Below are 67,216 nucleotides of genomic sequence, written 5' to 3'. Positions count from 1 at the left end.
GCCTGCTTCATTGTGGGTCAGGTGAAGTCTTCTGAAGGGAAGACTGGACCTTACCTGATAGCAGATAAACAGGACAGGAAGATGAGAGGTAACTTCCAGAGTGAAGGGAGAACAGAGGTGCAAGAAAGAGTTCTGAACATAGGGGCATGCAGCTGATTGCTCAGAATAGCAAGGAGCAGGCACAGAGGTCTCAAAAATATCAGCTAGAAGGATGTACACAGCTTGCTGAGCCCAGACAGCTGAAAATTCCATAGCTGAAACCAGTACTGGAGAAAAGCACCTGCTCCAGAAAGACATGAAAAGCAGGGACAATTTCTTATTATATGCTTTCTTTCTCTGTCTTTTTTTTTTTTTTTTTTTTTTTAATTAAAGACCTAGGCTTCTCATCAGTTACTGTTGGCCTAATTAGATTCTTCTTCCAAATCATCAGGTTCTTTCTCCTCTGAGGCTAGCAGACGTTCTGTCAGAGGTACTCTGACACCTCAGAAAAATCTAAGAGTTATTATTTGATTATACTGTTTTAGTATGGGACAAGATGCAAAATCAGTGGCACAAATTTATGCTGCTGTGTCTAGGGAAGAACTGCAGTTAGCTTGTGAAAAGAAACAACATCCTAACATGAAAGGCATCAGTAAAGATCAGCTGTTACAATATTTAGTGATAAACCTTCCAGTGTTGTTTTCCATAAGCATATATTAGAACAGTAATATATTTTGAGCACTCTTGGCAAAGTTTAATTTAATTTAATGTAATGAATTTAACAGTATTAGACACAGACCTTATACTTACTGTTTATTTCTGCTATGGAAACCTAGTTGTTTCCTGCAATAGGCACATCTGAATAGTATGAGCATGAGATACTGGTATCCAGTGACACCACAGGCAGTTCAGACACAACTCCTGCTCTAACATGGCTCTCCAGAGAAGTGGGGAGGGAATGAATTGTGAGCTGACAATTGATGGTGCCCCATGCTGTTTGGAGTCAGATCTGTTCTGGCATTGCTCCCCTCAGATTTGCCATTAAAGTCCACTGTGAGAAGATGAAGGGATGCAGGATGTCTGTCGTGTGTCAGCAGGAACCAGGTCTAAATCAAGCTGTTTGGAGTGGGAGGAGAGGTGGTTGAGAGCAAAGAGCTAGGCAGGCAAACTGCCTTTTTTCCTTCATCATGCTCTAGCTCAGCTTTACCATTCCTTCCTCTTGCTAGATATGATGCTTTCTTAACCACTCAGACAGGTCTGTTGTCCCTGGGGACAGTTGTCACCTGCCATGAACATCTTCAGGGAAGGTCTTCTCTGATATAGATGTCCCAACATCACACTTGAAGCCAGCTTGGAGCCCTAGAGATATGCCTCAGTAGCCCAGTGCAGAAAGCAGTCACTTGCACCTTCAGTAGGATTTTCTGGAAGTCATGTTATTCTGATAGTGGTATGATTTGGCATCAAATTGTGTGAAGAGATGTTTCATCCAACCATGCCAAGTGGACAACAACCTTCCACATACACAGTCTGAATATGATTCTGTTTGTATACCTGTATGACTAATGAATGTAGTTAGGTCCCGGTAGGAAAGCACTGTTGGCTGCATTTGCTCTGCAGAAAGCTCTTGGGGCCCAGCCTCTCAATGAGGGAGTCACAAAGAAACATTGAAACAAGAAAATGTTATGCAGAAAGCCAGCGGAAAAATTACATTTCACAGCAAAACAAACGAGTTTCAGCAAGGATTTCTCATTTCCCTGAACTGCTTTTTGACCTCGCTGAAATGAAGTTAGGTGCAAGGACACATTCTCACTAGGTGGGCCTGCACAGACTGCGCTGCACTCCCACATGTCAATACAGTACACACTGTACTCCAAAGTATTGTGTAAGAAGTGTGGGACTGCAGCAGTCTTGCAAATCCACATGAAAGGGGACAGGATTTAATCACAATTCTTACCTTTCATCTCCAAAAGACACAGCTCCTCTTGTGGATTTTGCTCTTTGAGATTGAAAAAGAAATGTTAAAGATTGTTAACTGGCAATTAAAGAACTTTCCACTTCATTCTGAAATGAATGCATGCTGTAATGAGTTTGCATCTTGGATTTCTATAGGTGTGACAGCTGAGATTAGCTCAAGCCCCTTCCATTCCAGCAAAATTTTTGCTCCATCACCTTCTCATATATAGCACACCACATTGCTGCATCTTCTCCACCAGCTGTCTCTCCCTAGAGGTGCCTCACTTGTTTCTTCTCTGTCTCGTTACATCCCCTATCCTGCATTTCAATTTTCCCACTGATCAGTGTCTCTCATTCTTTTTTCCCTCACTCACCTGACCATGACCTGTCCTTGGGGGGATGGCCCTTGCACTGCACACCAGTCCTTTCCCTCCTCGTGCACAGGGTGGGACAGGCACACATGAACTGCACCTCTGCTCCTTCAGCTGCACCCTGGCTTAATTCATGCAGACCCATGGTCTGTCAGAGAGCAGCATGCCCATGCAGACATTCCTGGTCCCTCCTGTGGCCCTGAGCACCTCCCAGTTCCTGGTCAGGACAACAGGGACCCTGATCACCTGAGGAGGAGCAGCTCAACTGACGCGTCCCCAGGCACAGGAGACACTGCTATCTGAGTAGGAAGGTGAGCCTGCGCACCAGGCCATCAACCCACAGGAGGAAGTTTCCTACTAGAGCAGAAGCTGAGCAGCTCTGATCTCTCTCCAGTCTCCCACGGCTCACTAGCAGGGGTTGTTTGCTTTATCCTGTGAGCTTCACGCTGAGAGGGAGATAAGTAGGTCACTTGGAGTCATGCTTTTAATTTTCATCTAGTGGTAGAAGTAATGTACTTATCTCTACGTGATTTCTGCAATGCACCTTGTTATCCCCATAAGTCTCTTTTAACCTGCATCTTTCCCATGCTATGCCACTGTGCAAGCAGTGGACAGTGTGCAGATCAGAGGACATGTTCATCATATAAGTACAATCAGTGTTATGTTGGAATCTACTAATGCTTATTGACTTGTATTAATTCACTCCAAAGATACACTCAGTAAGAAATAAATGCCATAGCAGCCAATCTTCAAGAAAAGTTGCATGATGGAACTCAGGAGTCACAATGTTTCAGTACAAGGAACAATGCTACCTAACTTTTGGAGGTTCCTTTATGACTGGAATGAATCTATAATCTAGGACTTCCTAATCTACTGTCCACTAAGTGAATGCTCTTGTGGGTAAACAAGATCTCCCCAAAATATGTCTGAAATTGTTAGGACTGTACTGAGAAACCTAGTGAAAAAGTGGAAGATAGAGGCTGCCAAAGATATTTGATGAGCATATAGAAATTATAAATTGCTCAGAATTTCATTGCTGTACCACAGTGGAAGGAGAGTGGGACCTCATTCATTTATTCTCTACTGCACTGGAATTTGCCAGCTGCCACAGGGCAACTTCTTTATGGCAAGATTTAACATAGAGAAGATGTAAAGACCTTCTTAGCCTAATGAAGCAATCAGCAGTGCTGCTCTTCAATCACTTCTTTCAAGTTGTAAACCAGAATGGATCAGTACTATATAAAGATCTGGGGCCTGTGATCACTCTTTTCCTAGGTTTATTTCTGTCAGGAGGTTCTGACACCTGAACAAGGGCCATGAGGTTTCTTCCACTAATGATCACTTTGAAACTCATGGATAAAAATAATGAAGAAGGTATCACACTTCCAGACTGTGAAATTTCCTTCCACACTGGAATATTATAAACTCAAGTCTCCAGTTGACAATGCAAATCTAAAATTAAAACTCATTGTGAGATTCTGCCTGGCTGTAGGCTGGAAATCTGTACCTATTTACATATTTTCAGTTTGACTGTGATGTATTGCTAAGTATTCTCTTAAGACTAACACAGACTGTGACTGAGGAGAAGTCATACCTTAAGGGCTGCCAGAGAATGAGGCAGCTGCCTGATCTTTCTTTCTCAAGACGGATCTATTTTCAGCATGCCTGAGTCTCTTCTCCATGAGAAATGTCAGCACCGCAGCACCTTGCCCACACCACATTGCTGAGCAGGACATTCTGTATCCAGGGCCTGCTCTCACTCTGCCTCTTTTCTTTTTGATCATACTGTGCTTTGCTTTCAGCTGCAGTGGAGTCCAGCCCTGCAGACACAGTAACAAGACTAGGAGAAAGTTAGTGGTGGGCAGGAACTAGTTAATTTTTCTTTATACGTTAAGACACCGTCGCTTCTTTCAGCAACAAAGCTCTTTAACGAGAACTAGCATGCAGATAGCTCCCTTCATGATATAGCGTAAGTATTTCAGAAAGACAGCAAAGCAAATGCTGTGTAGTCCAGGAGCTTTTCACAAACACTCATATGAGTGGCTAGATGATTAAACACTAAGTTTTTCTTTGCAGGAGTTTCCTGTCCTATGCAACATGGGCTTTCAAGGATAGGCTGCCTGCAAGCTTTCATTAATATCATTATTAGTCTCTAGAAAACTGTTAGAGAATATGGTTACAAAGGATAATTATGCACGGACATTGTCACTGGAAAAGAAGCAGTGGACTTTTTTCCTCTTAGTCTCTTTTGTATGTATTGTCTATCAATCTCTTTTCCTTTTGCAACACCTTCAAATCAAATCCAAGTGGCAAAGGTCTTTCCTATTTAAACCTATACTGGGAATTCATGACTATCTTGTGATTGACATCACATGCTCTGTCACAGCTGCCATTGCTATCAATCATTTTTTCTTGCTTAAAATATATGCATTTTAATAGCATCAGTGAAAAGCAGGTAATTTTTGGTTGATGAGAATTGGAAAAAAAAATTGTATGATATTGCAGTTTTCAAATGAAATGCTAAATGTGAAATATGTCCTCTTTCTCTTCACACTTAGCAAAAGATTTTAATTACTGTTCAGTGCAGCAAGACTTACTGAATTTACAGTGTCATTCATTTTATTGGCACTGAATTGTTTAATTCCAAGCACTGAGCAGTTTACTGTTTAATCCCGTTGAACACCCGCATCCTTGATGAGCCTGATAAATGAGCAATCACTTCAATTGTATAACCCAACTAATAGAAAATCAGACAAGTGTACTAAGTGTAGTGTGTACTACATGGGTATACTTTTGAAGAACATCTGTAATTAGAATGTTTAGTAAAAAGACAAACTCCTAAATCTGCAACCATATGATGAATTTTTCAAACTTTTATGGATCTTCCTAAATGTGATTTAATACAAACTTCTTGCCATGATATTTTAAACTCTCAGTTATAAAGCAAAGCTTGAGAGAACAAACAGTAACAAGAGCTCAGTTGAAAGCTGAGCTCCCATTTAGCAACACCTTATTCTTTTTTGAGAGGTAATCTGCACATGTATGCACACTGCATGCTACTAGCAATTGTTCTAGAGGCTTCTGCCTATGTAGGACCTATGAAGGGTCTTAAACTCTTAATTTTAGCAGCTTTCTAGATCTGCTGGTGGGGGTAATCTATTTACTGGATGGAGATGTCTAAGTCCAGTTCTTGGGGAAATCTTGCAGTGATCCCATGTAAGCAATGTTCCTTTGTCTCTTAATCAGATTATAATAGGCTTGTTTGCCTGTAAGGAGTTCACAACCTGTTAATCCCAGAGCAAGGAGAAGAGATAGGGAATATCCACTTTCTGGGATGTCAGGAACACAATATCTCAGTAAATTCCTGAGTATTTCTGTCAAGACACAGTTGAAAGGGCTGAAGAATTTGCTGATATGTGTTCATAACAAATAATTCAAGAAGATATCAGATGCCCTTATACCACTTCATGTCTGGTTAGTTCCTTAGTCTTACACTGAAGTCATCTCACTCATTGCATGTTCAATTTCTAGTGTTCATCATAAATTGAAACCACAGATCAAATGGATTTATCTTTTTACAGTCCGTAGTTGCCAGACAATTTAGATGCACACAGTGCAAGTTCCTACATGATGCAAAATAGCAACTGTGATCCATGAGTCTTCTGCTCACACCCAATTTACATGGATTGCTCTTATGCTCTGGTGATTGTTCCAACAGTGCTCAGGTCCTTCCTGCAGGAGATAAGAGGCACTTTCCTTGCTTGTAGAGGGACTGAGAAGGATCTTTCTGTATGCCTCCTTTCTTCCCTAGTAATACTTAGATAATTTAGAGCAAGAACTCAAAACACAAATTTGTTTCATCTGAGTTTTCTTCTTCTGGCATGCATGTATCCATTTTCATTTATACTTATTTTGATGATTATCTCATATCTAGGCAAAATATATGAATTTATTTAAGTAAAAAAGAGCCATACTTTATAGAGAACAAGATTAAGCTCACTCATGAAGAAGAAACACTATTTCTTTTCAGGAAACTTAGGAACCAAAATGATTGTCTGTTTGGTAACTCTGATATATTACCTTATTTTAAGGCTAGCCTTCTGAAGATATTCTGCAAGCTAAGGCAGGATGTGAAAGTAACATTAATTGATTCAAGTATTCTCAGTAACAGAGTTGATGTCTCCAAGAGGCTACTGAAGGTTTTGTATCTTCTTATGCACAGCTCCAGGAGAGTCAACCATGCAGTCTCAGCACTCCCCGTCTGACAGCCTGATTTTTAAAACATATCTAGTCATTCTCTGTGAGCTACTGTGCTTAACTAAGTGGACCATGTTACTTGTGTGGTCCTTCCTTTTAGTCCTGGAGACATCTTAGTGTTAAGCTATTTTATACTTTCTTTGGTACTTCATAGCCCTATTGACTGACCTAAAAATTCTGTTTGCTGACCTACTGTGTTGTTCAGGCAGTGGGGGAGGAGTTATGAGGAACAATGAGTGAAGAACAATTATTCTTCTTCTATTTCATGGGCTATCTCACATAGAAAATATTACCATTGTCTGAATCTCAGACCACCTTCAAAAACCGTTCTATTTTCTAACACTGGCTTGTGTGGGCAGAGCAGATGTGGGCCGCACTCCTGCCTGTTACACAGCTGGGTCCACATCCTGTGCGACCAACAGCAAAACCCCAGAAGAGCTCTACTGATGAGACTGATTTTGTCATTGGACACTGGGAAGTCAAAGATTTTAATTTCCCAACCTGAGGGGAGAACTCAGAACTCACACCCTGAGAGAGGCCTCAGCCATCCCTTGATCTTCTTGCATGGTCTTCTAAACCCTGACCTCTGAGCTGCCAAGACCTCTCTGTGCCCTCCTCGGCCAGGCCTGATAGCCACTGGGCTGCTGGACACCCAGCGGCAGCCCACCACCCGGGGACTCAGCTGCAGGAGCCCCTCAGAGCAAAGCCTGCTGCCTCCACGCTGGAGCATTTGTGCTCTGGGTCCCGCTGGAGGGAGGTGCCCTGCCAGCACCCCTTGGTGCCTGCTCCCCAGAGAGGCAGGACTTCAGATGCACCCCTGCGCTCGCCATTTCCCACCGCCTGGCTCTGGGCCCCACCTGGGCAGGGTGTTTCCATCAGCCTCCCCATGTCCTGCACATGGAGCCCACTGACAAGCTCTGTGTTTGGTTTCCAAAAAAGTGCAGTGCTGCAGCCCTCCTTGGAATGGGCTTTGTGAGCACAGGACATTGCCTGATGCTGGACATAACATCAGATCCATGCACCATTTTTCTAACTTTACTCACGTGTTATCCACTGAGCTCTTTTAATAACCAAAATGCCAACGACCAGGGGAAGAGAATGTTTACATCAGACACAATTGAAAGCAGCTCAAGTAAGAGTTGTTACATATTTTCTCTGGTTGAACTCTGTAAATTGGTAATTTCATCTTTTTGCTCAGCTGAAAGCACTTTTTCATAGACATGAGGATGCTGTGATTTTTAGCTGTTAAAATCAGAAGACACCTTTTAACCTTATATGTTATATAGTACACGCCACAACAATTTGCAACTCTTTGTTCATTGTTAGGGACATGCAGAATGTCTTTAGATACCTCACATTTCTGGGAAAGTTAATATTAAAATGTAACATGCTATTATATCCATCAGGATCTGTATTTATCTCAAGACTCTGGAAATCACATGAAGCAGTCTACACATGATACACATGAACTACATTTCAAGAGTTGATATATTGTCCCTGCAGGAATTTGAGCTACAAGAGGTTTCTGGTTTTCTGTTTTCAAGAAAAACACTTTGGTTTTAGTCACATAGTCACAATGATTTATAGGTTTTGGTGTGCTGTTTTGTTGGGTTTTTTTTTGGTTTTTTTGTTTTTTTTTTTTTCCCAAGGGTTTATTTATAAACACAGCATTGTGTGAAGAAGATAGATGCTACTACCTGCATTGTATCGTTTGAATTGTTGCAGCACTGCATACTAAACAAGCTATCTTTAATGGATCAGAAACTCATCCAGAAATATGTCAGCATAATCCATAAGTCCTTCATCCAAGTTCTCTAAGTGCCTTAACTGATCGAGATTCCTTCCTTAATTGTCTTGTCAAATTATTTATAGTAGATATAGCCACATAGTTGGTAAGATATAAAAAATTTCTAATTATATCCAGTCAAATCAAATGACAATTATGTCTTTAGGTAAGTCTGCCAAACAATGCTTTGCCAAAGAAGGTTGGCCAAAAATGCTTTGACCGAAGAAAGAGGAAGAATCCAGAGCATCTGCATACTAGAGTCTATAAAGTCTCCTTGGGACTATTTTGCCCTGCTCTCACTGAAAGTTTCAAGGTAAGTGTATGAGTTCTGTAGGATTACAGAGACTGAGTATTTGCTCTTTATCTTGCATGTCTGATTACTTCTGAAGGGAGGGCTTGGTTATGATAGCTGGAATTTTCAATCTGTTTTCCGTGCCATCTTTTTATTTCCAAGTTAAAATCTATCTCTGGAATACTATAGAACATAAGAAGAAAGTTACCATCTTGTTAATATACTAGCTACTGACTTAGAACATCTGATATAATGACACGTTAACCCTAAGTTATTAACTGTTAGTCCAGTTACCTTGAGATAATTTTACTATATTCATTCCTTTTTTCATAGTCATACCCATTGCAGAAAGAATTGGACTGAGCCTGATAAGGCGTATACAGTGTGAAAGTAAGTAAATTCACTTTCCACAGATCATGGTCAATTAAAGAATTTCTTGCAGACTCAGCACTAATAATTAAAGGCAACAGAAGCAAGAGATTTGTTTTGTGTTTAGTTCTTCAGTATACCAATAGTAAAATGGCAAAATGATAATCATTAATAAAAATTCTGTTCATAGAAGACTGAAATATAAAATGTGTCTCATTCTCAAGTGGAATGTAAGTACTTATGTGTTCAAATCAAAACTAGGTTTCAAAAAGTGTTATCAAAAATGACATACTAGTTTAAATACTGGAAAGATAGAAACTGTAAGAGATTGCATCACTGGCATGGAAAACTATTGTCTAACTGATGGAAAGTGTCTTTCTTCCACCTCAGAGTCTTCTGCTGACGTGTCTTCAATTAAGTGCAGACATGACTTCTCCAGATGCTGAGTTGGCCGCCTTTGGGGAGGCGGCTCCTTACCTCCGAAAGTCAGAAAAGGAGAGAATCGAAGCCCAGAACAAGCCTTTTGATGCCAAGTCATCGGTCTTTGTGGTGCATCCTAAGGAATCCTTTGTGAAAGGGACAATCCAGAGCAGGGAGTCAGGGAAGGTGACTGTCAAGACTGAAGGTGGAGAGGTGAGTAAGAAACAAAGCTGAAGGACACTATCTGAATCCCACCCTCAGCTCTTAGCTGACATATGGTCTTCCTCTGACAGACCCTGACCGTGAAGGATGATCAGATCTTCTCCATGAACCCTCCCAAGTACGATAAAATCGAGGACATGGCCATGATGACCCACCTCCACGAACCCGCTGTGCTGTACAACCTCAAAGAGCGTTACGCAGCCTGGATGATCTACGTAAGTACCAGCAGCAGTCTTCCTCTGGGCAGCGAGGAGGAACTGCTCTGCCAGGGTAGGTGGAAGCCAACGTGCTGTCTCCCTTCCTCACAGACCTACTCGGGTCTCTTCTGCGTCACTGTCAACCCCTACAAGTGGCTGCCGGTGTACAACCCGGAGGTGGTGTTGGCCTACCGAGGCAAGAAGCGCCAGGAGGCCCCTCCACACATCTTCTCCATCTCTGACAACGCCTACCAGTTCATGTTAAATGGTGAGTTGCTTGATAGCTGTTCAAATGATATCATAGTGTGCACTTGAGGAAAAATCTTCCTTTTCTCTGCAGATACTCTTTGAACATATGGAGATATGTTTACATGTTATGTGTCAGCTGAGTAAGCCAGAATGCCTATCTTTAAATAAATATCACAGAAAGCATATTGGTAACATTGTAGAGGCAAGTCTAGAATTTAAGTTCTGTAATTGTGCAGTAAAGTTTGATGGAAAGAAGAATTAGCAATGCTACAGAAGTGTTGGTGCTCTATATTAACAAAAAGCATGGAATCAAACATTACTAACTTAATATCCATGTCAGAAAGTAAGAAAGAATCTCTAGAAATTGACGTTCTGAATAAATTGAATCTGAATAAATGCACTATCAGACATTTTACTCTTAGAACCCCAAGTGATAAGGAATTGTCAGATGAAGAAGAGGAAGCCTAAAAGTATACGATGGAAAATAAAAGATTGGCTGAATGGTTAGCTAAGAAATGCCTATTACTTATGAAGAAGTATAATTCAGACTTACAGTGAATAATACTACAGAAATTTTGGCTCAGTGCTCATTAGGGCAGGAAACAAAATGAACTTTAGTAATTACTTGGGGGGGAAAAAAAAAGAGAACATTAAAAAGTCGAACACTGATGTCTTGAGTCATGCAGTCAGTTCTAGTTTTCTCACATTAAAAAAGGAGATAGTGGACCTGGAAAAGTTGACCAATGGATAAAATTATATTCATAGGCATGAAATCAATTCTGTATTAACATCAATTAAGTAGGTAAGACCTTGATGACAGTGGAGAGAAAACTGAGGGGATATATAAAAGAAATCTATAAGTTCAAGTGTTGTATAAAAATCGAAGGTTGTATAGAAAGCAAGACTAGAATTCTTTCTTTCCTTCTGTCTAACATTTGAACATCTAGGAAGCCTCAAAACAACTATCAGTTGAAACATTTTTTAAAAAGCAAAGGTAAACACAAATTCCATACAACATACTTAAGTCCTGGATATTCTTTATTAAAAAAAAATATATGTCTTAAAGGTCTAATTCAATTACTAAAATAAGGTGATTAATTAATGCAAATTCTATGCAAACTATTACATACAATTATATTATGCCTGGCTCAAAAAAATCCTTGAATTCAAGAGGGCTTATGGTTTGATCTTGCAAGACTCTTGAGTCCCCAGAAAGTGTCAATTATTTTATGTTGCATGTTTAGTAACTTTACTCATATTGACATTACAAAATAACATCTGGTTTTGGTTCTTTCTTATATACAGAAATATCAATCTTGATTCAAAGAAGCTAGTATATTTTATATTACAACCGCATCCAAATAGGACTTTATTTTTTTTTACTGGGGGAGCACCAAACAATGCTGAAAGGGATCAAACGCTACATTTCCAGGGCATTTTAACTGGGAATTAGCTACATATTGTTCCTACAATCTTAATGAAGCTTCAGTTCACAGTTACTTTCTCTCATAGATTTTGATTTCTTTACAACTGAGCAGCACTCAGAAAAATCTCTGTCTTTCCACAGATCGTGAGAACCAGTCGATCCTGATCACGTATGTAGGTCCCTTCTCGGGTCCCTGTGGGGCTGCCCGGTGCTGGGGGACCTCCCGCCTGACCACACGCTCTCTGCTTCTCTCTTTGGTTTCACAGCGGAGAATCCGGTGCCGGGAAGACTGTGAACACAAAGCGTGTCATCCAGTACTTTGCAACAATTGCAGCGAGTGGGGAGAAGAAGAAGGAGGAGCAGTCAGGCAAAATGCAGGTGAGTCAGGAGGAACAGATGGAACACTTGCCATGTCAGATAAACACTGTCATTGAATAATTATCAGGCTGTAGAGCAAGTTTGAGGCTCAAATCATTAATTATTAGATACTGGCTTGAATCAAAGCTTTCCTCTGTTCCTGAGATGATTTTTGGAGAGGATAACCAGCAATAATGATCATTCTGCAGGGAACGCTTGAGGATCAAATCATCAGCGCTAACCCACTGCTGGAGGCCTTTGGAAATGCCAAGACCGTGAGGAACGACAACTCCTCCCGCTTTGTAAGTTGTTGCTTTGGACCAAAATGCCCCCTCCTTATAACAGCAGTGATGATGGGCTAGTGGTGTTCTGACATAAGGAGATGGCAATGAAATGTACCGAGGCTGAAATGCTTCTTTTTCCCCTTAACAGGGCAAATTCATCAGAATCCACTTTGGGGCCACAGGCAAACTGGCTTCTGCCGACATTGAAACCTGTAAGACGCTCTCCTGGCCTGATCCCATTCTTTCCTAAATTCCCAGCTCCACGTGCGTTCCCGTGCCTAACTCTTTCCACCCTCCTTGCCAGATCTGCTGGAGAAGTCCAGAGTCACTTTCCAGCTCAAGGCAGAAAGAAGTTACCACATATTTTATCAGATCACCTCCAACAAGAAGCCAGAGCTAATTGGTAGGAAGGATCATGATGTCTTTTTGAGGATGATTGCTGAGCAACAGTTCCCTCTGTTACCTGGTTGGCAAAACTAAGCCTATGCCTTGCCTCTTCCTGCTTTCAGACATGCTCCTTATTAGCACCAACCCTTTTGATTTCCACTATGTGAGTCAAGGTGAGGTCACTGTTCCCAGCATTGATGACCAGGAGGAGCTCATGGCTACAGATGTAAGTGACACAGCAAAAAGGTACCTAGTGTACAAGTCTCAAAGGTGACCTAGGTGACCTACTAGGACCCGGATTTTAATTCTTTGTTTTTTCTGCAGAGTGCCATCGACATCCTGGGCTTCACTGCTGATGAAAAGACCGCCATCTACAAGCTGACGGGGGCTGTCATGCACTACGGGAACCTGAAATTCAAGCAGAAACAACGAGAAGAGCAGGCAGAGCCCGATGGCACAGAAGGTCCTTAGCAAATGACCTTTTAACAAAGAAATCAGTTTTGGGAAATAATTTTTTTAGACAGGGCAAAAGCAGTAGCTTCATCAAGTGAAAACTATAATGTTTCATTTAGTGTCCATTAAGCTGCTAACCTGATTCTCTGGCTCCTGGCCTGTCTTACTGAATTCCTTCAGTCAGCTTTTTTTGGGCTATTTTCATACATTTTTCCATTTAGCATGCAGAAGGTCTTTACAAGCCTTTTTGAAGAGGAAGCTTCCCTAATTTCATACATAGGCTCTGGCATGTACGTATTTGTCCTATTGGCAGTGCAGACTGTGGCCTATTTAAATATTAGAGGTTTCTTACATCTTGACCTAGATGCCATGTTGTAATCTTCACGTGTTTTTAAAGGAGAGGTTATTAAAAGCATTGTTTCAGTTTATAAATTTAGTTAAAAATAACAAGGAAAGTTTTCCAACTGGTAACAACTTTGAAAAAAACCCCACCAATATTGTATTTCAAAGGTTTCCTGTATTCAGTATTCTTGATGTGATACTAGATTAAATGATTTTCAGTCAAGAATTTTGAACATTGGTGTAATTTCTGAGACACACACCCATTGATCAAATTCCAGTCCTTTTCCAATGATAATTATTTTCTTTGTTTCTCTTGACTCTCAGTTGCTGACAAGGCTGCCTACCTGATGGGTCTGAACTCAGCTGATCTGCTCAAAGCCCTGTGTTATCCTCGAGTCAAAGTTGGGAATGAATTTGTGACCAAAGGTCAAACTGTGGAGCAGGTAAAATAACTGGTTACTCGAAATACATGGCTATGAATCAGAATTTCTTTTAAGACAGTTAAAATTCCTTAATATTTATCTGTACAGTAACCTTTGTGCATCTCCCCTTGGTTTTAGGTGAACAATTCAGTGGGTGCTCTGGCAAAGGCTGTCTATGAGAAGATGTTCCTGTGGATGGTGGTCCGCATCAACCAGCAGCTGGATACCAAACAACCCAGACAGTACTTCATTGGTGTCCTGGACATTGCTGGCTTTGAGATCTTTGATGTAAGGAACAGGGATTTCACAACAGCTTCATGGAAGGAACAATGGATATTAAGAAAATTCTAAGACTTCTTTCATGAAGAATCAGATTTTTTATAAAAAATACAATTGTCAAGAGATCTCAGAATTAAAGAAACCGACCTTTTCCATAGTTAGATCTTAACAAGAAAGAGACTAATACCACAGTGTGCAAAAATATTAAGCTTACTTAAAATAAAAGGAAAAAGGAATAAATCTGTGACAAAGCATCTGGGCCAAAGGTGTAGAAAATATGCAAAGATATTAGAAATACTCATGCTCTTGGTGGGAATTATTGACAGATATTAGAAAATGTTCATACTGTTGGTGAAAGAACCCCAAAAGCTTCCATACCAGTGCATAGAAATATCTAGAGCCACTCTCTTAAGAACAGAAAAATATTTGAGTAGCAAATCGTGGCAATTTTCATGATCGGGGTGTTGGGAGAGACAGAGTCTAGTGTGCTGTAGTTATTTACTAAATTTGCTTTAGAATTCAGAGATTCCAAAGCACCCGTATTATATGGAATGATAGCAAGGAAACAAAAAAATCTCTGTATTACAATGAATTAGAGGTCTTTTCTCTCTTCAGAATGTAAGTACAGTCCCACTGAAGGATTTCTGGGACAACAGGTAAGGAAGGGGCCTGATACATAAAAGGTCAGAATAAGACAGGGAAAAGCGTGGTAATGAAGACTGAATCTTGAAAACATTGAATCTTTTTTTACATTTGGTAGTTCAACAGCTTTGAGCAGCTGTGCATCAACTTCACCAATGAGAAACTGCAACAGTTCTTCAACCACCACATGTTCGTGCTGGAGCAGGAGGAGTACAAGAAGGAGGGAATTGAATGGACATTCATTGACTTTGGCATGGACCTGGCTGCCTGCATTGAGCTCATTGAGAAGGTATCCTTCCTGTTGAGATGCATGATGTTGGAATTCTCTAGTTATTGAGGGACACATAAAGAATTTTTTTTTGTCTGGATGAATATGATAAATATCACATACTAAAGTGCTCTGCACTTCTGTAATTCCTAAGCATTAGTTAAAGTAGTTCCATAAGTAAAGGTGAAACACCAAGGATGAAAAATTATGAACCTCAGTTAATTTTCTGTGGCATATTCTCCAGAAAAGAACACAGTTAACCTTATCCTCTGATTTGTTTCACAGCATTTTGTCCTAACATTAGCTTCTTTCCAACCAAAAATCTGTTTCTTCTTCTTGTCTGTTGTAATGTCTTCCAGCCCATGGGCATCTTCTCCATCCTGGAAGAGGAGTGCATGTTCCCCAAGGCAACTGACACCTCTTTCAAGAACAAGCTCTATGACCAGCATCTGGGCAAGTCCAGCAACTTCCAGAAGCCCAAGCCTGCCAAAGGCAAGGCTGAGGCCCACTTCTCCCTGGTGCACTATGCTGGCACAGTGGATTACAACATCACTGGCTGGCTTGAGAAGAACAAGGATCCCCTGAATGAAACTGTCATTGGGTTGTACCAGAAATCATCGGTGAAGACATTGGCATTACTCTTTGCCAACTATGGTGGAGCAGATGCAGGTCAGCTCCGTGGAAACTGTGTTTTTAATGTGGGACAATGTTGACAGGATATCAAACAGGAAACCCTTAATATCAAAAAATTGTTCAGTGTTCAACATCAGTATTTTAATATTATTTTCCCCTTCTTCCCTTTGCAGAGGGTGGTGGTGGCAAAAAGGGTGGCAAGAAGAAGGGTTCTTCTTTCCAGACTGTCTCAGCTCTTTTCCGGGTATGTACCTGTTTGCTCACTTTGTGGCCTTTTACTTGAAGGAAAAGAGTTTAAAATTTGAAAAGTGATGTTCTAACTAATGAAGTCCTGTAGCAAGAGGATGAAGAACATTATTTACTATAGGCAAATTTTCTTTCCTAAATGATGTACTAGTTTCTTCTCTGTTCCACATGGAATGACATTGTCTCATTTATATATCAAAATGAAAACTATTTCAAATGTTTGAGGATATTGTCATTCAGAACTTTTTTTCATACACCTCTCTTTTTTAAGCTAAATATGACATTGGAATTGGTAAATTTCTTTCAGCTGTGGCACAGAGTTCAGAATATTTTACCAAAGGGAGGTTTTGGACTTGTGAATAATTTTGATATTGCTACTATGCAAAATTCAGAAGTAATAAAACAGTTCTGAAAAACAGAGAGACTGCCTTTAAGATTATCACATATAAAAGCCCAATCACTGTATTGATTCAGGAGGGCAAGCACAGGGAATTATTCATAACTATCAAAGCAATGAATCTCATATCAAATGAGTTATATTCCATTTTGATTACACAGTAACCAAAATATATTTCCTTTTAATAGGTTTAACAGTGAAAGATGAAGGCATAAACATTTGTACATTTATATGGGAATTTCGCAATCTAGTTAAAACCTGACAAATACTTACTTTTTTTCCCGTGGCTGAAATACATGTATCTTCAGGGATGTAGGTCTTTATTTGTTGAGCTAAACTTTGACTTGTCATCTCGCAGGAGAATTTAAACAAGCTGATGACCAATCTACGCAGCACTCACCCCCATTTTGTACGATGCATCATCCCAAATGAAACAAAAACACCTGGTAAGGGGAGCCAATAGGATAAAAACTCAAGCTAAGAAGCTCTTCTCCCGGGTGTCAAACAACGGGGTAGTCCCTAACGATGGTGTTTGTTAGGTGCCGTGGAGCATGAGCTGGTGCTGCATCAGCTGCGGTGCAATGGTGTGCTGGAAGGGATCAGAATTTGCAGGAAAGGATTCCCCAGCAGAGTCCTGTATGCTGACTTCAAACAGAGGTAAGAGTGCTCCACCTTTGTGCCCATTCTTTTCCTGTTCCACACCTTCTATATCCTAAATTACTTAAGTATCATATTTGTTATACTACAGTGTTCAGTGTATACACCCTGTAATCTAATCACATTACCATAGACTACTTCGGAAAAAAATGAGGTAACATAAAAGTTTCTTTCACACATCCATTTTACATTTGAACAACAACACATATTTACACTCAGTGTCCTAAAAATGTCTGTGTGCTGCCTTCAGGGAGGTCTGTACCTATCAGCGATGTAGTCAGCTGTTGCTGAAAATGACCCACTGAGAGATCTTGCTGAGAAGTAACTGAGTATACTAACGCAAATATTTTAACAAGGAACTGAACAGTAATCTAAAAATAGTTCACTGCCAGTTCATGATGATATGACATGGCTGATGATCAGGATTCCCTTGGACTCTGAGTTAACAGTATGATATCTTCAGTTATACTGTCTTGAAAGAATAGACTGTCTCTACTACATGACATTACTTGGTCAGACAACCAGAGGTTGCTGAGAAGGCTGTGGGGTTTGGTCGCAGTGGTGGTGTTGTCAGTGTAGATACCTTCATGTTCTGCACTCTCCTACAGATACAGGGTGCTAAATGCAAGTGCAATTCCAGAAGGACAGTTCATGGATAGCAAGAAGGCTTCAGAGAAGCTTCTTGGGTCCATTGATGTGGATCACACCCAGTACAGATTTGGACACACCAAGGTAGAAATGAGTCCTGCATTCAAACACTGTGTGACTCTCAGGTAGCTATGCACCAGCTGAGAATGATGTGCTCTAATGTTCCCTTTCTAAAGGTGTTCTTCAAGGCTGGGCTGATAGGCCTGCTGGAGGAGATGAGAGATGAGAAACTAACAGAGATTATGACCATGACACAAGCCAGGTGCAGAGGATTCCTGATGAGAGTGGAGTATCGGAGAATGGTGGAGAGGAGGTAGACGTTTCTCACCCTCATATCACATTCTCACGGGTCCCAGCAAATTGAGTCTAAATCCATCCAACCCAATGTATGCAATAACCATGTGGATTTCATTTCAGGGACTCAATCTTTTGTATCCAGTACAATGTCCGAGCATTCATGAACGTGAAGCACTGGCCCTGGATGAAGCTGTTCTTCAAGATCAAGCCCTTGCTGAAGAGTGCAGAATCTGAGAAGGAGATGGCCAACATGAAACAGGAGTTTGAGAAAACCAAGGAAGAGCTTGCAAAGTCTGAGGCAAAGAGGAAGGAGCTGGAGGAGAAAATGGTGGCCCTGCTGCAGGAGAAGAATGACCTGCAGCTCCAAGTGCAGGCTGTGAGTAATCACCGTTCATTTGTCCCTGGGAGAAGAACAATATGCAGCCAGAATGCTTCTTACCCTAAGCAGAGACTTGCAGGAAGCTGACTAATGTTCATCAGAAAAAAATCTAAATCACACACCCTGAGACACACTAGCTTTGAGGAAACAGGTACAGGCAGGGGCATGATGTGTCTCGTGGCAGCCCCACGTGACACCTGGCATTCCTGCTGTCTGGGGAAAGAGCCATGTAGCACTCGCCAACGTGTAACCCACAGCAGAGCTCTGAACTGGAAGGGAAGTATCTCCAGCTACTCAACTTTCAAAGCAGAGTATCTGTCTATCAGAGTAAAGGCAAACCTGAGAAGGACCCACTTGGCCTACTTAGAGCTACACTTGAAGGCACTGATTACTTTCCAAAACATGGATACTTCCCATTCAAGCTCAATTAGGAGAAGGCAGTTTCTTCACACCAAACAAAACACCGCTTTCGCCAGTAAATTATTTTCACAAAGCCTTTACTCTGCAAATATTCTAACGTTTGTGACGAGTCAATTAAAAAGAAAAAGATATTGAATACTATTTCTGTCAATTACCCTCCCTACGAGGCATTTTGAAGAGACAAAATGAATTTAGAGTCAATGCTGATTCCAGGGGACAGGGTTTCCCGGTAGCCACTGGGCAAGACCTTCCTGTTGCTGGAGTGGAGGGCCTGTTTCTGCCTCCATTTTAACACGTGACTACTCTGTGATACAGAAGACAGAGCAGAGAAACTTCAAAACCTTGCAACCCATAAAAATCTGTGTCTCCCCACCAGGAAGCAGACAGCTTGGCTGATGCTGAGGAAAGATGTGACCAGCTCATCAAAACCAAAATCCAGCTGGAAGCCAAAATAAAGGAGGTGACTGAAAGGGCTGAGGATGAGGAGGAAATTAATGCTGAGCTGACAGCCAAGAAGAGGAAACTGGAGGATGAATGCTCAGAGCTGAAGAAAGATATTGATGATCTTGAGTTAACGTTGGCCAAAGTGGAAAAGGAAAAGCATGCCACTGAAAACAAGGTACACGCACAGACAGTCACAATAAGGGGGAAGGGAGAGATGCCTCTCACATCAGCCTGGTATCCTCAGAACAAAGCTAGGTTTGGAACATGCCAGGAGCATCACTGCAGGGCAGCTAGGCATGCAAGATAAAAACCAAGCTCCTGGCTAAACACTGCAAAGTGAAAAGGTCACTGCACTAACAGTCAAGTCTTCTACACAGTCTTTTGGCACTTGCTTGCAATTACCAGGTGAAAAACCTGACAGAGGAGATGGCAGCCCTGGATGAGACCATTGCCAAGCTGACAAAAGAGAAGAAAGCCCTCCAAGAGGCCCATCAGCAGACACTGGATGACCTGCAGGTAGAAGAGGACAAAGTCAATACGCTGACCAAAGCTAAGACCAAGCTGGAGCAGCAAGTGGATGACGTAAGCACAGAGGTGTACAGCAAAACCAGGACAGGTAATAGAGTTAAACCTGACTGATGGAGCAATGATGGTCCTGTTTGTTTTAGCTGGAAGGGTCCTTGGAGCAAGAGAAGAAACTGCGCATGGACCTTGAGAGAGCCAAGAGGAAACTCGAAGGAGACCTGAAGCTGGCCCATGACAGCATAATGGACTTGGAAAATGATAAGCAGCAGCTGGATGAGAAACTGAAGAAGTAAGTGTGGCTGTGGGGCACCTGAGTGCTGGGCTGGTGCACTTGTCTTTCCTCTTTGAGCTCTGACACGGTTTGCTTTGCCCACAGGAAAGACTTTGAAATCAGCCAGATCCAGAGCAAAATCGAGGATGAGCAAGCCCTGGGCATGCAGTTACAGAAGAAGATCAAGGAGCTGCAGGCAAGCCTCTGTCTCTGGCCCCCTCTCACCAGTCTGAGGTCAGGAAGGAGGAGGGCATGGGTGTGAAGGGTCCCTAATGTTCCCCAGGCTCGTATCGAGGAACTGGAGGAGGAAATTGAGGCAGAGCGAACCTCTCGGGCAAAAGCAGAGAAGCATCGGGCTGACCTCTCGAGGGAGCTAGAGGAGATCAGCGAGCGCCTGGAAGAAGCAGGAGGGGCTACAGCAGCTCAGGTCGAGATGAACAAGAAGCGTGAGGCAGAATTTCAGAAGATGCGCCGTGACCTCGAAGAGGCCACGCTGCAGCACGAAGCCACGGCTGCCGCCCTGCGGAAGAAGCACGCGGACAGCACAGCTGAGCTTGGGGAGCAGATTGACAACCTGCAACGCGTGAAGCAGAAGCTGGAGAAGGAGAAGAGTGAGCTGAAGATGGAGATTGACGACTTGGCCAGTAACATGGAGTCTGTCTCCAAAGCCAAGGTACGGGATTGCAGTGGAGCATGCCCACAGGGACAAACTATGGCACACAGGCTACATCTGCCAGCCACGTTTTCATAACAAAGTCCGTGCTGTGAGGATAAGGCAGAGTCCAGGTGTTCATTTCCTCTCCTCCTTGTTCTGGCTCGGTAGGCAAATCTGGAGAAGATGTGCCGCACTCTGGAAGACCAGCTGAGTGAGATTAAAACTAAGGAGGAGCAGAATCAGCGCATGATCAATGACCTCAATACTCAAAGAGCTCGTCTGCAGACGGAATCAGGTGACATTTCCTCATTCCTGAGGAAGACCTGCATGCCATGAGGATAACACAGTGTGCAAAGTTATGGCTGATATGACCTCTACGGGCTACTCATGACTGCATGTGTTTACAGGCAAAAATTGTTACATTATTCATAACCAGGTGACTTTTCCCCCTTTGCTCTTCCCAGGTGAATATTCACGCCAGGTGGAGGAAAAAGATGCCCTGATTTCTCAGCTGTCTAGGGGCAAGCAAGGATTTACCCAGCAAATTGAAGAACTCAAGAGACATTTAGAGGAAGAAATAAAGGTCTGGAATGACTCTACTGCAACATTCCTTCCCCAAACACATGTAGAGCTGGAGGGAACACCAGTAATGCACATGCCCCCTGCTCATTAGCCAGAGAGGAAAGGAAGTGTAATGATTTTGATGCTGGAGGAAGCCATCCACAAGGCTTGCAGAGATTCTACCATACTCTCTAAGACAGGAGTCAGACACATATTACAGAGACAGCAGGTTACTTTCCCCAGAGCACCTGTCACTAACACGTCCTGATCAAGCTGATGTTCATTATCTCCCAGCTTTGCATTTGCCTAATTAGTGTTTCATTCTAATTTCACTGTCAGCTTCACTGTCAAGAGACATCTCAAGTCAAGTATTCAGGTTACCAATCCCAATGTCCCCACAGGCCAAGAACGCCCTGGCCCACGCCTTGCAGTCAGCTCGCCACGACTGTGACTTGCTGCGGGAACAATACGAGGAGGAGCAGGAAGCCAAGGGGGAGCTGCAGCGCGCCCTGTCCAAGGCCAACAGCGAGGTGGCCCAGTGGAGAACCAAATACGAGACGGATGCTATCCAGCGCACGGAGGAGCTGGAGGAGGCCAAGTACGTGGGACACGGGATGCGGAATGCCTGGAGAAGGCTGAGCCTGTCAGGGAAATTGGAGCGTCTTCGAGTGCATTAGGACAGGGGTGGGATGAAGGCAGCGATATAGTGTCATTGTGGTAGAGGGAGGAGAGGGAGAGAAAGGAAGAGTTTGGTGTGGAAAAAGTGTGGATTAGAAGGACAAATGGAGCCTTTATGGCTAGAAATGCTGAGACATGACAAATAATCAGTAAGTGCTAGGAAAAAGTCTTGGTAGATGCTTTAGGCTTCTTGTAATCTTGGAACACTGTGAAAAGCACTAGTCTCGAAGCCCCCAAGGTGGCCAACTGCCCTCTTGTGAAAATTGTCTCTGCTCTACGTTCTAACCCGGAGCTCTGCTTATCTCCTGCCAGGAAGAAGCTGGCACAGCGCCTGCAGGATGCAGAGGAACATGTTGAGGCTGTGAATGCCAAATGTGCCTCCCTGGAAAAGACAAAGCAGAGGCTTCAGAATGAAGTGGAGGACCTGATGATTGACGTGGAGCGATCTAATGCTGCCTGCGCGGCTCTGGATAAGAAGCAGAAGAACTTTGACAAGGTCTTTGGGCTCCAGCCCCGGGGCTCCTGGGCAGAGCATGTCCTCCCGACTGCCACCTGCATACTGACGCCCCGTTTCTCTTCAGATCCTGGCAGAATGGAAGCAGAAGTATGAGGAAACGCAGGCTGAGCTGGAAGCCTCCCAGAAGGAGTCTCGCTCTCTCAGCACGGAGCTCTTTAAGATGAAGAATGCCTATGAGGAGTCCTTGGACCACCTGGAAACGCTGAAGCGGGAGAACAAGAACTTGCAGCGTAAGTGCCTGGCCCTCTGCTCCTGGCAGGGCTTTCTCCCTGCCCACCACTACCGCCTGCAGGTCTGCAAAGATACTTGTCACCTTGGTGTGGCTGGGCCCTTCCCCTTCAGCTCTGAGCCTGACCGTGCCACTTCTCACCCTTCCTTGCAGAGGAGATTTCCGACCTCACGGAGCAGATTGCAGAGGGAGGAAAGGCGATTCATGAGCTGGAGAAAATCAAGAAGCAGATTGAGCAGGAGAAATCTGAACTGCAAGCCTCCCTGGAGGAAGCTGAGGTAGGTGCTAAGAAATGGTGTCCAGACTGAAAGTATGGGAGTAGTTATTTGCAGACATGGCAGGAAAGCAAGCCCAGATTTCACGAGGTACTGCATAAGAGACTACTTAGAAAGGAAGCAGTAGTTTGAGCCACTGTTCCTGCTGACTTGTCCAGGCCTCCCTGGAACATGAAGAGGGGAAGATCCTGCGCCTCCAGCTTGAGCTCAACCAGGTGAAATCTGAGATTGACAGGAAGATCGCAGAGAAAGATGAGGAGATTGACCAGATGAAGAGAAACCACCTCAGAATCGTGGAGTCCATGCAGAGCACCCTGGACGCCGAGATCAGGAGCAGGAACGAAGCCCTGCGGCTGAAGAAGAAGATGGAGGGAGACCTGAACGAAATGGAGATCCAGCTGAGCCATGCCAACCGCGTGGCTGCAGAGGCACAAAAGAACCTGAGAAACACGCAGGCAGTGCTCAAGGTCTGTTCCGCAAAGATGCATATAGAAGAATGTCTACCTTACATTTTTAAGACCCAGGAGTGTTGTGCCACCTTATAATGTCTCTTTCCTCTCTTTTACAGGATACCCAGATCCACTTGGACGATGCTCTCAGGACACAGGAGGACCTGAAGGAGCAGGTGGCCATGGTGGAGCGCAGAGCAAACCTGCTGCAGGCTGAAGTTGAGGAGCTACGGGCAGCCCTGGAGCAGACGGAGCGGTCGCGGAAAGTGGCTGAGCAGGAGCTCCTGGATGCCACTGAACGTGTGCAGCTCCTCCATACCCAGGTCAGGCACTCTGCATGAAATGAGTCCCATTAGCCAGGGATATCACAGAATCCAACTGCTATGCCTCTTGGAAGTGACTACCATATACAGTCCTGAAAAGCCATGCCGTAACTATGGCCGGTCCAGCCAGCCACCCCTCTCTGGTTTGCTGCTGTGGCACTAAAGAAGACTCCTGCATTAACGTCTTTCATAAACAATACTCACACTTTCAGCTCCTGAAGTGGAGGCATTAGTTCTAACTGTAAAAAACATGTCTTTGCCTTTGCACAGAACACCAGCTTGATCAACACCAAGAAGAAGCTGGAAACAGACATTGTGCAAATTCAGGGTGAAATGGAGGATACGATCCAGGAAGCCCGCAATGCTGAAGAGAAGGCCAAGAAGGCCATCACAGATGTGAGCTGGGGGCTCCTTTCACTGCTAATGGTGGATGTGTTCTCCCCCAAATGTCTCCAACCCCAAAATGGCTTTCACCCTTTGCTCCCTTCAGGCAGCCATGATGGCCGAAGAGCTGAAGAAGGAGCAGGACACCAGTGCCCACCTGGAGAGGATGAAGAAGAACCTGGACCAGACGGTGAAGGACCTGCAGCACCGTCTGGATGAGGCCGAGCAGTTGGCACTGAAGGGAGGCAAGAAGCAAATCCAGAAGCTGGAGGCCAGAGTGCGTAGGGCTTTGAGTTGTGCGTGAGAGAACGTGTCATGTAAGTAAGCAGCACGGAAGCTCCAAAGCCGGGCTTCTCATTGCAGGTGAGGGAGCTGGAAGCGGAGGTTGACGCTGAGCAGAAGCACAGTGCTGAAGCCGTGAAGGGCGTGCGCAAGTACGAGAGGAGGGTGAAGGAGCTGACCTACCAGGTAAGGCAGGACGCCTCCTTGGGCTGACAGAGCTTTCTCACAAGTAGCCGAATTTTGCACACACCATCCCCAAGGGGAACTGTTAACCACACACGACGCAGAACCAATAATTCATTCTGTTTGCTGCTTACAAACCACTCTAGTCTGAGGAAGACCGGAAGAATATTCTCAGGCTTCAGGACCTGGTGGACAAGCTGCAAATGAAGGTGAAATCCTACAAGAGGCAAGCTGAGGAGGCTGTAAGTATTGCTTGAAGACTGGGCAAGAGTCACCTTCCAGCGGGGCAGCATGCTCGTTGAGATGAGTACAAATCCCAGGAAAGGGGCATGAGAGGAACTGCCAAGTCTTGGCCACGCCACGAGGCCTTGCAGAGTTCTGGGCACCCTGTGCTCAGGGATGAACTGAGGGAAGTTCTGCGGCCTGTTTGATACAGAAAGTCAGACTAAACAAACCCAGGGCTCTCACCTACTGACTGAGAAGTTCCTGAGTCTCTGCTACAGACCAAAAGCAGAGGGTTTCAGGGTCTTTCTCCACCTGCTAAGCCACACTGATAGTTGGGCATCAATAATGGGGGAATAAGTCCAGAAATGACAAATCCAAGTGACAGAATTGCTCCTCAGGAGGGACACAGTGCCGCTGAGGCTTGTCACAGTGGGGCCCTGAATAAGGGAGGATGAGGAGGTCTGTGTGAGGCTTCCGTGTAGGCGGTGGTGGGTGGGGGGTGGAGGTTTTGCCTTCCCCCAGGGAAGAGCCGCAGCCCCGCAAGGACGAGGCGCAGGAGGAGTGAAACCCCTGCCCTGGGCTCCTCACCACCGACTCCCTCTCCCCGCACAGGAGGAACTGTCCAATGTCAACCTCTCCAAATTCCGCAAGATCCAGCACGAGCTGGAGGAAGCTGAGGAGCGGGCTGACATTGCAGAGTCCCAGGTCAACAAGCTCCGTGTGAAAAGCCGGGAGTTTCATAGCAAGAAGATAGAAGAGGAGGAGTGAGGATGTCATGAGGCAGCAAAGTGACCTGAGGGATGCACAAAATGTGAACCTCTGTCGCTTTCGCCTGCAATGAATGTTTGTAACCATGTCAATGTCTAGAGAATAAAGATTGTAGATTCCTCTGCATACAGATCATGAGTGGCTTCTCAGTTCCCCATGTTTTGGTGGTTTTGTGTGCCTAGCTAGCCATGGGATCCCATTAAACTTTGGCTATTGCTGAATGTTTAGCTTGTGTCCATTATCTGGCTGATGTGTAGCACATGTTTTTATTTCATCATCAGTTAAAAGTATAGGTAATTATGTAGTTTTCCTTGGTAGAGGAAGGGACATAGAAGATGACCAATTTGCAACAGACACAGCACCGTTTAGGTGTTTCACTGATACCCCACAATTATACAATTTTTCTTTCTACTATCTGTTTCCTATTACCTTCACCTACACCTCTTGGCTGCAGAATTCCATAGAGCTGCTGGGCACCTCACAGGGCCACATCATGACAGTATTTTTGGGGGGGTGAGAGGGAAAGGAATGGAGAGTATTGGCAAATACATTTTCCTTCATTCAAACCCTGATCTGAAGAGCAGAGGCACAGTGGGCATGTACAGCCATGAATTCTCACGTGCTCTCTCGCCCTCTCAGCTGCATTAGTCCTATGCGTTATGTGTTGCCTTTCAAGAGAAAGACACACAGGCAGTGTCATGGTTTGTTAAAAGACAAACATATGCAGAGATGCCTGCCGAAGCTGCTATTTTCATAGCACCAACAGCTCTGTGCTTCGAGGTAACTTCTCTCCCTTATTTTCAGAAGGACCAGACAACCTTGGAGGTTTTTTCTTAGAAACCAAAAAGACTGAAGGAGCTCTGGGTGAGAGATGAATGCTAACTGAACCACAGAATCACAGAATCATCTAGGTTGGAATGGACCTTGAAGATCGTCTAGCCCAACCTCTAACCTAGCACTGACAGTTCCCAACTACAGTATATCATTCACCGCTAAGTCGATCCAACTCTTAAACCCCTCCAGGGATGGGGAATCCACCACCTCCCTGGGCAGTACTGACAGGTACAAGTATGGAGAAGAGCTGCCCCACAAAGCCTGCTAGGGAACACTGAGCTTCAGTGACTGGGGGTAAGGCAGGAAACACAAGGACATCAGGTCTTCTGCTGTTGAGCTGCCTTGTCAATCACTGCCTGCTTGCACAGCTGATGATTACGGTTACACCATACTACGACTACACCCGCTGAAAAGGAGGACACCATCAGGATGAAAAATAAAATGGAAGAAAATGAAATTGATGGATTGAGAAAACATCCAACAGTGGTTCTCACACTGAAATGTCCTGAAAATACTCCTAGGCTAGTCAGCACCTTGGGCACGCCTGTGTGACAGATTCTGAGGAATGCCTTATCAACTGTAACCATGTTAAACTGTAACCATGCTTAATCTTACACTATAAATCCTAAGGCGTGTTAATTATAATGCCACTGTCAGCAAATCCTGATTCGTCCCACGTACTGATGCTCTGTTGATGAATCTGTGACTGAGAGTGCCCACTGAGCATAGCAGATAATAAGCTTTGAAGTAAAACACTACCAAGCGAGACACTGAAGGTTACATTTTGTTGACTTGGGATTTGCTGCCATACATGAGAAGAAGAGCCATTTCCCCCTGACATGTTACTTTTGGAGTCAGGCTGCTGTCACCTGCTAAGTGCTGATGCCAAGTGGGGGAATCGTTGCTCTGTAAGAGCCCATAAAGGAAGATCTCTCAGAGAAAGTTTTAAATAGATGCAGTTGATGTGCTCCTCATCTGGGCTGCAGAGGATCATGGATCTATGGCAATCTGAACAAGAAGCAGCATGCTGTCTTTCCCAAGCACAAAACCATCATTTCAGTAATAGCACCAGCAAGAGGACCAGCAACAGAATCTGGAAATTCCTTTCACTGACAGTTTTGTCAGAGAAGCTCAATTCAGCGGCTCTGTTCTACAGGCACCAGTGAATCCGTCTGATGAGAATCCAGGAACGCTGCCAGCTCCACAAGGTCCCTGTCACACCTCCCCATGGCGCAGAGGAATCACCCAGCACCTGAGCCTTGCTCCTGGGGTCTCAGGACAGTGCTCTTACACCTTCCACGGAACAGGCATGCCTCACCCTCTCACCATGCCAGCAGCACAGCCCCAGCATCAACTGGGGAAACAGAGTCCAGCACACAGGAAGGCTTTGGAATCAAAGCCCAAAGAGGTAAATTCCAGGCTTAGATAATGCGTGAGGCTGAGAGCAGTGTGCAGTTGTGGGATGGCTCTGCTCTGAGACCCTGTGAGTTACCCTGCAAGATACCAGCTAGTTGGAGGCCCTTCTCGGGGAGCTGAAGAGAGTGTTCTGGAAGGGAAACAATATGCACCTGTGCTGCCTGGCAAAGCACTGACCAAGTGAAGTGGTCATTGCAGCTTGAGCTGGAGAGGATATGAGATACGTTGTCCCAAATCTACTTGCTTAGAGCTCAAACAATGTCCCCATCTCTCGGGTTAAACTCAGACTTTGCCAAGTACAAGCCTCATGGAGCGAAAGGTGTGTCCCTAGCAGCCTTTAGTGGGTGAGCAGGGAATCTCCTCAGGACAGGGGATGCAAGGACTGTTAGAGGACCCTCACACTATGGCTGCTGGCTATCTGCTGGCGTGTTGCCACCATTGTTTCATTTCTGACCCATTTCCTTCCCTGTTCTTACCCAAGTGGCCCGTTGCCCTCCTCACCTGCCCTGTAGCAGGAGCCCTCCAGGTGCTTTGATGGGTGATGGAAAGGGCATTTGGAAGGTCACCCTCTCATCCAGGACCCACTGCCCAGCAGCGACTGCTTCCAGAGATGTTAGCTGAGAACACAAGAGGCGTCTGAGTAACTACACAACTTGGGCACTCATTCAAGTGCAGCTTAACTTCAAATGAGAGTCCTACCAGCGTCTCCGCTTACCTTGCCAGTTGGATAATCTCGTCCTTCTCCACTGAGATGCTCAGTCTTCTGCAGGCTGCTGGAGAGAGGAGACACAACCAATAGAAAAAGCTGTGAGTTGAACTCCCTAAAGATAATATGCATTCATTTCTGTTTTCCCTGCTGTGAGGTCAGGGAAGACCTGAAGAAATTGTTCCCTGAGTGGAGAAGCAGCATGAGGGGAAGGCAAAAGGCCATCCCGGTCTCTTCATGGCTACTCAGAGATAGGATATATCTTAACCAGATAGCCCACAACCACCAATGTGGAGTAGACATGGTATGCTAGGCGTGGAGAAGGCACTCCTCATATTTAATTCCACATGAGTCAATGCCCGTCAGCAGAATAAATGGGTTTCTTGATGAGGAAAATGCATCCCTACCACACGCAGGCTCCAGCACGCAACCATGTCTTAGCAGAAAGACAGGGAAGAAGAGTTTTCCTCCAAAGGATTAGGGTGCTAGTATTTCTGTCCAGCTTGGGCTGGCGTTCCTGGGAGATCTTCTTTTACACGGAGGACTGCTGTCTGAAGAAACACTGCTGAAGTGGAGGCTGGGCGTTCCATGTCAGGCTGCCCATCTGGTGTGGTGATGTCTCTCTCAGCACGCTTAGCAAAAGTTTGCATCATAACTGACCACACCATTTGAAAGCTGCACTTCTTAACAGTGGATATTTGTCTCCTCTCATGCTGGAAATGCTTTTGCTTCACCTCTAAGCACGTTGGGTTCGGTGCTGAACAAATGCAATCCCTACTGCTACTGAATGGAAGTTTACGATAACATCATTTTTTCACCTAGGAGATGCCGAACAGCATCACCCACGAGAGACACCATCTCATTAACCCTGCAGGTAGGAAATCCACTGTGTGAAAAAATTTAAAAATCTCAAAGGAAGGAAGAAAGGGGGGGAGGCAGAAAGGAAAGAAGGAAGGGGAAAAGGGAGAATGGGAGGGAGGAAGGGAGGGAGGAAGGAAGGAAGGAAGGAAGGAAGGAAGGAAGGAAGGAAGGAAGGAAGGAAGGAAGGAAGGAGGAATTATGGATGCTTTGATGACACACTGACATCTCAATGCTGTTGTGTCTCCCACTTCAGCGACTAGTGTCCTCTATCAAGTTTGCCTTGTTACACACTCCCTTGAAGCTGGATTCTCCGTGTCACATGATCCACTGGTGATTCACAGGGTGCACTGATCCCTACAGGCATGTCCTGCTAATCCAGACAGCATGGCCGATAACAACATCAGCATGCTGCAAATCCCACAGGGACTGCTTTTTCAAAGTCATCTTCGCTTGCTTTCAGCAGTCATCCTGATTATTCCTTGATTAATAGGAGTCACCTTTCAAGGTATGTTTTGCTCCACCACACCAAACACAGCCCACGCATCTGTAACTGCTTTATGTTAACTTCCATTGCGTGTACCTGGGGAGTAAGGTATCAAAGCACAGCTGTTAACAGACAGAGGTCAACTTCCGTGCTGAGGACAGAAATGCCTAATAGAGCTCCACTGCAACTGCAGTTTCTTCTTCAGGAGGTAGCCAGCACATACATTCATGCTGGTCATTTGCGCCTGCTGCTACGGTGCATTGGACCAGAGAAACGTTCTGTGAAAGGACGACCTCCTCCAGCATCTTCCCGTTACATGCAAGTGGGACAGTGTGTTACAGTTCTTCAGCCCGCTGAGCAGTCAGGCAGCCTTTCTCATCTTCCTTTCAGGAAGCTGCTGCCCGCAGTTTTCTGGGCTCTCCTTTGCAGATCCCCTAGTCTTCTTCTCACCTACGTCTTCTCTTGGAATCCTTTTCCTTCTATGTCTGAACGGGAGTTGGCTCATTACCTCTCCCTGACTCTGCCCACAGCCAGTTAGGCTCTTAGTACTTATTCAGGAATTCTCCTGGAATTACTTTCATCCTTGTAATTATTTTCGTTGTTTAAATAGAGTGATAAGGGGGACCCTGGGAACTACCAACCAGTCAGCCCCACGTCAGTGACCAGTAAGATCGTGGAACAGGCCTTTGACCTTCCTGGAAGTTACGTCAAAGTCTATGGATCAGGGAGGTGATTAGAGGCAGCATGGCTTCACTGAGAGCAAATTGTGCCTGACTCATCTAGTGGTCCTCTACAATGGCGTGACTGCATCAGTGTACAAGGGAACGGCAGCTGATGTCATCTACCTGGACCTCTGGAAGGCCTTTGATACAGCTTCCCCCAACATTCTTGCCACTGTATCGGAGAGTTATGGTTTTGATGGAGGGACTGTTAGTGGGATAAGGAACTGGCTGGCTGTTTGGCCACATCAGAAGAGTTACAGTCAAAGGCTTAGTGTCCAAATAGAAACCAGTGGTGTTCCTCAGGGGTTCGTATGGAATCAATACTATTTAATATCTTCCTTAATGACATACCCCGTAGGATTGAGTGCATCCTCAACAAGTTTACAGACAACACCAAGTCGAGTGGTGTGGTTGATATACCAGTGGGAAGGCATGCCATGCAGAGGGACCCTGATGAGCTTGAAGAGTGGGTCCATGTGAACCTGATGAAGTTCAACAAGGTCAAGTGCAAGGTCAAGCACCTGGGTCAGAACAATCCCCACTATCAGTATATACTGGGGGATGAGTGGCTTGGGAGCAGCCCTGCAGAGGGAGGGGATGCTCCCCCTCTGCTGTGCTCTCATGCGGCTCTCACCGGGAGTCCTGTATCCAGCTCTGGGTCCCCCAGTACAAGAAAGATACGGACCTGCTCAAGCAGGTGCAGAGGAGGGCCACAAGAGCGATCCAAGGACTGGAACACCTCTCCTCTATGAAGGAAGATGGAGCGAGTTGGGCCTGCTCAGCCGGGAGATGAGACAGCTCTGAGGAGACCGTATTGTGGCCTTTCGATATCTAGAGAAGGCTTGTAAGAAAGAGGGTGAAAGACTTTTTACCAAGGCCTGTAGTAACAGGAGAAGGGGAAGAGGTTTTAACCTGAGGAGGGTAGATTCCGGTTGGGTATATGGGAGACATTTTTTAAGATGAGGCTGGTGAGACAATGGAACAGACTGGCCCCAGAATTTGGGAATGCCCATCACCGAAAGTGCTCCAGCTCAGGTTGGATGGGGCTTTGAGCACCCTGATCTACTCAAAGATCTCCCTGCCCACAGCAGGGTTGCTGCACTAGATGATCTTTTTAAGGTCCTTTCCAACCCAAACCATTCTATGATTCTGTGATTCTATGACTCTACTCTCTAGCTTCTGCACATCCGTGGGAGTCAGAGATTGCACAGAGAAGTAGGACTTCAGATGCACCCCTGCGCTCGGCGTTTCCCACTGGTTGTTTCTGGACTCCTCCTGGGCAGGGCACAGGGTGTTTCCATCAGCCTCCCCATGCCCTGCGCAGGGATCCCCGGGGTGAGCTCTGGGTTTGAACTTCAAAAAAGTGGGTGCTGCAGTGCCAGAGCCCTCCTTGGAACAAGCTCTTCATGCACAGGCCAGTGCTGGAGACCGGGTATTACCTTGGATCACAGGCATCATTTTTCTGACCTTGCCCCTGTGTGATAAAGCACCGAGCTTTATCCACTGAGCTCTTTTAATAACCAAAATGCCAGTGACCCAGGAGGAGAGCGTGTTTAGAACTGACAGTGTTTAAAGCAGCTCAAGTGACAGTGCCCTTTTCCTAGAACTGGATCAGTCACTCTCCAGGACTACCAGCAGACTGCCCCTTTCTCAGAGTATCATCATTGTACAGGACTGCCTACCACCTCTAGTGCTCTCATAGACAGTACTGTGTTGATAGCTTTTGTTGTATGAATGTGTAAGTGTGCAAGATATTTGGGATGGGATGGGAGTGCTGGACTGAGGATGCGTCAGAGTGCAGAGGATCTTGGACTGTATGCTGTGTGTGTGATTGTGTGTACAGTTGTGTTTGGGTGGAGGGGTGGGGGTTTTTTGGAGTTGTAGGTAGTGAAAGGCTACAGGTACCTCCCCAGCTTCCTGACCCAGTTGAGGACATAGTCTGACATATGTTGACATTTGGTGCATATGTGAGGAACAATCTTAAGCTGTTTAGGACATTACTTTGCATTTTTGGCTCTATGATGTCCTGTACCTTTCTATCACTAAATCTATACTAAGTTTCGAGGTATAATAGAAAATTTGTTAATTTCTTTGGTATTTGTCACTAAATATTACAGAGATATATTTAGTCAGCTCTGTGACTAATTCATTTTTGAGCATACCATATCTTTCAACTGGAATGATTAGAAATGAATGTAAATATTTCTTTGTGTTGGGGTGCATCTCATTTCTCAAGGATGTCACATATAGGAATTTGGATTGTAACACATTTTGTTTCTCTCATTTAAGTTTTTGCATGAGTTTATTTAAATTAATTTATCAAGAATATATTAGGTTTTTCTCACAGTTTATCTACCGTCCTCGTTGCATTTCTTCATTAACTTTAGGACATCATCTGGAAAATATTAATGTTATTGACACAATGCACCTTTAAGAGTTGTGGCACAGACATGCACTAAAATCTTCCTTAAGTACAGGAAGAAATCACTGGAAATGGAGCAATAGTATCCAAAGTCCCACATCTAAGTTCTTCAAGTGCCTTGGCTAATTGGGATTCTCTCCTTAAGTCTCTTGTCAAATTATTTATAGCCGATACATTCACATCATTGGTAAGATACAAAACATTTCTAAATATATCTGGTCAAATCAAATGACAATTATGTCCTTAGTTAAGTTTGCCAGACAATGCTTTGCCAAAGAATGTTTGCCAAAAAATATTTTGACCGAAAAAAGAGGAGGAATCCAGAGCATCTGCCAACCAGACTCTATAAAAGTGTCTTTGCAGTGCTCTGTCCTGTCTCCAAGAAAAGTTTCAAGGTAAGTGTGCTAGGTCTAGTGGTTTGTTGAAAATAGGCATCCCCCTTTGTTGCATATTGTGCAGTATATTATTCCCTCTATAACTGGATTCCAAATAAGTTTTTCCACCTGCTTTCAAGACATCTGTATATTTTCTACCCATACCTTTTTTTTTTTTTTTCTTTTTAAAAAATTTTACATAAGAATGCAAAGATTCCTTTAATATTCACTGATATGAGACTGTACAATCTGTAATGCCAATGTACAATCTGTACAGTGTCATGGGACAGAAATTACAGCAGTTTTTAAGAGGTTATTCTGTATTATTCAAGGATGAAAACAAGATGTTTCTCTTTGGGGTTTAAATTATTAAACAGGAGGAAAGCTAGTTTTGCTAGGTTTAGCAGTCCTAGTATGTGCTTAATATTAAATCATTGGAAAAGTTCTCCTTGCAAGAAAGGTATGTTAATGATCTATTAATGCTCCATTTCTTTTCTCCCACAGGGTTGTCTGGTGACTTGTCTTCAATAAAGTGCAGACATGACTTCTCCAGATGCTGAGATGGCCGCCTTTGGGGAGGCGGCTCCTTATCTCCGAAAGTCAGAAAAGGAGAGAATTGAGGCCCAGAACAAGCCTTTTGATGCCAAGTCATCGGTCTTTGTGGTGCATCCTAAGGAATCCTTTGTGAAAGGGACAATCCAGAGCAGGGAGTCAGGGAAGGTCACTGTCAAGTCTGAAGGTGGAGAGGTGAGTGAAAGACAGAGCTTAAAAACTGTATGTAATTCCCAGTCTCAGCTCTCTCAGACATACATGCGTTTCTTTCCTCATATGACAGACCCTGACCGTGAAGGAAGATCAGATCTTCTCCATGAACCCTCCCAAGTACGATAAAATCGAGGACATGGCCATGATGACCCACCTCCACGAACCCGCTGTGCTGTACAACCTCAAAGAGCGTTACGCAGCCTGGATGATCTACGTAAGTACCAGCAGCAGTCTTCCTCTGGGCAGCGAGGAGGAACTGCTCTGCCAGGGTAGGTGGAAGCCAACGTGCTGTCTCCCTTCCTCACAGACCTACTCGGGTCTCTTCTGCGTCACTGTCAACCCCTACAAGTGGCTGCCGGTGTACAACCCGGAGGTGGTGTTGGCCTACCGAGGCAAGAAGCGCCAGGAGGCCCCCCCACACATCTTCTCCATCTCTGACAATGCCTACCAGTTCATGCTGACTGGTGAGTTGTTTGGTGTTCTTTAAATTATTTGGCTGTGAACATTCTCAGAGAAGAAAAAAAAAAAATATTTTCATTGCAAAATAGTTCAGTTCAATGGTGTTGGGAGAGTGGATTTCCTCTCATCATTGGAAATATTTTTCTTGTTGGACTCTGTCATTGAGACCATGTTTCTAGCAGTCAACGTTATAATTTATTGCCCAAAATATTTATGAGAATATGGTTTAATGCTGAATACATTGTCAGATTTTCCTTCAAAGAGAACTGGATAAACTTTTAATGTTCTGGCTTTTTCTTAGTTGAGAGGATTTTTCTTTGAATGATTTGCTTGGATTTGCTTTTTGACTGAGTCACTAGGGTAGTGGTCTTTAAATATGATTGATTGTAAAGAAAAAGAAGATTCAACATTGAAGCCAATGCTTTCTATGGTGTTTTTATGAAAACTCAGGAAGCAGTCTTAATCAGACATTACAGTGAAAGATGCTTGGAAAGGTGTTAGTTTCACCCTTGTCTCAGAAGCATTTCCTTCTTTTCCATTCATTAAAAGAAAGGTAAGCAGTAAGAAAGAAGGTCAATGAATACATTTCTAGAATTGTTTAAATCGCCAGACTTTCAAGAAAGAGCAGATTAGTCAGAAAAATATTAAACAATGATGTATTTAAATTTGTTAAAATAAAACCTTTTCCCTGCTCCCCCCCCAATTACTCTATTCAGTTCTGTAGTATTCAGAGAAGTAAGAAAGTTAATTGGAAGAGAATACTATGAAAATGAAACAGTAATAAATTGTTGTTTGCTTAGTGTGCCTTACCATGGCAGTATTTATGCAAGTCATACATTTACTCTTACTGTCACCTTCAAGATATGTGCAGGAACTTGGTGAACACAAATCCAAATCAGCTCCTAGTATATAGTTACCTAACGGCTTAGTCTTTTCAGACTGAATGCAGGTTATTGGAAAGCACCATCCTAGAGGCTTGGAAGAAATGTAAGCCAACTGGCAAAAAGCACTTTGTTGAAGGCCAATCCAGTTACACAGCCTATTGAGCTAGGCTATTAAACACATAAAGACTTTTGTCAAAACATAACTCTGGCTAGTCAACTGTGAAAACACAAAAAAGGTATGCAAAACTAAAGGTTTGAGAACAACTTGCAGCACACAAGAAAAAAAATGCTTCTTTCTTTTTCAAATACACAAGGAGCAGAAGGGCTTAAAGTGAGTCTGTACTGACACAGTCAAAATTTAAAAAGACAGCTTGGAAAATACAAGGTTGTACGAGAACACTAAATGAGATTTTCATTTGTTTACCTTAAAGTAGTGTGGGAAGTATTCGTTTCTGGAACTCCTCCTTATAGTGGGATTCATCAGAGGAACTTCTGATTGAAGTGTCCTTAAAAAAAGCAACAACAGAATAAACACTAGAAAATTTCTAGGACATAATTCAACCAGGCATTCCAATTGAACCCTACAGATCAAAATTATCACTGAAAATTTATTGGAAAACGGTGAGTGTTACAGTAATTTTTAAAAGAGTTGTGAGGCAGTTTTAAGGAACCGCATACCATTAAACTTGATTTTTGTAAAAGCCAAACTGCCAGTAATTTCTAAAGACAATTAGGAGCATATTAGAGGCATGTGAATATGTGACTTAACAAGAAAAAAAGATGCACTTTTTCTAAAGGGAAGCCTTAAAAAAACACTTTTTTTTTTTTTTAACAAAGAAGAGCAGGTCAAGGTAGCCTATCTGAATCTAGTAAAGATCTTCAGTACAGTTGTTAAAGCAGGTATTCTTAGCATAATTGTTTATGCTTACATCCACCACCAGCTGTAGAATAGAGAAGGTTTGAAAATAACTGGTTAAGAAAAAGGAAGACATATAAAAAGAGTTTTTTTCAGTTTTCATAGTACAAAGATTTTACCAATGAAGTCACACTGGGATATGTTCTGGGACCTCTGCTGCTCAATATTTATTTAAATGATCTGGAAATGACGACAAACTTTCTGTTTTAACTAAGTCCTTCATGCCAGTAAAGATGAAGTCTAACAGTGAAGAATTTCGGAGGGACTTTATGACATTAAATGATTAGATTATTATTCAGTGATGTAGCAACAAAGTTTGCACAACTAGAATGTAAAACAATAGACATAGAAAAAAACCCCCAAACAACCAAAAGATGGGCTCTTTTCTGACAACTACTGCTTTTGTTACAGATATCCTTTAATACAGCTTTAAAAATTTCGGCTCGGTGATCAAAAATCTACAAAATAACCAGTTGAAAGGTGGAGGTCACTGAGCAAGAAATACAAAAAAACAAATACAAAAATACAAAAAACCAAAACAGAAATACAAAAAAACAAAATTCTGGAAAGCAAACTCTTTCTAAGCTATTACACATAAAACCATCAAATCTACCTCTGGAAGTATCAAAATTTCAATATTCGAGAGTATGGGAGAGTACATTGAAAAAGATTACTACATGCTTATCATGACATTGTGATTTTCTTTAGCTAACAATCAATTGGCCACTGACAGAAAAACTGTCTATGGGGGCCTATGGACTGATCAGAAGTGGTTCTTCTTGTGTAATAAAGTTTATGGGAAGCACTTGTTCCAGTTCACATTACTTTACAGATTAATCAATAACTCTATAAAAATACTCCTTAGTTGGGATTATTATCTTAAAGAAAATAAGCAGCTTGATATGAGGAGAATATGCAGAAAAAGAAGAGCATATACTACACCTGACATCCACCTCACGGTTGACATGTCACCTTCCAGCTAAAGCTGGGAACTGTGAAAAAGGAATTTTGGGTGAAGCCAGACAGGTTTATGAAAAAAATTAGCCTACTGCTAGAGAGTCTACTAAAAGTAACAAATTTTATTTAGGATATTAATGATATATATAAATAATCTATTCGTTTCTGCCCCTTTCACAGATCGTGAGAACCAGTCGATCCTGATCACGTATGTAGATCCCTTCTCGGGTCCCTGTGGGGCTGCCCGGTGCTGGGGGACCTCCCGCCTGACCACACGCTCTCTGCTTCTCTCTTTGGTTTCACAGCGGAGAATCCGGTGCCGGGAAGACTGTGAACACAAAGCGTGTCATCCAGTACTTTGCAACAATTGCAGCGAGTGGGGAGAAGAAGAAGGAGGAGCAGTCAGGCAAAATGCAGGTGAGTCAGGAGGAACAGATGGAACACTTGCCATGTCAGATAAACACTGTCATTGAATAATTATCAGGCTGTAGAGAAAGTTTGAGGCTCATATCATTAATTATTAGATACTGGCTTGAATCAAAGCTTTCCTCTGTTCCTGAGATGATTTTTGGAGAGGATAACCAGCAATAATGATCATTCTGCAGGGAACGCTTGAGGATCAAATCATCAGCGCTAACCCACTGCTGGAGGCCTTTGGAAATGCCAAGACCGTGAGGAACGACAACTCCTCCCGCTTTGTAAGTTGTTGCTTTGGACCAAAATGCCCCCTCCTTATAACAGCAGTGATGATGGGCTAGTGGTGTTCTCACATAAGGAGATGGCAATGAAATGTACCGAGGCTGAAATGCTTCTTTTTCCCCTTAACAGGGCAAATTCATCAGAATCCACTTTGGGGCCACAGGCAAACTGGCTTCTGCCGACATTGAAACCTGTAAGACGCTCTCCTGGCCTGATCCCATTCTTTCCTAAATTCCCAGCTCCACGTGCGTTCCCGTGCCTAACTCTTTCCACCCTCCTTGCCAGATCTGCTGGAGAAGTCCAGAGTCACTTTCCAGCTCAAGGCAGAAAGAAGCTACCACATATTTTATCAGATCATGTCCAACAAGAAGCCAGAGCTAATTGGTAGGAAGGATCATGATGTCCTTTTGAGGATGATTGCTGAGCAACAGTTCCCTCTGTTACCTGGTTGGCAAAACTAAGCCTATGCCTTGCCTCTTCCTGCTTTCAGACATGCTCCTTATTAGCACCAACCCTTTTGATTTCCACTATGTGAGTCAAGGTGAGGTCACTGTTCCCAGCATTGATGACCAGGAGGAGCTCATGGCTACAGATGTAAGTGACACAGCAAAAAGGTACCTAGTGTACAAGTCTCAAAGGTGACCTAGGTGACCTACTAAGGACCCGGATTTTAATTCTTTGTTTTTTCTGCAGAGTGCCATCGACATCCTGGGCTTCACTGCTGATGAAAAGACCGCCATCTACAAGCTGACGGGGGCTGTCATGCACTACGGGAACCTGAAATTCAAGCAGAAACAACGAGAAGAGCAGGCAGAGCCCGATGGCACAGAAGGTATCAGCAAAATCAACAGCTGGCTTGTTCAAAGCACTTCTCTGTTTGCAGAGGTGATATGTTAGCCTCTAATGACAGGCCGCTTGTTGGTCCCAATCACCGCGTAAAATTCTGAGGAAAAAAATTTTTGTTCGTTGTCTATCTATCCTCAGAGGTGCTTCCCTGATCATGGGAAGTACCATTATTTTATCTAATGAATACTCCCCAAATGCACACAGCCTGGAAGGGGGAACTTCAACACAGAGTACTACTCTCTCTGCAAAGCCTTCAACCACTATGTCACCATGATGTGCAATCATATTTTGGTGAACTCAACCCTGCATTCTTTGCTATGCAGAAAACCACTTTCCACAGGAAAGGAAGGTGCTGCATGCATATCTCATGAATTCTCAGAGGCTTTTGGAGTTCCTCTGGGAACTTCCAGACTCAAACAGTTCATATACAACCCTTACCAGGTCTTGCCTTCAAAGGAGGCCATCATTGGCTTCCAGAATTTATATTCCTTCACAGAGCTTATGTATGAGACCAGACCAATACTTTTCCATTTCTAGAACATGAACAGCAGTTATACACACTGACCAAATTCTAGCCATTGTTCAAAGATAAATGCTTCTCTCTCTCCCTCTTTAGTGGCAGACAAAGCTGCCTACCTGATGGGCCTAAACTCAGCTGATCTGCTCAAAGCCCTGTGCTATCCCCGAGTCAAGGTCGGGAATGAATTTGTGACCAAAGGTCAAACTGTGGAACAGGTAAGTAGAAGATAGCTTGAAAATGTCTTGAAAGAGTACTTGAGCATTCTTCTTTGACTCTAGGAAGTAAGTCTGTTTCTTTCTTCTGTGCTCTAGGTGAACAATTCAGTGGGTGCTCTGGCAAAAGCTGTGTTTGAGAAGATGTTCTTGTGGATGGTTATTCGCATCAACCAGCAGCTGGATACGAAGCAGCCCAGACAGTACTTCATTGGTGTCCTGGACATTGCTGGCTTTGAGATCTTTGATGTAAGGAACAGGGATTTGGCACCACAGTCAAGGGAGGGGTAGGGAGGTGTCATGAGGACTCAGAAACACACTTCTTTTTAAGCAGATTCAGAACTTTATCCTCCTCATCTGCAGTTCCTAGAACCTCCCCTCCCTCCCCCCCCTTCTCTGTCACAGTAGCACCCTCAAATGGCTTTGCTAACAGAGACTTTGATTCTAACGTCAAGAGGTAGAAGAAAGCTCTGCTTTCTGACAATTGGTCTCAGAGGCCCTTAAGGGGGCCTTGGGTCTTAGGCTTTGCAAACAAAGAGACAGCTTTAGGACTAAGGCTCACACAGATGTAGGCCACAGGTGTGGGTGCTCTTGGAAAAGCCACGGAAAGGGTAGTGCTATGGGGAAGTTCACAGCATGTTTCTGGTGTTGTGAATGCAGTGATGATGCTAGGACTTCTGTGTCAGAGCAGAGAAACCCCCTGACTGTTGATCTGAGGACAGAGGCATTCTTGGGTGGGACCCTGAGGATGTTTCCACTCTCTAGGTGGTCAGAGAACTGAGACACCTACACGGTGCCGCAGCTGAAGTTACTGAAGGATTTGCGTTTGAGTAACACAGTAAAAAAGGACGATTACTTTTACCTTGATTTCAAAAGTAATAAAAATAAAATCCTTCAAGGACAGTAGACTTTACCACAGAAGTCCTGCTAAGGAAACACATGCAGTTACAGTACAGTTAGGAGTGATGTCTCAGCTGGGGCACTTCAGACAGCATTAGGAGACTGCTAGCAAAACCCGGTGGAATTTGCACACCTTGAGAACCTGTGCACCTCTTCTTGCTTTGGGCAGTTCAACAGCTTTGAGCAGCTGTGCATCAACTTCACCAACGAGAAACTGCAACAGTTCTTCAACCACCACATGTTTGTGCTGGAGCAGGAGGAGTACAAGAAGGAGGGAATTGAATGGGAGTTCATTGACTTTGGCATGGACCTGGCTGCCTGCATTGAGCTCATTGAGAAGGTACCTGTTCTGTGCAAGCGTATGAAGTACTTTGAATTTCTCTGATGTTTCTGAGCCAGATTCAGCTCAGAAGAACTCGCGGCCAGGCATTCAGTGTCAGTTAAACAAGATATATTGCACCAAAATTGATTTTAGTCTGGGGAAGAGTACTCTAGGAAATGAGAATCTGTGCCATCAATCTTGTTTTACCTGGTCTTCAAGCATGGGAAAAATAGCCTGGACTCCCTCCAACAGACTTCTTGAAAACCCCTGGAGTCAATCTCCTTTCCTTTTTCCTCTGAAGACACAAATCAGGATTCCAGGTAGAAATTTGGGAAATAAATATCATCTCGCCTGATTTCTCAAATCAAATGAGACTCTTCCAGATGTTTTCCCAATTATTTTTCTGTTTACCACTTCTCCCTTTAATTCTACTCAGCATTCTAACCTGAACAAGACAGACATTCTTACTAGTCCTGTGAAGACAGGCTGCAGGACGTCAGTGGAAGGCAGAAACAGGCTCCCTGTCTGAGAACAACTCCCAACAAACTCAGGCCCTTACCCAGGCGGAGATGCTACCAGCAATACCCTGCTATCTTTGATGTTTATAGCACACGTTTCACATCGTTATAATTTTTCTCTGTTACTTCTTGTGGTACCTTCCAGCCCATGGGCATCTTCTCCATCCTGGAAGAGGAGTGCATGTTCCCCAAGGCAACTGACACCTCTTTCAAGAACAAGCTCTATGACCAGCATCTGGGCAAGTCCAACAACTTCCAGAAGCCCAAGCCTGCCAAAGGCAAGGCTGAGGCCCACTTCTCCCTGGTGCACTATGCTGGCACAGTGGATTACAACATCACTGGCTGGCTTGAGAAGAACAAGGATCCCCTGAATGAAACTGTCATTGGGTTGTACCAGAAATCATCCCTGAAAACATTGGCCTTACTCTTTGCCTCCTATGGTGGAGCAGATGCAGGTCAGCTTTGTGAAAACAAATTTATTTTCAGTGTGGGACAATGTTGACACAGGCTTAAAGAAGTGAACATTAAGCATTTAAAGTTTTGTCATCTGTAGGCTCCAATATGCAACATCCATATTTTAATACTTCTTTTCTTCCATTCACAGAGGGTGGTGGTGGTGGCAAAAAGGGTGGCAAGAAGAAGGGTTCTTCTTTCCAGACTGTCTCAGCTCTTTTCCGGGTAAGTACAGAATTGACTACCTTATTAAAAATACCTTCCGAAATAACACAAGAGTTCAGTGGAATTGCTGTGAGAAGACAGCCCTTTAATTCTTGAGGAGACTCAGATTCATATTATTGAAGGAGCTTTACACTAGCATGACCTTGAATTATTTTTAGGTCAAGACACTGAAAGATTCAGGTTTAAAACATAAGTCATATATAAGCATGCATTGCTTACAAGCTTTAATCTAAACTTTGACTTGTCATCTCACAGGAGAATTTAAACAAGCTGATGACCAATCTACGCAGCACTCACCCCCATTTTGTACGATGCATCATCCCAAATGAAACAAAAACACCTGGTAAGGGGAGCCAATAGGATAAAAACTCAAGCTAAGAAGCTCTTCTCCCGGGTGTCAAACAACGGGGTAGTCCCTAACGATGGTGTTTGTTAGGTGCTATGGAGCATGAGCTGGTGCTGCATCAGCTGCGGTGCAATGGTGTGCTGGAAGGGATCAGAATTTGCAGGAAAGGATTCCCCAGCAGAGTCCTGTATGCTGACTTCAAACAGAGGTAAGAGTGCTCCACCTTTGTGCCCATTCTTTTCCTGTTCCACACCTTCTATGTCCTAAATTACTTAAGTATCATATTTGTTATACTACAGAGTTCAGTGTATACACCCTGTAATCTAATCACATTACCATAGACTACTTCGGAAAAAAATGAGGTAACATAAAAGTTTCTTTCACACATCCATTTTACATTTGAACAACAACACATATTTACACTCAGTGTCCTAAAAATGTCTGTGTGCTGCCTTCAGGGAGGTCTGTCCCTATCAGCGATGTAGTCAGCTGTTGCTGAAAATGACCCACTGAGAGATCTTGCTGAGAAGTAACTGAGTATACTAACGCAAATATTTTAACAAGGAACTGAACAGTAATCTAAAAATAGTTCACTGCCAGTTCATGATGATATGACATGGCTGATGATCAGGATTCCCTTGGACTCTGAGTTAACAGTATGATATCTTCAGTTATACTGTCTTGAAAGAATAGACTGTCTCTACTACATGACATTACTTGGTCAGACAACCAGAGGTTGCTGAGAAGGCTGTGGGGTTTGGTCGCAGTGGTGGTGTTGTCAGTGTAGATACCTTCATGTTCTGCACTCTCCTACAGATACAGGGTGCTAAATGCAAGTGCAATTCCAGAAGGACAGTTCATGGATAGCAAGAAGGCTTCAGAGAAGCTTCTTGGGTCCATTGATGTGGATCACACCCAGTACAGATTTGGACACACCAAGGTAGAAATGAGTCCTGCATTCAAACACTGTGTGACTCTCAGGTAGCTATGCACCAGCTGAGAATGATGTGCTCTAATGTTCCCTTTCTAAAGGTGTTCTTCAAGGCTGGGCTGATAGGCCTGCTGGAGGAGATGAGAGATGAGAAACTAACAGAGATTATGACCATGACACAAGCCAGGTGCAGAGGATTCCTGATGAGAGTGGAGTATCGGAGAATGGTGGAGAGGAGGTAGACGTTTCTCACCCTCATATCACATTCTCACGGGTCCCAGCAAATTGAGTCTAAATCCATCCAACCCAATGTATGCAATAACCATGTGGATTTCATTTCAGGGACTCAATCTTTTGTATCCAGTACAATGTCCGAGCATTCATGAACGTGAAGCACTGGCCCTGGATGAAGCTGTTCTTCAAGATCAAGCCCTTGCTGAAGAGTGCAGAATCTGAGAAGGAGATGGCCAACATGAAACAGGAGTTTGAGAAAACCAAGGAAGAGCTTGCAAAGTCTGAGGCAAAGAGGAAGGAGCTGGAGGAGAAAATGGTGGCCCTGCTGCAGGAGAAGAATGACCTGCAGCTCCAAGTGCAGGCTGTGAGTAATCACCGTTCATTTGTCCCTGGGAGAAGAACAATATGCAGCCAGAATGCTTCTTACCCTAAGCAGAGACTTGCAGGAAGCTGACTAATGTTCATCAGAAAAAAATCTAAATCACACACCCTGAGACACACTAGCTTTGAGGAAACAGGTACAGGCAGGGGCATGATGTGTCTCGTGGCAGCCCCACGTGACACCTGGCATTCCTGCTGTCTGGGGAAAGAGCCATGTAGCACTCGCCAACGTGTAACCCACAGCAGAGCTCTGAACTGGAAGGGAAGTATCTCCAGCTACTCAACTTTCAAAGCAGAGTATCTGTCTATCAGAGTAAAGGCAAACCTGAGAAGGACCCACTTGGCCTACTTAGAGCTACACTTGAAGGCACTGATTACTTTCCAAAACATGGATACTTCCCATTCAAGCTCAATTAGGAGAAGGCAGTTTCTTCACACCAAACAAAACACCGCTTTCGCCAGTAAATTATTTTCACAAAGCCTTTACTCTGCAAATATTCTAACGTTTGTGACGAGTCAATTAAAAAGAAAAAGATATTGAATACTATTTCTGTCAATTACCCTCCCTACGAGGCATTTTGAAGAGACAAAATGAATTTAGAGTCAATGCTGATTCCAGGGGACAGGGTTTCCCGGTAGCCACTGGGCAAGACCTTCCTGTTGCTGGAGTGGAGGGCCTGTTTCTGCCTCCATTTTAACACGTGACTACTCTGTGATACAGAAGACAGAGCAGAGAAACTTCAAAACCTTGCAACCCATAAAAATCTGTGTCTCCCCACCAGGAAGCAGACAGCTTGGCTGATGCTGAGGAAAGATGTGACCAGCTCATCAAAACCAAAATCCAGCTGGAAGCCAAAATAAAGGAGGTGACTGAAAGGGCTGAGGATGAGGAGGAAATTAATGCTGAGCTGACAGCCAAGAAGAGGAAACTGGAGGATGAATGCTCAGAGCTGAAGAAAGATATTGATGATCTTGAGTTAACGTTGGCCAAAGTGGAAAAGGAAAAGCATGCCACTGAAAACAAGGTACACGCACAGACAGTCACAATAAGGGGGAAGGGAGAGATGCCTCTCACATCAGCCTGGTATCCTCAGAACAAAGCTAGGTTTGGAACATGCCAGGAGCATCACTGCAGGGCAGCTAGGCATGCAAGATAAAAACCAAGCTCCTGGCTAAACACTGCAAAGTGAAAAGGTCACTGCACTAACAGTCAAGTCTTCTACACAGTCTTTTGGCACTTGCTTGCAATTACCAGGTGAAAAACCTGACAGAGGAGATGGCAGCCCTGGATGAGACCATTGCCAAGCTGACAAAAGAGAAGAAAGCCCTCCAAGAGGCCCATCAGCAGACACTGGATGACCTGCAGGTAGAAGAGGACAAAGTCAATACGCTGACCAAAGCTAAGACCAAGCTGGAGCAGCAAGTGGATGACGTAAGCACAGAGGTGTACAGCAAAACCAGGACAGGTAATAGAGTTAAACCTGACTGATGGAGCAATGATGGTCCTGTTTGTTTTAGCTGGAAGGGTCCTTGGAGCAAGAGAAGAAACTGCGCATGGACCTTGAGAGAGCCAAGAGGAAACTCGAAGGAGACCTGAAGCTGGCCCATGACAGCATAATGGACTTGGAAAATGATAAGCAGCAGCTGGATGAGAAACTGAAGAAGTAAGTGTGGCTGTGGGGCACCTGAGTGCTGGGCTGGTGCACTTGTCTTTCCTCTTTGAGCTCTGACACGGTTTGCTTTGCCCACAGGAAAGACTTTGAAATCAGCCAGATCCAGAGCAAAATCGAGGATGAGCAAGCCCTGGGCATGCAGTTACAGAAGAAGATCAAGGAGCTGCAGGCAAGCCTCTGTCCCTGGCCCCCTCTCACCAGTCTGAGGTCAGGAAGGAGGAGGGCATGGGTGTGAAGGGTCCCTAATGTTCCCCAGGCTCGTATCGAGGAACTGGAGGAGGAAATTGAGGCAGAGCGAACCTCTCGGGCAAAAGCAGAGAAGCATCGGGCTGACCTCTCGAGGGAGCTAGAGGAGATCAGCGAGCGCCTGGAAGAAGCAGGAGGGGCTACAGCAGCTCAGGTCGAGATGAACAAGAAGCGTGAGGCAGAATTTCAGAAGATGCGCCGTGACCTCGAAGAGGCCACGCTGCAGCACGAAGCCACGGCTGCCGCCCTGCGGAAGAAGCACGCGGACAGCACAGCTGAGCTTGGGGAGCAGATCGACAACCTGCAACGCGTGAAGCAGAAGCTGGAGAAGGAGAAGAGTGAGCTGAAGATGGAGATTGACGACTTGGCCAGTAACATGGAGTCTGTCTCCAAAGCCAAGGTACGGGATTGCAGTGGAGCATGCCCACAGGGACAAACTATGGCACACAGGCTACATCTGCCAGCCACGTTTTCATAACAAAGTCTGTGTTGTGAGGATAAGGCAGAGTCCAGGTGTTCATTTCCTCTCCTCCTTGTTCTGGCTCGGTAGGCAAATCTGGAGAAGATGTGCCGCACTCTGGAAGACCAGCTGAGTGAGATTAAAACTAAGGAGGAGCAGAATCAGCGCATGATCAATGACCTCAATACTCAAAGAGCTCGTCTGCAGACGGAATCAGGTGACATTTTCTCATTCCTGAGGAAGACCTGCATGCCATGAGGATAACACAGTGTGCAAAGTTACGGCTGATATGACCTCTACGGGCTACTCATGACTGCATGTGTTTACAGGCAAAAATTGTTACATTATTCATAACCAGGTGACTTTTCCCCCTTTGCTCTTCCCAGGTGAATATTCACGCCAGGTGGAGGAAAAAGATGCCCTGATTTCTCAGCTGTCTAGGGGCAAGCAAGGATTTACCCAGCAAATTGAAGAACTCAAGAGACATTTAGAGGAAGAAATAAAGGTCTGGAATGACTCTACTGCAACATTCCTTCCCCAAACACATGTAGAGCTGGAGGGAACACCAGTAATGCACATGCCCCCTGCTCATTAGCCAGAGAGGAAAGGAAGTGTAATGATTTTGATGCTGGAGGAAGCCATCCACAAGGCTTGCAGAGATTCTACCATACTCTCTAAGACAGGAGTCAGACACATATTACAGAGACAGCAGGTTACTTTCCCCAGAGCACCTGTCACTAACACGTCCTGATCAAGCTGATGTTCATTATCTCCCAGCTTTGCATTTGCCTAATTAGTGTTTCATTCTAATTTCACTGTCAGCTTCACTGTCAAGAGACATCTCAAGTCAAGTATTCAGGTTACCAATCCCAATGTCCCCACAGGCCAAGAACGCCCTGGCCCACGCCTTGCAGTCAGCTCGCCACGACTGTGACTTGCTGCGGGAACAATACGAGGAGGAGCAGGAAGCCAAGGGGGAGCTGCAGCGCGCCCTGTCCAAGGCCAACAGCGAGGTGGCCCAGTGGAGAACCAAATACGAGACGGATGCTATCCAGCGCACGGAGGAGCTGGAGGAGGCCAAGTACGTGGGACACGGGATGCGGAATGCCTGGAGAAGGCTGAGCCTGTCAGGGAAATTGGAGCGTCTTCGAGTGCATTAGGACAGGGGTGGGATGAAGGCAGCGATATAGTGTCATTGTGGTAGAGGGAGGAGAGGGAGAGAAAGGAAGAGTTTGGTGTGGAAAAAGTGTGGATTAGAAGGACAAATGGAGCCTTTATGGCTAGAAATGCTGAGACATGACAAATAATCAGTAAGTGCTAGGAAAAAGTCTTGGTAGATGCTTTAGGCTTCTTGTAATCTTGGAACACTGTGAAAAGCACTAGTCTCGAAGCCCCCAAGGTGGCCAACTGCCCTCTTGTGAAAATTGTCTCTGCTCTACGTTCTAACCCAGAGCTCTGCTTATCTCCTGCCAGGAAGAAGCTGGCACAGCGCCTGCAGGATGCAGAGGAACACGTTGAGGCTGTGAATGCCAAATGTGCCTCCCTGGAAAAGACAAAGCAGAGGCTTCAGAATGAAGTGGAGGACCTGATGATTGACGTGGAGCGATCTAATGCTGCCTGCGCGGCTCTGGATAAGAAGCAGAAGAACTTTGACAAGGTCTTTGGGCTCCAGCCCCGGGGCTCCTGGGCAGAGCATGTCCTCCCGACTGCCACCTGCATACTGACGCCCCGTTTCTCTTCAGATCCTGGCAGAATGGAAGCAGAAGTATGAGGAAACGCAGGCTGAGCTGGAAGCCTCCCAGAAGGAGTCTCGCTCTCTCAGCACGGAGCTCTTTAAGATGAAGAATGCCTATGAGGAGTCCTTGGACCACCTGGAAACGCTGAAGCGGGAGAACAAGAACTTGCAGCGTAAGTGCCTGGCCCTCTGCTCCTGGCAGGGCTTTCTCCCTGCCCACCACTACCGCCTGCAGGTCTGCAAAGATACTTGTCACCTTGGTGTGGCTGGGCCCTTCCCCTTCAGCTCTGAGCCTGACCGTGCCACTTCTCACCCTTCCTTGCAGAGGAGATTTCCGACCTCACGGAGCAGATTGCAGAGGGAGGAAAGGCGATTCATGAGCTGGAGAAAATCAAGAAGCAGATTGAGCAGGAGAAATCTGAACTGCAAGCCTCCCTGGAGGAAGCTGAGGTAGGTGCTAAGAAATGGTGTCCAGACTGAAAGTATGGGAGTAGTTATTTGCAGACATGGCAGGAAAGCAAGCCCAGATTTCACGAGGTACTGCATAAGAGACTACTTAGAAAGGAAGCAGTAGTTTGAGCCACTGTTCCTGCTGACTTGTCCAGGCCTCCCTGGAACATGAAGAGGGGAAGATCCTGCGCCTCCAGCTTGAGCTCAACCAGGTGAAATCTGAGATTGACAGGAAGATCGCAGAGAAAGATGAGGAGATTGACCAGATGAAGAGAAACCACCTCCGAATCGTGGAGTCCATGCAGAGCACCCTGGACGCCGAGATCAGGAGCAGGAACGAAGCCCTGCGGCTGAAGAAGAAGATGGAGGGAGACCTGAACGAAATGGAGATCCAGCTGAGCCATGCCAACCGCGTGGCTGCAGAGGCACAAAAGAACCTGAGAAACACGCAGGCAGTGCTCAAGGTCTGTTCCGCAAAGATGCATATAGAAGAATGTCTACCTTACATTTTTAAGACCCAGGAGTGTTGTGCCACCTTATAATGTCTCTTTCCTCTCTTTTACAGGATACCCAGATCCACTTGGACGATGCTCTCAGGACACAGGAGGACCTGAAGGAGCAGGTGGCCATGGTGGAGCGCAGAGCAAACCTGCTGCAGGCTGAAGTTGAGGAGCTACGGGCAGCCCTGGAGCAGACGGAGCGGTCGCGGAAAGTGGCTGAGCAGGAGCTCCTGGATGCCACTGAACGTGTGCAGCTCCTCCATACCCAGGTCAGGCACTCTGCATGAAATGAGTCCCATTAGCCAGGGATATCACAGAATCCAACTGCTATGCCTCTTGGAAGTGACTACCATATACAGTCCTGAAAAGCCATGCCGTAACTATGGCCCGTCCAGCCAGCCACCCGTCTCTGGTTTGCTGCTGTGGCTCTAAAGAAGACTCCTGCATTAACGTCTTTCATAAACAATACTCACACTTTCAGCTCCTGAAGTGGAGGCATTAGTTCTAACTGTAAAAAACATGTCTTTGCCTTTGCACAGAACACCAGCTTGATCAACACCAAGAAGAAGCTGGAAACAGACATTGTGCAAATTCAGGGTGAAATGGAGGATACGATCCAGGAAGCCCGCAATGCTGAAGAGAAGGCCAAGAAGGCCATCACAGATGTGAGCTGGGGGCTCCTTTCACTGCTAATGGTGGATGTGTTCTCCCCCAAATGTCTCCAACCCCAAAATGGCTTTCACCCTTTGCTCCCTTCAGGCAGCCATGATGGCCGAAGAGCTGAAGAAGGAGCAGGACACCAGTGCCCACCTGGAGAGGATGAAGAAGAACCTGGACCAGACGGTGAAGGACCTGCAGCACCGTCTGGATGAGGCCGAGCAGTTGGCACTGAAGGGAGGCAAGAAGCAAATCCAGAAGCTGGAGGCCAGAGTGCGTAGGGCTTTGAGTTGTGCGTGAGAGAACGTGTCATGTAAGTAAGCAGCACGGAAGCTCCAAAGCCGGGCTTCTCATTGCAGGTGAGGGAGCTGGAAGCGGAGGTTGACGCTGAGCAGAAGCACAGTGCTGAAGCCGTGAAGGGCGTGCGCAAGTACGAGAGGAGGGTGAAGGAGCTGACCTACCAGGTAAGGCAGGACGCCTCCTTGGGCTGACAGAGCTTTCTCACAAGTAGCCGAATTTTGCACACACCATCCCCAAGGGGAACTGTTAACCACACACGACGCAGAACCAATAATTCATTCTGTTTGCTGCTTACAAACCACTCTAGTCTGAGGAAGACCGGAAGAATATTCTCAGGCTTCAGGATCTGGTGGACAAGCTGCAAATGAAGGTGAAATCCTACAAGAGGCAAGCTGAGGAGGCTGTAAGTATTGCTTGAAGACTGGGCAAGAGTCACCTTCCAGCGGGGCAGCATGCTCGTTGAGATGAGTACAAATCCCAGGAAAGGGGCATGAGAGGAACTGCCAAGTCTTGGCCACGCCACGAGGCCTTGCAGAGTTCTGGGCACCCTGTGCTCAGGGATGAACTGAGGGAAGTTCTGCGGCCTGTTTGATACAGAAAGTCAGACTAAACAAACCCAGGGCTCTCACCTACTGACTGAGAAGTTCCTGAGTCTCTGCTACAGACCAAAAGCAGAGGGTTTCAGGGTCTTTCTCCACCTGCTAAGCCACACTGAGAGTTGGGCATCAATAATGGGGGAATAAGTCCAGAAATGACAAATCCAAGTGACAGAATTGCTCCTCAGGAGGGACACAGTGCCGCTGAGGCTTGTCACAGTGGGGCCCTGAATAAGGGAGGATGAGGAGGTCTGTGTGAGGCTTCCGTGTAGGCGGTGGTGGGTGGGGGATGGAGGTTTTGCCTTCCCCCAGGGAAGAGCCGCAGCCCCGCAAGGACGAGGCGCAGGAGGAGTGAAACCCCTGCCCTGGGCTCCTCACCACCGACTCCCTCTCCCCGCACAGGAGGAACTGTCCAATGTCAACCTCTCCAAATTCCGCAAGATCCAGCACGAGCTGGAGGAAGCTGAGGAGCGGGCTGACATTGCAGAGTCCCAGGTCAACAAGCTCCGTGTGAAAAGCCGGGAGTTTCATAGCAAGAAGATAGAAGAGGAGGAGTGAGGATGTCATGAGGCAGCAAAGTGACCTGAGGGATGCACAAAATGTGAACCTCTGTCGCTTTCGCCTGCAATGAATGTTTGTAACCATGTCAATGTCTAGAGAATAAAGATTGTAGATTTCTCTGCATACAGATCATGAGTGGCTTCTCAGTTCCCCATGTTTTGGTGGTTTTGTGTGCCTAGCTAGCCATGGGATCCCATTAAACTTTGGCTATTGCTGAATGTTTAGCTTGTGTCCATTATCTGGCTGATGTGTAGCACATGTTTTTATTTCATCATCAGTTAAAAGTATAGGTAATTATGTAGTTTTCCTTGGTAGAGGAAGGGACATAGAAGATGACCAATTTGCAACAGACACAGCACCGTTTAGGTGTTTCACTGATACCCCACAATTATACAATTTTTCTTTCTACTATCTGTTTCCTATTACCTTCACCTACACCTCTTGGCTGCAGAATTCCATAGAGCTGCTGGGCACCTCACAGGGCCACATCATGACAGTATTTTTGGGGGGGTGAGAGGGAAAGGAATGGAGAGTATTGGCAAATACATTTTCCTTCATTCAAACCCTGATCTGAAGAGCAGAGGCACAGTGGGCATGTACAGCCATGAATTCTCACGTGCTCTCTCGCCCTCTCAGCTGCATTAGTCCTATGCGTTATGTGTTGCCTTTCAAGCGAAAGACACACAGGCAGTGTCATGGTTTGTTAAAAGACAAACATATGCAGAGATGCCTGCCGAAGCTGCTATTTTCATAGCACCAACAGCTCTGTGCTTCGAGGTAACTTCTCTCCCTTATTTTCAGAAGGACCAGACAACCTTGGAGGTTTTTTCTTAGAAACCAAAAAGACTGAAGGAGCTCTGGGTGAGAGATGAATGCTAACTGAACCACAGAATCACAGAATCATCTAGGTTGGAAAGGACCTTGAAGATCGTCTAGCCCAACCTCTAACCTAGCACTGACAGTTCCCAACTACAGTATATCATTCACCGCTAAGTCGATCCAACTCTTAAACCCCTCCAGGGATGGGGAATCCACCACCTCCCTGGGCAGTACTGACAGGTACAAGTATGGAGAAGAGCTGCCCCACAAAGCCTGCTAGGGAACACTGAGCTTCAGTGACTGGGGGTAAGGCAGGAAACACAAGGACATCAGGTCTTCTGCTGTTGAGCTGCCTTGTCAGTCACTGCCTGCTTGCACAGCTGATGATTACGGTTACACCATACTACGACTACACCCGCTGAAAAGGAGGACACCATCAGGATGAAAAATAAAATGGAAGAAAATGAAATTGATGGATTGAGAAAACATCCAACAGTGGTTCTCACACTGAAATGTCCTGAAAATACTCCTAGGCTAGTCAGCACCTTGGGCACGCCTGTGTGACAGATTCTGAGGAATGCCTTATCAACTGTAACCATGTTAAACTGTAACCATGCTTAATCTTACACTATAAATCCTAAGGCGTGTTAATTATAATGCCACTGTCAGCAAATCCTGATTCGTCCCACGTACTGATGCTCTGTTGATGAATCTGTGACTGAGAGTGCCCACTGAGCATAGCAGATAATAAGCTTTGAAGTAAAACACTACCGAGCGAGACACTGAAGGTTACTTTTTGTTGACTTGGGATTTGCTGCCATACATGAGAAGAAGAGCCATTTCCCCCTGACATGTTACTTTTGGAGTCAGGCTGCTGTCACCTGCTAAGTGCTGATGCCAAGTGGGGGAATCGTTGCTCTGTAAGAGCCCATAAAGGAAGATCTCTCAGAGAAAGTTTTAAATAGATGCAGTTGATGTGCTCCTCATCTGGGCTGCAGAGGATCATGGATCTATGGCAATCTGAACAAGAAGCAGCATGCTGTCTTTCCCAAGCACAAAACCATCATTTCAGTAATAGCACCAGCAAGAGGACCAGCAACAGAATCTGGAAATTCCTTTCACTGACAGTTTTGTCAGAGAAGCTCAATTCAGCGGCTCTGTTCTACAGGCACCAGTGAATCCGTCTGATGAGAATCCAGGAACGCTGCCAGCTCCACAAGGTCCCTGTCACACCTCCCCATGGCGCAGAGGAATCACCCAGCACCTGAGCCTTGCTCCTGGGGTCTCAGGACAGTGCTCTTACACCTTCCACGGAACAGGCATGCCTCACCCTCTCACCATGCCAGCAGCACAGCCCCAGCATCAACTGGGGAAACAGAGTCCAGCACACAGGAAGGCTTTGGAATCAAAGCCCAAAGAGGTAAATTCCAGGCTTAGATAATGCGTGAGGCTGAGAGCAGTGTGCAGTTGTGGGATGGCTCTGCTCTGAGACCCTGTGAGTTACCCTGCAAGATACCAGCTAGTTGGAGGCCCTTCTCGGGGAGCTGAAGAGAGTGTTCTGGAAGGGAAACAATATGCACCTGTGCTGCCTGGCAAAGCACTGACCAAGTGAAGTGGTCATTGCAGCTTGAGCTGGAGAGGATATGAGATACGTTGTCCCAAATCTACTTGCTTAGAGCTCAAACAATGTCCCCATCTCTCAGGTTAAACTCAGACTTTGCCAAGTACAAGCCTCATGGAGCGAAAGGCGTGTCCCTAGCAGCCTTTAGTGGGTGAGCAGGGAATCTCCTCAGGACAGGGGATGCAAGGACTGTTAGAGGACCCTCACACTATGGCTGCTGGCTATCTGCTGGCGTGTTGCCACCATTGTTTCATTTCTGACCCATTTCCTTCCCTGTTCTTACCCAAGTGGCCCGTTGCCCTCCTCACCTGCCCTGTAGCAGGAGCCCTCCAGTTGCTTTGATGGGTGATGGAAAGGGCATTCGGAAGGTCACCCTCTCATCCAGGACCCACTGCCCAGCAGCGACTGCTTCCAGAGATGTTAGCTGAGAACACAAGAGGCGTCTGAGTAACTACACAACTTGGGCACTCATTCAAGTGCAGCTTAACTTCAAATGAGAGTCCTACCAGCGTCTCCGCTTACCTTGCCAGTTGGATAATCTCGTCCTTCTCCACTGAGATGCTCAGTCTTTTGCAGGCTGCTGGAGAGAGGAGACACAACCAATAGAAAAAGCTGTGAGTTGAACTCCCTAAAGATAATATGCATTCATTTCTGTTTTCCCTGCTGTGAGGTCAGGGAAGACCTGAAGAAATTGTTCCCTGAGTGGAGAAGCAGCATGAGGGGAAGGCAAAAGGCCATCCCGGTCTCTTCATGGCTACTCAGAGATAGGATATATCTTAACCAGATAGCCCACAACCACCAATGTGGAGTAGACATGGTATGCTAGGCGTGGAGAAGGCACTCCTCATATTTAATTCCACATGAGTCAATGCCCGTCAGCAGAATAAATGGGTTTCTTGATGAGGAAAATGCATCCCTACCACACGCAGGCTCCAGCACGCAACCATGTCTTAGCAGAAAGGCAGGGAAGAGGAGTTTTCCTCCAAAGGATTAGGGTGCTAGTATTTCTGTCCAGCTTGGGCTGACGTTCCTGGGAGATCTTCTTTTACACGGAGGACTGCTGTCTAAAGAAACACTGCTGAAGTGGAGGCTGGGCGTTCCATGTCAGGCTGCCCATCTGGTGTGGTGATGTCTCTCTCAGCACGCTTAGCAAAAGTTTGCATCATAACTGACCACACCATTTGAAAGCTGCACTTCTTAACAGTGGATATTTGTCTCCTCTCATGCTGGAAATGCTTTTGCTTCACCTCTAAGCACGTTGGGTTCGGTGCTGAACAAATGCAATCCCTACTGCTACTGAATGGAAGTTTACGATAACATCATTTTTTCACCTAGGAGATGCCGAACAGCATCACCCACGAGAGACACCATCTCATTAACCCTGCAGGTAGGAAATCCACTGTGTGAAAAAATTTAAAAATCTCGAAGGAAGAAAGAAGGGGAGGCAGAAAGGAAAGAAGGAAGGGAAAAAGGGAGAATGGGAGGGAGGAAGGGAGGGAGGAAGGAAGGAAGGAAGGAAGGAAGGAAGGAAGGAAGGAAGGAAGGAAGGAAGGAAGGAAGGAAGGAAGGAAGGAAGGAAGGAAGGAGGAATTATGGATGCTTTGATGACACACTGACATCTCAATGCTGTTGTGTCTCCCACTTCAGCGACTAGTGTCCTCTATCAAGTTTGCCTTGTTACACACTCCCTTGAAGCTGGATTCTCCGTGTCACATGATCCACTGGTGATTCACAGGGTGCACTGATCCCTACAGGCATGTCCTGCTAATCCAGACAGCATGGCCGATAACAACATCAGCATGCTGCAAATCCCACAGGGACTGCTTTTTCAAAGTCGTCTTCGCTTGCTTTCAGCAGTCATCCTGATTATTCCTTGATTAATAGGAGTCACCTTTCAAGGTATGTTTTGCTCCACCACACCAAACACAGCCCACGCATCTGTAACTGCTTTATGTTAACTTCCATTGCGTGTACCTGGGGAGTAAGGTATCAAAGCACAGCTGTTAACAGACAGAGGTCAACTTCCGTGCTGAGGACAGAAATGCCTAATAGAGCTCCACTGCAACTGCAGTTTCTTCTTCAGGAGGTAGCCAGCACATACATTCATGCTGGTCATTTGCGCCTGCTGCTACGGTGCATTGGACCAGAGAAACGTTCTGTGAAAGGACGACCTCCTCCAGCATCTTCCCGTTACATGCAAGTGGGACAGTGTGTTACAGTTCTTCAGCCCGCTGAGCAGTCAGGCAGCCTTTCTCATCTTCCTTTCAGGAAGCTGCTGCCCGCAGTTTTCTGGGCTCTCCTTTGCAGATCCCCTAGTCTTCTTCTCACCTACGTCTTCTCTTGGAATCCTTTTCCTTCTATGTCTGAACGGGAGTTGGCTCATTACCTCTCCCTGACTCTGCCCACAGCCAGTTAGGCTCTTAGTACTTATTCAGGAATTCTCCTGGAATTACTTTCATCCTTGTAATTATTTTCGTTGTTTAAATAGAGTGATAAGGGGGACCCTGGGAACTACCAACCAGTCAGCCCCACGTCAGTGACCAGTAAGATCGTGGAACAGGCCTTTGACCTTCCTGGAAGTTACGTCAAAGTCTATGGATCAGGGAGGTGATTAGAGGCAGCATGGCTTCACTGAGAGCAAATTGTGCCTGACTCATCTAGTGGTCCTCTACAATGGCGTGACTGCATCAGTGTACAAGGGAACGGCAGCTGATGTCATCTACCTGGACCTCTGGAAGGCCTTTGATACAGCTTCTCCCAACATTCTTGCCGCTGTATCGGAGAGTTATGGTTTTGATGGAGGGACTGTTAGTGGGATAAGGAACTGGCTGGCTGTTTGGCCACATCAGAAGAGTTACAGTCAAAGGCTTAGTGTCCAAATAGAAACCAGTGGTGTTCCTCAGGGGTTCGTATGGAATCAATACTATTTAATATCTTCCTTAATGACATACCCCGTAGGATTGAGTGCATCCTCAACAAGTTTACAGACAACACCAAGTCGAGTGGTGTGGTTGATATACCAGTGGGAAGGCATGCCATGCAGAGGGACCCTGATGAGCTTGAAGAGTGGGTCCATGTGAACCTGATGAAGTTCAACAAGGTCAAGTGCAAGGTCAAGCACCTGGGTCAGGACAATCCCCACTATCAGTATATACTGGGGGATGAGTGGCTTGGGAGCAGCCCTGCAGAGGGAGGGGATGCTCCCCCTCTGCTGTGCTCTCATGCGGCTCTCACCGGGAGTCCTGTATCCAGCTCTGGGTCCCCCAGTACAAGAAAGACACGGACCTGCTCAAGCAGGTGCAGAGGAGGGCCACAAGAGCGATCCAAGGACTGGAACACCTCTCCTCTATGAAGGAAGACGGTGGGAGTTGGGCCTGCTCAGCCGGGAGATGAGACAGCTCTGAGGAGACCGTATTGTGGCCTTTCGATATCTAGAGAAGGCTTGTAAGAAAGAGGGTGAAAGACTTTTTACCAAGGCCTGTAGTAACAGGAGAAGGGGAAGAGGTTTTAACCTGAGGAGGGTAGATTCCGGTTGGGTATATGGGAGACATTTTTTAAGATGAGGCTGGTGAGACAATGGAACAGACTGGCCCCAGAATTTGGGAATGCCCATCACCGAAAGTGCTCCAGCTCAGGTTGGATGGGGCTTTGAGCACCCTGATCTACTCAAAGATCTCCCTGCCCACAGCAGGGTTGCTGCACTAGATGATCTTTTTAAGGTCCTTTCCAACCCAAACCATTCTATGATTCTGTGATTCTATGACTCTACTCTCTAGCTTCTGCACATCCGTGGGAGTCAGAGATTGCACAGAGAAGTAGGACTTCAGATGCACCCCTGCGCTCGGCGTTTCCCACTGGTTGTTTCTGGACTCCTCCTGGGCAGGGCACAGGGTGTTTCCATCAGCCTCCCCATGCCCTGCGCAGGGATCCCCGGGGTGAGCTCTGGGTTTGAACTTCAAAAAAGTGGGTGCTGCAGTGCCAGAGCCCTCCTTGGAACAAGCTCTTCATGCACAGGCCAGTGCTGGAGACCGGGTATTACCTTGGATCACAGGCATCATTTTTCTGACCTTGCCCCTGTGTGATAAAGCACCGAGCTTTATCCACTGAGCTCTTTTAATAACCAAAATGCCAGTGACCCAGGAGGAGAGCGTGTTTAGAACTGACAGTGTTTAAAGCAGCTCAAGTGACAGTGCCCTTTTCCTAGAACTGGATCAGTCACTCTCCAGGACTACCAGCAGACTGCCCCTTTCTCAGAGTATCATCATTGTACAGGACTGCCTACCACCTCTAGTGCTCTCATAGACAGTACTGTGTTGATAGCTTTTGTTGTATGAATGTGTAAGTGTGCAAGATATTTGGGATGGGATGGGAGTGCTGGACTGAGGATGCGTCAGAGTGCAGAGGATCTTGGACTGTATGCTGTGTGTGTGATTGTGTGTACAGTTGTGTTTGGGTGGAGGGGTGGGGGTTTTTTGGAGTTGTAGGTAGTGAAAGGCTACAGGTACCTCCCCAGCTTCCTGACCCAGTTGAGGACATTCCTTGATATATGTTGGCACTTGGATCATGCATATTGGAGACACAGGCTTAAACTCTTTAAGGCACATTAACACTTCTGTTTTGTATGATGGAACACAGGAGATATCACAGTGTATTTATTAAGTATGCGTGTGTTTAAGGCTGAAGATACTTTGTGGTCTACTTTACTTTTGCATGTTTGTCTCTATCCTTAGAATAATTTTAATAAACTTTAAGAACTAGAAATAACTTTGACTATGACTAACTTCCTATTAATAAAAGTGCTAGTCATTAAATGTTACACATTCCATCTAGATCAGCTCTGTAACAAAAACACTGAATCTTTCTTTTAAAACAAGAAATGTGGGTTTGTTTGTTTGTTTGTTTGTTTTATTAAAAAAAATTTTAAAAAAGCATTATACTTTTTGTTTTGTTTTGTTTTCAGGGATAATGTACCATAAGTAATGTATTTGTTTAAAACTAGGTAATACTTCATTATCAGTTATGACTGGCTCAGCAACATTCCTCTAATATGTACATTCTGAATATTTCAATTTCTGCATAATACTAAGTGCATATTTGCTTTCATAGATTTATTTCTTTTTATAGCTAAAGTGTCACCTTTCACACTCTAGACACTAGTTGCATGTTCAAACCTGAACTTGTATTCTGGCTTGCTGTCTCTTGGTTTCCCTCTGTATCTAGTGCTATTGCAGTCAATGTCCTGGCACACAGTATGTGCCTGGTTTTCCCCGCTTCAGTATAGCATCTAATGAATTACTGAACTACATTTAGTCATGAATTGTCATTTATACAATTGTCTTTTCTCATGCTGTAAAGGCAGTCCCTAAATTCACAGGACCATGTGTGCAAGACACATGGTATTTTTCCCATTTTACGTCTGGAATAGTTGCAGTATGGAAATGCCAAAGAATGTCCTCTGGGTCAAAGATCAAGTTATCAGTAGAGACAGTAGAGGAACCTATAAATTCTACATCCAAGTTCTTTAAGTGCTTTGACTAGTCAAGATTCCTTTATTAATAGCCCTGTCAGACTATTTAAAGGAAATGTATCCCCAGGAATGGTTAGATGTAAACCATTTCTAAATATATCCAGTCAAATCAAATGACAATTATGCTGTTAGTTAAGTTTGCCAGACAACGTTTTGCCAAAGATGGTTTGCCAAAATAAATTTTCACTGAAGGAAAAAGAAACATCCAGAACATCTGCATATCAGAGTCTATAAAAGTCTCTTTGGAGTGCTGTGCCCAGTCTTGACAGAAAATTTCAAGGTAGGTGTATGGCTCCTGTGAACTTCTGGGCAAAGCATATAGCTTTTTATTCTATTTAACTTCCTATAAGTCTCGGATACACATTTCTATCAGGGACTGTCTCTATGATTTAGGTTGATGGTTAGACTGCAAGGACTTCATGGACTTCAGGTTCTTTTCCAACCTAAATGATTCTGTGATTCTGTGATTCTATGACCAGTGATTTTATTCTAGGTTTGAAGGCAGCTTTTTTTTCTTCAGCTTATATATTAGCTCTGGATAGCTGTGCAACACAAAATGAGTTGCTATGTTTTTGAACAGCAGTGACTGACTTCCAGCCTCTGCCACCAGAATTAATACGAAAATTTACCAGCTTTTAAGGAACAGGAAGAAATCCAAGAGTTTAAGACTTCTAGAAAGCCGAATAGCCAATAATGACATTTCTATCCGTCATAATGCAAGATGTATTTTTCTAGCAAGTAAATTTTCCAGTGAATATCCACTATTTGCTATCAGACAAGGAAGTCTTTCAGACACTTTCACATAGCATATTTTAAAAAATCAAAGGTTTATTTAATATGAAGTCTCTGTTATGGCAATATCCATATTCACCAGAGTTTGCAAATTTGAAATAATACTGCTAAATTGCACTACAATACTGCAAAAACAAAGAACTGTTCTATACTTTGTTATATAGATAGATGTCAAAGGATTAATTTCAGTCAAGACTGGGAACTTTAAATCCAACTTTTGACTTGTTTATACCTACTTATATATTTGAAGAGAACAAACTGCAGGAGATCTCTTCCACACAAAACTGTTGCCTCACTGACTCAACATGTCTTCTTTCCTACAGTCTTCTGCTGACTGTGACTCCTGTATAAGTGCAGACATGACTTCTCCAGATGCTGAGATGGCCGCCTTTGGGGAGGCGGCTCCTTACCTCCGAAAGTCAGAAAAGGAGAGAATTGAGGCCCAGAACAAGCCTTTCGATGCCAAGTCATCGGTCTTTGTGGTGCATCCTAAGGAATCCTTTGTGAAAGGGACAATCCAGAGCAAAGAATCAGGGAAGGTGACTGTCAAGACTGAAGGTGGAGAGGTGAGTAAGAAACAAGGCTGAAGGACACTATTTGATTGTCACTGTGAACTCTTAGCTGACATATGGTCTGCCTCTGACAGACCCTGACCGTGAAGGAAGATCAGATCTTCTCCATGAACCCTCCCAAGTACGATAAAATCGAGGACATGGCCATGATGACCCACCTCCACGAACCCGCTGTGCTGTACAACCTCAAAGAGCGTTACGCAGCCTGGATGATCTACGTAAGTACCAGTAGCAGTCTTCCTCTGGGCAGCGAGGAGGAACTGCTCTGCCAGGGTAGGTGGAAGCCAACGTGCTGTCTCCCTTCCTCACAGACCTACTCGGGTCTCTTCTGCGTCACTGTCAACCCCTACAAGTGGCTGCCGGTGTACAACCCGGAGGTGGTGTTGGCCTACCGAGGCAAGAAGCGCCAGGAGGCCCCCCCACACATCTTCTCCATCTCTGACAATGCCTACCAGTTCATGCTGACTGGTGAGTTGTTTGGAAGCATCTTCATGGTGATATAACATCATTTTTTTTTAAAAAAACATTTGTTTGTGTAAAGCTCAGCATGAGCCTTTAATTAACTTATTTTAACAGTTGCTGATATTATGCATGAGACACAGTTCTGTCTTAATTATTTTTAGAACATTAATGTATAGCATACAGAAAACAGCACTGAAAAAGTTACAGTGAAGAACAATTAATAGGATGAATTAAGTCAGGTGAAACAACTTCTCCCCTACCTGTTATTGAGATCTGATTTGCACAAAATGTGAAAGAAAATATTAATAGACATCAGAACAATTTCATAAATATTTTCCAAAACTATACTGTAAGTTAATTTCTAGGTGTTTTGACTTTATGAAGATATTGTTTGAAAAAGCAAATGATTCAATTTCAAGTGTTATTCTAATATTTGCAGCTTCTTGGGAATGAACAAGATGTCAGAATCCCAGCAAAATTGCACCCTCTGAAAACAATGATAAATGACTTTATTTCAAATTAGCTGTTAGCTAATGGTTCTCTATTATGTATTTGCTTCTTAGACGTGAAAGTTATTTGACCAGAAAAGACTAGATTCTGTGCACAAAAAACGCAATATGCAGAAGGGAATCTATGATTTGATAGTCATGCATCTAGAGTTGTTTCATGTTTCTGCAGGGATATTACTGAACATCATATAATAATAATATTGACTGTTTAAAAATCCCTGATTATTGAATAAAAAGAGAATGATAATTTGAATGGTTCTTCTCCTTTTCCACTTCCACTTTTAATACTGGTGCTGGTTTATAAATAACAAGTAGTTTAACATTTTTTTTCCACATTTGCTATTTTCTTCCTTCTCTAGTTAGTTCCTTTAAAAACAGACTTGTAACAACAGAAATAATAAAAAGAATAGAAAACATCTGAGACAAAAAACAACTAAAACAATAAACCTGTACATTTTTTCTCATCTCAGAAAAAATTAATTCTTTTGAATTCACTGGTGAAAAGGAAAAATGGAAAAGGAGGAAGAAAATATTGTTTAAACATTTCTAACATTGATTAAATCTCTACACTTGTACAAATTAGTTAGACAAGGGGGAGATAAGATTGCTTTTGTTCCATACAGTTAGTGGCTACAATTCCTGGTTATTTAGAGATGAAATCTAATTAATCAGAAATTTCAAAATGTATTTTGTTAAAGGCAAACAGGTATAAACTGCTCTAAGATTCTTAAATTTATTAAGGACTCACTGATGTATAAGCAATTAGTTATATTTGCTGGGACCGTAAAAAGACACATAAGAAATGAGATATATTAATCTCTGTGAATTCTACAGGGAGTTCTTTCGTACCAAAATCTTCCAGAGTCTATAACAGAATTCTCTGAGGAAGATAATCCTCCAGGCTAATTGAGGTCACTGGAAAGTTACAGGCCTTCTTGTATAAGTATTCATTTCATACAGAGATTGACAAGAAATATTGGTTAAATTAAGAAGAAATGTCATATTTCAACGACTGAAAAATGAGTTTAAATTAATACCCCAGAGGTGAAAGGAACATTGAAGAAACCCAAACTTTGATAACTCGAGCCCTTTCCATATAATACAATATAAAATAAGCTCTCTAAAACACTGCTTGTGTTTGTCACATGCATTGTATTATATATTACTCAGTAATGTCACTAACACTGTATTTCATGCTACCTCTTTCACAGATCGTGAGAACCAGTCAATCCTGATCACGTATGTAGATCCCTTCTCGGGTTCCTGTGGGGCTGCCCGGTGCTGGGGGACCTCCCGCCTGACCACACGCTCTCTGCTTCTCTCTTCGGTTTCACAGCGGAGAATCCGGTGCCGGGAAGACTGTGAACACAAAGCGTGTCATCCAGTACTTTGCAACAATTGCAGCGAGTGGGGAGAAGAAGAAGGAGGAGCAGCCAGGCAAAATGCAAGTGAGTGAGGAAGAACAGACAGAATTCTCAACATGTAATTGCTATGTCAACTAAACGCTGTAACTGAATAATGATCATTCTGCAGGGAACGCTTGAGGATCAAATCATCAGCGCTAACCCACTGCTGGAGGCCTTTGGAAATGCCAAGACCGTGAGGAACGACAACTCCTCCCGCTTTGTAAGTTGTTGCTTTGGACCAAAATGCCCCCTCCTTATAACAGCAGTGATGATGGGCTAGTGGTGTTCTCACATAAGGAGATGGCAATGAAATGTGCCGAGGCTGAAATGCTTCTTTTTCCCCTTAACAGGGCAAATTCATCAGAATCCACTTTGGGGCCACAGGCAAACTGGCTTCTGCCGACATTGAAACCTGTAAGACGCTCTCCTGGCCTGATCCCATTCTTTCCTAAATTCCCAGCTCCACGTGCGTTCCCGTGCCTAACTCTTCCCACCCTCCTTGCCAGATCTGCTGGAGAAGTCCAGAGTCACTTTCCAGCTCAAGGCAGAAAGAAGCTACCACATATTTTATCAGATCATGTCCAACAAGAAGCCAGAGCTAATTGGTAGGAAGGATCATGATGTCCTTTTGAGGATGATTGCTGAGCAACAGTTCCCTCTGTTACCTGGTTGGCAAAACTAAGCCTATGCCTTGCCTCTTCCTGCTTTCAGACATGCTCCTTATTAGCACCAACCCTTTTGATTTCCACTATGTGAGTCAAGGTGAGGTCACTGTTCCCAGCATTGATGACCAGGAGGAGCTCATGGCTACAGATGTAAGTGACACAGCAAAAAGGTACCTAGTGTACAAGTCTCAAAGGTGACCTAGGTGACCTACTAAGGACCCGGATTTTAATTCTTTGTTTTTTCTGCAGAGTGCCATCGACATCCTGGGCTTCACTGCTGATGAAAAGACCGCCATCTACAAGCTGACGGGGGCTGTCATGCACTACGGGAACCTGAAATTCAAGCAGAAACAACGAGAAGAGCAGGCAGAGCCCGATGGCACAGAAGGTATCAGCAAACTCAACAGCTGGCTTGTTCAAAGCACTTCTCTGTTTGCAGAGGTGATATGTTAGCCTCTAATGACAGGCCGCTTGTTGGTCCCAATCACCGCGTAAAATTCTGAGGAAAAAAATTTTTGTTCGTTGTCTATCTATCCTCAGAGGTGCTTCCCTGATCATGGGAAGTACCATTATTTTATCTAATGAATACTCCCCAAATGCACACAGCCTGGAAGGGGGAACTTCAACACAGAGTACTACTCTCTCTGCAAAGCCTTCAACCACTATGTCACCATGATGTGCAATCATATTTTGGTGAACTCAACCCTGCATTCTTTGCTATGCAGAAAACCACTTTCCACAGGAAAGGAAGGTGCTGCATGCATATCTCATGAATTCTCAGAGGCTTTTGGAGTTCCTCTGGGAACTTCCAGACTCAAACAGTTCATATACAACCCTTACCAGGTCTTGCCTTCAAAGGAGGCCATCATTGGCTTCCAGAATTTATATTCCTTCACAGAGCTTATGTATGAGACCAGACCAATACTTTTCCATTTCTAGAACATGAACAGCAGTTATACACACTGACCAAATTCTAGCCATTGTTCAAAGATAAATGCTTCTCTCTCTCCCTCTTTAGTGGCAGACAAAGCTGCCTACCTGATGGGCCTAAACTCAGCTGAATTGCTCAAAGCCCTGTGCTATCCCCGAGTCAAGGTCGGGAATGAATTTGTGACCAAAGGTCAAACTGTGTCACAGGTAAAACCTGGAGGTTGACAATACATGCCTTGAAAGAGTACTTGAGCATTCTTCTTTGACTCTAGGAAGTAAGTCTGTTTCTTTCTTCTGTGCTCTAGGTGAACAATTCAGTGGGTGCTCTGGCAAAAGCTGTGTTTGAGAAGATGTTCTTGTGGATGGTTATTCGCATCAACCAGCAGCTGGATACGAAGCAGCCCAGACAGTACTTCATTGGTGTCCTGGACATTGCTGGCTTTGAGATCTTTGATGTAAGGAACAGGGATTTGGCACCACAGTCAAGGGAGGGGTAGGGAGGTGTCATGAGGACTCAGAAACACACTTCTTTTTAAGCAGATTCAGAACTTTATCCTCCTCATCTGCAGTTCCTAGAACCTCCCCTCCCTCCCCCCCCTTCTCTGTCACAGTAGCACCCTCAAATGGCTTTGCTAACAGAGACTTTGATTCTAACGTCAAGAGGTAGAAGAAAGCTCTGCTTTCTGACAATTGGTCTCAGAGGCCCTTAAGGGGGCCTTGGGTCTTAGGCTTTGCAAACAAAGAGACAGCTTTAGGACTAAGGCTCACACAGATGTAGGCCACAGGTGTGGGTGCTCTTGGAAAAGCCACGGAAAGGGTAGTGCTATGGGGAAGTTCACAGCATGTTTCTGGTGTTGTGAATGCAGTGATGATGCTAGGACTTCTGTGTCAGAGCAGAGAAACCCCCTGACTGTTGATCTGAGGACAGAGGCATTCTTGGGTGGGACCCTGAGGATGTTTCCACTCTCTGGGTGGTCAGAGAACTGAGACACCTACACGGTGCCACAGCTGAAGTTACTGAAGGATTTGCGTTTGAGTAACACAGTAAAAAAGGACGATTACTTTTACCTTGATTTCAAAAGTAATAAAAATAAAATCCTTCAAGGACAGTAGACTTTACCACAGAAGTCCTGCTAAGGAAACACATGCAGTTACAGTACAGTTAGGAGTGATGTCTCAGCTGGGGCACTTCAGACAGCATTAGGAGACTGCTAGCAAAACCCGGTGGAATTTGCACACCTTGAGAACCTGTGCACCTCTTCTTGCTTTGGGCAGTTCAACAGCTTTGAGCAGCTGTGCATCAACTTCACCAACGAGAAACTGCAACAGTTCTTCAACCACCACATGTTTGTGCTGGAGCAGGAGGAGTACAAGAAGGAGGGAATTGAATGGGAGTTCATTGACTTTGGCATGGACCTGGCTGCCTGCATTGAGCTCATTGAGAAGGTACCTGTTCTGTGCAAGCGTATGAAGTATTTTGAATTTCTCTGATGTTTCTGAGCCACATTCAGCTCAGATAGAACTCGCGGCCAGGCATTCAGTGTCAGTTAAACAAGATATATTGCACCAAAATTGATTTTAGTCTGGGGAAGAGTACTCTAGGAAATGAGAATCTGTGCCATCAATCTTGTTTTACCTGGTCTTCAAGCATGGGAAAAATAGCCTGGACTCCCTCCAACAGACTTCTTGAAAACCCCTGGAGTCAATCTCCTTTCCTTTTTCCTCTGAAGACACAAATCAGGATTCCAGGTAGAAATTTGGGAAATAAATATCATCTCGCCTGATTTCTCAAATCAAATGAGACTCTTCCAGATGTTTTCCCAATTATTTTTCTGTTTACCACTTCTCCCTTTAATTCTACTCAGCATTCTAACCTGAACAAGACAGACATTCTTACTAGTCCTGTGAAGACAGGCTGCAGGACGTCAGTGGAAGGCAGAAACAGGCTCCCTGTCTGAGAACAACTCCCAACAAACTCAGGCCCTTACCCAGGCGGAGATGCTACCAGCAATACCCTGCTATCTTTGATGTTTATAGCACACGTTTCACATCGTTATAATTTTTCTCTGTTACTTCTTGTGGTACCTTCCAGCCCATGGGCATCTTCTCCATCCTGGAAGAGGAGTGCATGTTCCCCAAGGCAACTGACACCTCTTTCAAGAACAAGCTCTATGACCAGCATCTGGGCAAGTCCAACAACTTCCAGAAGCCCAAGCCTGCCAAAGGCAAGGCTGAGGCCCACTTCTCCCTGGTGCACTATGCTGGCACAGTGGATTACAACATCACTGGCTGGCTTGAGAAGAACAAGGATCCCCTGAATGAAACTGTCATTGGGTTGTACCAGAAATCATCCCTGAAAACATTGGCCTTACTCTTTGCCTCCTATGGTGGAGCAGATGCAGGTCAGCTTTGTGAAAACAAATTTATTTTCAGTGTGGGACAATGTTGACACAGGCTTAAAGAAGTGAACATTAAGCATTTAAAGTTTTGTCATCTGTAGGCTCCAATATGCAACATCCATATTTTAATACTTCTTTTCTTCCATTCACAGAGGGTGGTGGTGGTGGCAAAAAGGGTGGCAAGAAGAAGGGTTCTTCCTTCCAGACTGTCTCAGCTCTTTTCCGGGCAAGTATAGAGTTTATAATTTTTTTTAAAACGGAGAGTAATTGTATTATTAATTTGAAAAGTCTGTTTTAGTTTTGGACATAAGTCTTGTCATTCTTGAAAATCTTTCCCTTGCTCTTCCTGGAAATTACAGAACTACCTTGAACACCACAAAAAATCTACTTCATTCCTTGCATGTTCTTCTTTTCAATTAAGGAGTGAGAACGATATTGTCAGCCTCCTGGAACTCCCTAGACAATTGTCTTAATCTTTTTTTTCCCATTAACTATTGGCATTGCACCCTATTTTTGCTGATTTCTTCCACCTGACTTAGTTTTGCTAT

At 44.7% G+C, this 67,216-nt stretch overlaps 3 protein-coding genes across 3 annotated transcripts in view; all 3 read left to right on the top strand.

Moving 5' to 3' along the window:
- The first annotated feature begins 9,433 nt into the window (after positions 1-9,433).
- On the top strand, positions 9,434-25,513 carry LOC141967950 (myosin heavy chain, skeletal muscle, adult-like). Its single transcript, XM_074922227.1, has 38 exons — positions 9,434-9,640; positions 9,721-9,864; positions 9,958-10,114; positions 11,663-11,690; positions 11,788-11,899; positions 12,088-12,180; positions 12,311-12,374; positions 12,467-12,565; positions 12,672-12,775; positions 12,874-13,012; positions 13,669-13,787; positions 13,905-14,054; positions 14,806-14,976; positions 15,315-15,624; positions 15,762-15,832; positions 16,590-16,677; positions 16,771-16,888; positions 17,497-17,620; positions 17,713-17,849; positions 17,954-18,209; positions 19,009-19,251; positions 19,482-19,658; positions 19,745-19,890; positions 19,978-20,068; positions 20,156-20,545; positions 20,696-20,822; positions 20,992-21,110; positions 21,490-21,686; positions 22,079-22,262; positions 22,348-22,513; positions 22,666-22,790; positions 22,946-23,254; positions 23,356-23,559; positions 23,830-23,955; positions 24,050-24,220; positions 24,307-24,411; positions 24,555-24,650; positions 25,246-25,513. The coding sequence occupies exons 1-38, from the start codon at positions 9,434-9,436 to the stop codon at positions 25,399-25,401; spliced, it is 5,823 nt and encodes a 1,940-aa protein (XP_074778328.1). The 3' UTR covers positions 25,402-25,513.
- Positions 25,514-33,760: 8,247 nt separating this feature from the next.
- Positions 33,761-51,060, top strand: LOC141967952 (myosin heavy chain, skeletal muscle, adult-like). The gene is made up of 38 exons (XM_074922229.1): positions 33,761-33,967; positions 34,056-34,199; positions 34,293-34,449; positions 37,382-37,409; positions 37,507-37,618; positions 37,807-37,899; positions 38,030-38,093; positions 38,186-38,284; positions 38,391-38,494; positions 38,594-38,732; positions 39,363-39,481; positions 39,578-39,727; positions 40,548-40,718; positions 41,364-41,673; positions 41,823-41,896; positions 42,152-42,239; positions 42,333-42,450; positions 43,059-43,182; positions 43,275-43,411; positions 43,516-43,771; positions 44,571-44,813; positions 45,044-45,220; positions 45,307-45,452; positions 45,540-45,630; positions 45,718-46,107; positions 46,258-46,384; positions 46,554-46,672; positions 47,052-47,248; positions 47,641-47,824; positions 47,910-48,075; positions 48,228-48,352; positions 48,508-48,816; positions 48,918-49,121; positions 49,392-49,517; positions 49,612-49,782; positions 49,869-49,973; positions 50,117-50,212; positions 50,808-51,060. Exons 1-38 carry the CDS (start codon positions 33,761-33,763, stop codon positions 50,961-50,963), a joined length of 5,826 nt encoding a protein of 1,941 aa, XP_074778330.1. The 3' UTR covers positions 50,964-51,060.
- Positions 51,061-60,084: 9,024 nt separating this feature from the next.
- The window catches only part of LOC141967951 (myosin heavy chain, skeletal muscle, adult), a 16,964-nt gene continuing 9,832 nt past the window's right edge, over positions 60,085-67,216 (top strand). Inside the window, exons 1-15 of the mRNA XM_074922228.1 lie at positions 60,085-60,291; positions 60,372-60,515; positions 60,609-60,765; positions 62,480-62,507; positions 62,605-62,716; positions 62,802-62,894; positions 63,025-63,088; positions 63,181-63,279; positions 63,386-63,489; positions 63,589-63,727; positions 64,358-64,476; positions 64,575-64,724; positions 65,545-65,715; positions 66,362-66,671; positions 66,821-66,894. Coding sequence (XP_074778329.1) covers positions 60,085-60,291; positions 60,372-60,515; positions 60,609-60,765; positions 62,480-62,507; positions 62,605-62,716; positions 62,802-62,894; positions 63,025-63,088; positions 63,181-63,279; positions 63,386-63,489; positions 63,589-63,727; positions 64,358-64,476; positions 64,575-64,724; positions 65,545-65,715; positions 66,362-66,671; positions 66,821-66,894 — 1,971 coding nt within the window. The remainder of the gene's footprint in view (positions 60,292-60,371; positions 60,516-60,608; positions 60,766-62,479; positions 62,508-62,604; positions 62,717-62,801; positions 62,895-63,024; positions 63,089-63,180; positions 63,280-63,385; positions 63,490-63,588; positions 63,728-64,357; positions 64,477-64,574; positions 64,725-65,544; positions 65,716-66,361; positions 66,672-66,820; positions 66,895-67,216) is intronic.

Source organism: Athene noctua, chromosome 18, assembly GCF_965140245.1.
Source record: "Athene noctua chromosome 18, bAthNoc1.hap1.1, whole genome shotgun sequence".
Classification (NCBI taxonomy): Eukaryota; Metazoa; Chordata; class Aves; order Strigiformes; family Strigidae; genus Athene; species Athene noctua.
The sequence above is the reverse complement of the archived record's forward strand: the minus strand, read 5'-3'. Positions and strand labels throughout refer to the sequence as shown.

Coding starts and splice junctions, on each gene's coding strand:
- LOC141967950 (XM_074922227.1), top strand. CDS start 9,434: ATGACTTCTCCAGATGCTGAGTTGGCCGCCTTTGGGGAGGCGGCTCCT. Junction 12,566..12,671: donor CAAGAAGCCAGAGCTAATTG/GTAGGAAGGATC, acceptor TCCTGCTTTCAG/ACATGCTCCTTATTAGCACC. Junction 23,956..24,049: donor CCAAGAAGGCCATCACAGAT/GTGAGCTGGGGG, acceptor TGCTCCCTTCAG/GCAGCCATGATGGCCGAAGA.
- LOC141967952 (XM_074922229.1), top strand. CDS start 33,761: ATGACTTCTCCAGATGCTGAGATGGCCGCCTTTGGGGAGGCGGCTCCT. Junction 45,221..45,306: donor TGGAGCAGCAAGTGGATGAC/GTAAGCACAGAG, acceptor TGTTTGTTTTAG/CTGGAAGGGTCCTTGGAGCA. Junction 48,353..48,507: donor CCTCCCTGGAGGAAGCTGAG/GTAGGTGCTAAG, acceptor TGACTTGTCCAG/GCCTCCCTGGAACATGAAGA.